Source organism: Diospyros lotus, chromosome 8, assembly GCF_014633365.1.
Source record: "Diospyros lotus cultivar Yz01 chromosome 8, ASM1463336v1, whole genome shotgun sequence".
Taxonomy (NCBI): Eukaryota; Viridiplantae; Streptophyta; class Magnoliopsida; order Ericales; family Ebenaceae; genus Diospyros; species Diospyros lotus.
The window spans coordinates 13,025,129-13,097,217 of NC_068345.1; the positions used below are offsets into that span (position 1 = coordinate 13,025,129).

The window sequence follows — 72,089 nt, forward strand, 5'->3', positions numbered from 1 at the left end:
TACCTCACTGGAATGTAGCTCGCCTATTCCAGGCCCAATTCCTTTCGGGGGTCTTTCCCCACTAAGGAAACTCTTGAAGGCTCATTCGAGCTTAACCTCAAGGCAACACACAGACAGGGAAAATGCACCACTCTTTTTCGAGAAAGAGCACTGCACCCTTACACACGCGTGTCATGTGTCCTTGTCCCCCATCTTGCCTATAAATAGCCTTAAACTCTTTAGTTTCAAGGATAAGTTCAGACAAGGAAAGCATCCTTAAGTCAAGCAATAACCCTAGAGTAATACTCTTATTCTTCTCACATATCCCCCCGCACGACATTTCTATATCTTGTGTTGCATGACGACCTCATCTAACTTAAGCATCAGAGGGCTCGCGCGAGAGAAATCCCTATGTGCCTTTGATTGCTTTTTGTCTTGCAGACTTGCTCCTAATATGAAGGATCTCCCATCATTTCTCAGCAACTTTAATTCCTCCGGCTCCATAAGTCTCCCAAACAACTAATTGAGCCTATACTAAGCTAGTAGACCAGGTCCATCCCAAACGACCTCTTCATCTCCTAGGTCTTGCGGTCAGGGTAAGAAGTCCAAGGGGTGTCTTGGGTTCTTTTGGGACAAGCACCTATGAGAAAACCCATGATTGCCTATCATTCATCCAGGACAAGCTTCTCGGATCTGCATGATTGCCCCTAGTCAAGCTTCACTCTTAAGAGGAATCTAGGGAGATATGTCCCCTCGAGGGGGCAAGGGAAGGAGTTTCTCCCAAAGGCCCATTTGAGCTTAATCTAGGGACAACATCACAGATGGAGAAGTCGCTTCACCCTTTCCCAAGAAATAGCACTACCACCATCGTATATGCATGTCATGTGTCCTTGTCCCCCCATGCTGCCTATAAGTAGCCCTAAACTCTTCAACTTCGGGGATAAGTCTAGACAAGCAAAGCATGCTTAGGACAAACAACTCTTCTTTTTCTCACATCTCCCTTACACGACATTTTTGCATCTTATTTCTACATCTTGTGTTGCACGACAACCTTATCTAACTTAAGCATCAAAGGGCTCACGCAAGAGAAATCCCTGTGTGCCTCTGACTGCTTTCTATCTTATAAACTCGTTCGTAAGATGAATGATCTCCCACCGTCTCTTAACAACTCTAGTTCCTCTAACTCCACAACTCTACCAACTAATAGATCGAGCCTCTTCTAAGCCAATGGACCAAGTCCATCTCAAATGACCTCTTTCTTTCCCAGGTTTTGTAGTCAGGGCAGAAAGGCCAAGGGGTGCCTCGAGTTTTTTTGGCTCCTCGTTGAGTTTTCCCATAACAAACAAATTTTAATTTGTGTATTCTGACAACACCACCAAATGATTTATGCAATAATGTCACATTGTTTATTCTACCTCAGAAGTTGAAATCTAAGAAGTAGGTGACCTTCTTGAGGAAATACAACATTTTTGTTGGATATGAGGTAGTTTTCAATGTGAAGCATAAAGACTACCATCTTGTTCTTAATTACCTTTCTGTTTATGAGGCCACTTTTTCTTATAGGTTATAAGTCCCACCATGCACCGAGTCATGAAGATGTTTCATATCATTGGGGTGGCACTGTTATAACTGATGCCTTACATGTGGCAATATCTCATGGCACTCTTCCTAGTGTAACAAATGGGTTACTCCTATACCTCTAGGTAAATTGATTAAGCCTTTTGAGTTTTCGAAGTATGCTCATCCCTAAAAGGACCTGTTAATATTTTCAATCTTCGCCATTTCCTCTAGTAAGGGTGTCTAGGACATGAAAAAGCTATGAAAAGTTTTGCTTCATTTGACCCTCATGTCCAAAGAAGTCGAGGTCACCAAGGGCCTCTATGCCATTAGTAGGCAATTTAATTCTAACAAAGAACAATTAACCAAGGCTTACCCACTTATAGTTGGCTAAGGACCCCAATTGCATGTTTGTACATATTTTCTTCTTTTATTTCAACACGAGCCATGTCTTGCTTCCTTATCTTTTGTAGATGTCGGTCGCATCAACATCTATTTCACTACCAACTTTCCCAATGTGCTACTTCACTCCTCCCTCACCCCCAAAGTAGGCACTCGTTCAACACTAGTTGGGTCAAGAATGAAGAAAAACAACAAGAGGAAAGAGCCTCGACCTTCTACCAATTGTTCAACAAAAAGGAAAACCAAGCTAGCATCCCCTGTTGTGCCAAAGGAAAATGTAAGGCCATAGCAATCAAGATTGGTCATTTTGTGGAGGACAAGGATCGTCATCAACCCCAACCTTGAAAAATCACTTGACTGAATAGGAGTGTCATGACTCAAAGGTCCAAATGACTTTCAAAAATCATGCTATAGACTCCAAGATGGTCGCTCTAGGCCCCCAAAGAGGAAAACCAAGCTAGCATCCCCTGTTGTGCCAAAGGAAAATGTAAGGCCGTAGCAATCGAGATTGGTCATTTTGTGGAGGACAAGGGTCATTTTGTGGAGGACAAAGAGGAAAACCAAGCTAGCATCCCCTGTTGTGCCAAAGGAAAATGTAAGGCCATAGCAATTGAGATTGGTCATTTTGTGGAGGACAAGGGATCGTCATCAACCCCAACCTTGAAAAATCACTTGACTGAATAGGAGTGTCATGACTCAAAGGTCCAAATGACTTTCAAAAATCATGCTACAGACTCCAAGACGGTCGCTCTAGGCCCCCAAGCCCCAGATGCTGATTTGGTAAGGGTCATCAGTAACAATCCTAACCCCTCAATAACTTTGTGGAATAAGAAGAGGCTTGACCTGAGAGATCTCTTGGGTCCAGGCTTCTGTGAGCCCTTAAAGAAACGAAAATGATCTCCTATTGGAATCTTAAGGGAAAATGATTTCCTATTCGAATTCAGACTGACCAAGAGATATTTTGTCCCAAAGTCAATCAAATATCACTGTCCCTAAAAAATTTACTACTTTCAGCAGTATTTGTGCGCGCCATTCTCTACCGGCCATTTCTTTTCCATAATGATCGCCCTGCCATTATCTGAACGTCTCCATTATTGACGTCCCAAGTCAATCAAGATGTCCTGACCATATTAGCCTTTCCAGACACTACCTTCAATGTTTCTGTTTCATGACTTCTCTATTATTGATCTTTCGCATTATGGATTGACCTCTTTAGATGACATCCATTAGCACTCCTAATTTTTAATGCGATTTGTAACCTTTGAGATTTTGAAGTCAAAAATTAACTTAAATTAATCCCCGTCATAGTCACATAGGACATAGGACAGCACGAAATGTCAAAATTATCCCTGCATTGACATTTTGCCCTGTTGACCTATCACTCGGGCCAACCAAATCGATTGAAAAATCATTACCCAAACATCCAGCAACATCACTATCATTTCTGCGATCGGTTCTCGTTTTCTGCATACATTTCTCCAACAAAATAAGCAAATTACACAAGGGTTTAGGAACTGAAATAACATACGTTGGAGCCGAATAAATGAACCTCTTCTAAGCCCAACCTCCTGCTGTCCCGCGTCTCCACCAAAATCCATAAAACAGTAAGACCGTCTTAACTTTATAACCATATCTGGGCAACTAAAGCACATCTAATCCTAAACAAACAACAGCGCATAAATGAATAGAAACGTTGTAGAACTAGCATAATACATCTGTGACGAGACCAGAAGTATAAATTAGACACGTTGATGAAACCCCTATTACAAAAAGAAAGCTTTGAAAAATCCAAGATATTCTTGAAATTTGGGGGGTAAAATACAACTGAGAGAAGTTTGATCCGAAACTTCTTACCTTCTTTCCGTGTGATTATGCTACTACTTGAAGCATTTTGCATCAAGAAGTGCCTCACCTTCGAAAGGCTCATGGTCTTCAATCATCTGATTAACGCGCTCTTTTTGAGCTTCATCGCTAATATCCACCTTCTTCCACTCGTATAGCTCCATGTCATAACATTCGTCAATCACAAATTGGGGGATCTCTGGTCCTCGGAAGAGCCATAAACCCTTGACTTTGAATGGGGGCTCTGAGCCAATCACGAGCATCTTGCCAAATGCATACTTACGAGCGAGGTCCATCCTCTGCAAGAAACCACTTACCTTATTCAATGTCACAAACGAAACGGTATTTTCCTCATTGTATTTGTAGTCACAAAACCATAGGGAGTATCCGTCTGGATCATACATGTCCCAGAATCCTGCAAACCAAGAAAAACTGTAAAGAATTAAATTAAAAATGCATGGTTAGAAACTAACAAGTAGAGAAACTGTAAAGATCGCCACATAAGAAAAATGAGAAAACTAAACAAAAATGAAGCAAATAGTTAAAAAGAATAATGTGTTTCTAAATTGATTTAAAACAATATTCAACCTAGCAGTAAATATTGGTATCTGTAAAGCTACAACTGTGCTAGAATTTCAAAGTTCCAGGATTGGGTTAAATAAATTTCCAGGATTCTATTTTTTTTTTTTTTTTGGGCTCAAAACTTTTTGACATGAAAATGGGTGTGATAGTCTGACTGCACATTTCGTTGACTAGAAAGAGACAATACTTTTCTACCTTCTTTAAGCAAATCAAAGACTACAAAAGTCAATAGTATGGTTTCACTTTGGGTTTTACTTGATTATTTTTGTTTTTAAAATTTTGTAAATGAAAACAGAATATTACATTTGATTACCTATCTTAGTTTTCAAAAAACAAATATGTTAAGGTGAATGTTATTTTAAAGTTGCAAAAATGATATACAAAATGTATTAATCGTATTATAAGGTGAATATTACATTTGATTCCAACACGGACAATTAGCAATCCAAAGTCATCCCAAAATTTTCTCTGAGATTGTTCTTGGGAGAGAAAAGAATAAGATGTATTAGAGGTTCAGGAAGATACGTATGGTCTGAATACTGCTCAAAATGTGCTCTTGTTATTAAGTAAATTATTTGTATAATTATTAAAAAGAAATTACATGAAACGCCTCACATTCTAATATTATAATTTATATGAATTAGCAAAAACAATAATAGTATAATTTATATAAATGAACCTTGTCCCTAGACCTTTTCCTTTTTTGAGCTACTTCCATGGAAACCCCGTGATTTATTTTTGTTTTGGGAAGACTCCAAGTGGTACCCTTAAGGTTTAGGGTAATTGCAAAAAAAATACCGTTGATGTTTGAGAAAATATAGAGAGTATCCCTGAGGTTTAATGCTACTATCAGCAGTCACAGAAAAAGATATGATTGGTGTATTTATTTATGAATCATGCTAGATGTACAACCATTTGTACATCTAGGGTTACATAAGGGGGTATTATGACCAAAATACCCTACGCCTCACATGCGCCTCACGGGCCTCTATGCGCCTCATGAGGGGGTTTTTTGTCATTGGTACATCTTTATATAGCCCAAAGTATACACAAAGGTGTACCAATAGCATTTTCCTTTATTTATATGGAATGTATCTTTCAGATTTAGATTGATTAATGTTTATTTCTATAAGTTGTTGTATCCTAAAGGCTGTATAGGTTTCCTAACCTAGGTTTAGAATCTTTCTTAAAATGTTTTTAGCAACTTCCTATTCTATAAAGAAAGCTAGCGTATAAATCAAATCAACCTCTGGCAAAGTAAATAAGATTGAAGAGAAGAATTTCGAAGCCCTTTTGTGACATGGTATCAGAGCTTTAGGATCGCCATTCCAATTTCCTTGGGACGATCATAGCCTGTTTCTCAACCTTCCTTCTTTCAATCCTCTTCTTTTTCCCAGAACTCCTTGACATCATGACTTCTACTCATGATCCTATACCCGACTCTAGTGATTCCAGCCGCATGATCGAAGTCCCATTCAATGGAACTCACAATAGTAGTATGGGGGGAGAATTACAAAATCTTCAAATAACCTACCGGTTGAATGGTAAGAACTACTTGAAGTGGTCATAGTTGATTCGCATCTTTCTTAAAGGAAAAGGGAAACTCAGACACCTATTGGGAATAGGTCCTCAAGAGGAGGACCCGACATTTGGAGCATGGGACAAAGAAGATTCCTTGGTGATGTCTTGGCTCTGGAACTCGATGATTCCAGAGATCATCAACACAGTCATGTTCTTAACGATTGCCAAGGATATTTGGGATGCAATAGGTCTCCCCTACTCTAAAGTCCGTGATGCAGCCCAGATCTATGAAATAAGAGCTAAGGTGGGACAACCAAGTAAGGAACAAGGACCATTACCGAGTATGCAAACCTACTGCAGACATTATGGCAAGAACTAGATCATTACCAGTGCTTGAAGATAAAGTGCAATGAGGATGCAACACTACACAAGCGATTTGTTGAAAAAGAAATGACATACGACTTTCTAGTCGGCCTCAACATCGAATTTAATGCAGTAAGGGTACAAATTCTTGGTAAGGAGGATTTACCTTCCTTGAATGAAGTAATTTCATTGATTAGAGCAAAGGAAGGAAGAAGGGGTGTCACGCTAGAAACCCCTTTTGGAGAAAGCTCTACCTTAGTCTCCTTGAAGGCTTATAATAGGAGGACTAAAGAAGAAAAGAAACCTATGGATAGGGATTCCTTGTGGTGCACTTTCTGTAAAAAAAACTTAGGCACACCATAGAAAAATGTTGGAAACTACATGGGAAACCAAAGGGAGGACCGGTGAGGAGTCAGGGGCAGGTATATATGGAAAATTACCAACCATCTAAACCAAGAAATCCAGAACAAGAAGAAGTCTTGGACCTCAATAAGTCAGAGATTGAACGGCTGAGTTTTTTGGGAACCCTCGACAAGAAGACTAACAAGGGTACCTCTTTTCTCGCCATCACTGGTAATTCTTCCTCTTCCTATTCTCTACAAGCTTTAGAAATTATGCACCATAAATCTTGGATTCTAGATTTTGGTGCCTCAAACCATGTGACCTCTTTTCCACATTTGTTTCTCTTATTGTCCATGTCCTAGTTCAAGAAAAATTACAATGGTAGATGGTTCTCTCACCATTGTTGTTGGTCAAGGGGATATTTTTCTTAATAAATATCTCACTTTGAAAAATGTTCTACATGTCCCTAAGTTGTTTACTAGCCTTATATCTATCCAAAAACTCATTGAGGACACTAATTGCAGTGTTTTTTCACTCAAATGTCTGAGATACACGAGCAGGGCAAGAAGAGGATGATTGGGCTTGGTAGGGCTAGAGAAGGACTTTACTCTCTTGAGGAACCAAGGGGGCAAGATAAACAAAGGATTCTTCCTCGAGTGTCATGCCTAGCTCAGTCCAATTCAAATCAATTATGGTTGCACCATTATAGACTCGGTCAACCCTCTCTCCATACTCTTAAGCTGATGTTTCTTGATTTAGCTAGGAATCTAGACATTAAAGATTTTCATTGTGTTGTGTGTGAGTTTGCAAAACATAAAAGGGTGTCTTTTTCCTTATCAAATAAAAGATCTGATTCTCCCTTCTCTCTCATCCATAGTGATATTTGGGGTCCATCAAATGTTCCCAACATTTCAAGGGCAAGATGGTTTATCATATTTGTAGATGATTGTACTAGGGTTGTTTAGTTATATTTTCTGAAACCAAAGTTAGAAGTGAGTCAATTTTTTTTGATATTCTATAACATGATAAAGAATCAGTTTGGGATGGGGATAAAATGGTTTCGGTCTGACAATGCTAAAGATTTCTTTAATCAGTCCCAATCAATGTTCTTTCAACAAAAAAGTGTCATACATGAATCCTCTTGCCAGTCCCAATCAATGTTCTTTCAACAAAAAAGTGTCATACATGAATCCTCTTGCCTCTACACTCTTCAACAAAATGGGGTGGCAGAGAGAAAAAATAGACATCTATTAGCTATAACTAGAGCTCTTCTCTTCCATCATAGTGTCCCTAAACACTATTGGGGGGGGGGAAGCAACTCTCATAGCCACTTCTCTCATCAACAAACTTCCATCAAAAACTCTAGCATCTCGTAGTCTTGGCCAGTTACTTTCCTAATTTTCACATGACTAGTCATCGGCAGCCTAGGATATTCGAGTGCACAACCTATGTCCATATTCCTACAGTCAACAGAGGGAAATTAGATCCCCGTGCCCTAAAATGTGTGTTTATCGGGTATTCTCCAACTCAAAAGGGGTATAGGTGTTATCATCCTCCTACAAAAAAATCCTTTATGTCTGCAGATGTGACCTTTGTTGAGAATGAGCCCTACTTTAAACATTCCACCACCCAAGAATAGAATATACATCTGTCCAATGAGGAGTATCCTCTCATTCTCTCAACCCAAGACATGTTATCATCCCCTCAATCATTTGTTGATCTAAAGGACCTTGTAAGTCTGTCATCAAGGGAAAATTCTCTCAATACTCCTAAACCGCTGCAGGTATATTCAAGGAGACAGAGACTGGAACCTAGCCCCATGCAAGCCTCTGCATCCACTACTGGTTCTAATCCAATTACAGACAAGAGAGACACTAACAATTCAATCATTTTTCCAGAGCCATCTCCAGGTAATTGCATCATTGATTCCTTAAAATCCTCTGATAATCCTGTGAGGTCTATTGAATCCATTTCTACAACAGATACATCTAAGAGTGATCTTGACTAGCCTATTACTCTTAGGAAAGGGAGTAGAACCTGCACTAAACATCCCCTACACCTGTACTAAACATCCCCTACACCTATTTCTCTCATATTCTAAGCTCTCTTTTGCCCACAAGACCTTTCTTACCAGCATTCATATCATTCCTATTCCAAAAAAAAAATTGTAAAGCCATAGAGAATAAGCATTGGAAGGATGCCATGGAAGCTGAGATGGTTGCCCTTAACAAGAATCAAACGTGGGATTTGGTGCCATTGCCTAAAGGAAAGCATCCCATGGGGTGTAAATGGGTGTATATTGTTAAATATAAATCTGATGGGTCCTTAGATCGATACAAGGCAAGACTGGTATCTAAGGGATACACAAGTATATAGAGTGGATTACTTACACACCTTTGCTCCAGTAGCTAAGCTAAACATAGTTAGGGTGATTCTCTCCTTGGCAACTAACCCAGATTGGCCTTTACATCAATTTGATGTAAAGAATGCGTTTTTGCATGGGAATCTCGAGGAGGAAGTATACATGGATATGCCATCAAGTTATTATGCAACTACGAAGGAACCTGTAGTGTATAAACTAAAGAAAGCGTTGTATGGCTTAAAATAGTCACCCAAGGCTTGGTTTGGCAGGTTTACAAGTGTGCTGCTTAATATGGGGTACTGACAAAGCCAAGGAGATCACACTCTTTTCATCCATCACTCGGCCACAATTGAAGTGATAGTGCTGATTGTTTACGTGGATGACATAGTGGTCACCGGAAACAATAAGGAAGGAATGGATAAGCTAAAAGAATGTTTGATGAAAGAATTTGAGATTAAAGATTTGGGAAGGTTGAAATACTTTCTAGGAATAGAAATAGCTCGTTCAAAAGAAGGTATTTTTATCTCCCAACAGAAGTACGTAGTGGATCTCCTAAGTGAAACAGGGCTGCTAGGTTGCAAAGCAATGGAAATTCCCATTGATCTGAACCACAAGATAGGAAAGGTAGTGGAGAATGATATGATTGACAAAGAGGCTTACCAAAGGCTGGCTGGGAAGTTAATAAACTTGGTTCATACTCGGCCAGACATAGCCTGTGCAGTAGGAATCGTCAGTCAATTCATGCATAATAAGGGAACCTCATCTCAAGGCTGTCTATAGGATTCTACACTATTTGAAAGGAACACTTGGGAAAGGCATTTTGTTCAAGAAAGGTGAGGCCATGCTACTAGAGACCTACATAGATGCTGACTATGCAGGATCAGTGGTGGATAGAAGATCAACATATGGCTATTGTACCTTATTAGGGGGTAACCTAGTAACATGGAGAGGCAAGAAACAGAATGTGGTTGCCCGGTCAAGTGCAAAGATTGAGTTTCAATCCATGACCCTAGATATGTGAGAGTTGTGGTTAAAGATATTATTGGAGGATCTCAAGATCGAATGGGCAAAACCTATTAGACTTTATTGTACTGTGATAATAAGCCAGTAATTAGTATCGCACATAATCTAGTTCAAGATGATAGAACAAAGCATGTTAAAATGGATATACATTTTATAAAAGAGAAGTTAGACAGTGGGATGATTTGTACTCCCTATATCTCCTCGGGGAATCAACTAGCAGACATGCTAACCAAGGGGATTCCAACAGCTATGTTCAAGAGGAAAACAGGCAAGATTGGAATACAGGATATCCACTCCCAATCTTGAGGAGTGTCAGCAGTCACAGAACAAGATATGATTGGTGTATTTATTTATATGGAATGTGTCTTTCAGACTTAGATTGATTGATGTTTATTTCTATAAGTTATTGTATCCTAAAGACTGTATGGGTTTCCTAATCTAGGTTTAGAATCTTTCTTTAAATGTTTTTAGCTTCCTATTCTATAAAGGAAGCTAGTGTATAAATCAAATCAACCTCCGGTGAAGTAAATAAGATTGAAGAGAAGAATTTTGAAGTCCTTTCGTGACAGTTACGCTGCAATTTCCGTCTTATCGTTAGTTAACCACCATTAAAACTTTATAAAACGACTAAAATACCCTTACACTTAAACTCATTCTTCTCTTTTCTCATTCTTCTTTCTCTCTCTTAGTTGATGACGAATGGTGAATGGCGCTAGCAATGAGACAATCCCCCCTATCTCAGCAAATCCAATACCACCTCTATCAGTGCAAACCAAATGCCACCAACGACAATGCTAGCAACCACCATCTTGCTTTTCACCAAACCCACAATCACATAAAGTGCCTACCTTCCAAAGACCACTGCCTCCAATGGCTATTACTTCTTTGTCTCCCTCTATAGAAACTATAATGATTTTCATCTATTTACGATAGGGTCAATCTCCCTTTATATACAAGAGAAGAATTACAAAATAGGAAAGAAATAAAATAGAAAACTATGAAATAGGAAGCAGAACAACTAGAATCAAATCTGTACAAAAGTCAAGCCATAATTATAGGAATAATCCCACAATGGATACTTTCTTAAATAGGACCATATTTAAATCAACAAAAGTAAAGAAAAATGGAAAAAATAAGACACTTAACAATGGATACTTTCTTAAATAATAGGTTGATTTACTTGTAAATAAGATTGATAAGATATGTGGATGTGTGATTTAACGTGAGGCAACTTCAGACATCAACATAATGCAAAAACAAGGAATGAGAAAAGGAGATAACCTTTTATCGCAACCTCACGGAAATTGGTTTTGGTGTTTGAATATAGTCTCTTCCATTCATCCAATATCATCTTACTAGGAGGCAAAAGATCAAGCAGATTCTTTGGCTTTGGCTTGGGTGCCTCCTCTTCCTCCTCTCGAACTACTGATGTAGACTTTTCTGACTCCTTTTTAACTTCTTTCTTGGAATCTTTTTTCAGCTCATCCTTGGCTTTAGGTTTTGTAGGTTCTTTTGACTGCAATGGCTTCTTTGCTGAGTGAACAGGTGGGACAGATTCTGCTTGCTTCACCTCGCCCAATATCTTGTAGAAATTTGGCTGATTGACCATGGTCCAGAAGTACCTCTCTACATGAGGGAACTCAGAGGTAAAGCTCTTAGTCATGATACGATTGAAACCCAGAACCAAGTTGCATGTCATAATAATATCCGCCAGTGTAACAGAATGTCCAACCAGGTAAGTATTGGAAGCAAGGTGAACGTTTAAAGAACCCAATGCTCTCTTTAAGGCAGAAATGGCAGCTTCCTCAGCCTTTGTACATAGTCACATCACAGTAATGATCAATTTAGTGTCAACAAGAATTGTGCACCAAGATAATTACATATAGATGAAATGTTATACATACCAGAGGAAGATATACTGCAAAACCAATCCGTGGAATGAACCAACGCAAAATGTTGGCATCAACCTCATGAGATGCAAAATCAATCCACTGCTCAATATGAGCCTGCCAGAACCAGTTAGAGACAATGTTATAAAATCCACAAGAGGACTTCATTTCAGTATAAAGACCATAATGAATTTTAACAAGATGAAAGTTTACAATCATATGCAGAAACTACTATCTACATATGTAAATGGAAGCAGAAGCACAGGCAAGGACAAATAAAAACCTATACTTACATATTCAATAAGAGAAGAGCCATAAAGGGGATTAGCATCCTTCAAGCGAGTAACTGGGCAAAAATGACAAGTATAAGTCTCCTGTAATTATCAGGAAAACTAATTGTAGATCTAAAGCAAGCTCACCATATTTAGCAATAGCATTACTCTCAAATATGGGGCCATCAGGTGTTTCAAGTACAGGAACCTATACAATAAAAGGTGATTGAGTGGAGACGAAGAGAAATTTTAACCATCTCAGCAAGCTGCATTACCAGCATCATTAAGAGCATATACCTTTCCTATGGGATTCAATTTAAGAAATTCGGGAGTTTTGTTAGACACACCCATCTCAAAGTCCTTGACTGTTTCCACTTGAACACTGCTGTATTCTGCAGCAATAAGTGCCTTAAAAGCATTTTTATTTCTGCTGCCAGCATGCAAAACCTGCAAAACAAATAACAATTATGAAGCCAACATAATCCAATCCTTACATAAAGGCACAGAGAGAGAGGTAGAGATGAAGAAGTCTATATCCATCTCAAAAACAGTAAGAATTTTCACAATTAAACATTGGAAGAATAATAAATAAACATACATAATAAAGATTTGAGTAAAATTTTCAGGATAAATAACCAGGAAAAAAATTTCAAATACAACTGTAGCAGTAGAATGATATGGAAATATATGCCTGCTATAGGTCATCTTGAAACTCAGAAATAGATATTCTGTATGTATTGGAACATATCAATAACTACAAATTATCAAAAGTTAAGGAATTGTGCCATGTTTGGGACTAGGATTAGTGGATAGAAAAGAAATAAAAAGAACAATAAATTTTCGTATGTACATGTAAAAATGCATGTTCATAAGTTATGCCATTTTCTTTTCACCTTCATTTCCATTAAAAATCCTTCTTTCAAATATAGCCTTAATATGCATCACCGTGTGAACCTAACAAATCTCAACTCTTTTAGGCATTTATATGCAACTAGTCTTCAATTGAAATAAGAAGAGACAGCAAAACATATGTCACAAAACAAGAGGATGGCCGAAATTTGGGTCAATTTTGCTGCAGAGTTTGAGTAGATTTAGCAGTTTTCTTTCCAATATTAATTATAGCTTTTATAATTTCCAGCTGGTAGTTTGTTAGGCAGTTGTGTCAAGTGTAAAGGGGGGCTAGAATAGGACAAAATAGTCTGTTAGAGGAGAGTTGATCTGCTGTGGCAGCACCCATGGGTTTACTATATAAACTATGTCAGCCTCCTGCAACGGTATCAATCAATTTATCCAAAATCAGATTCCTATTTTCTCTCTTCCTCCCTTACTCTCTCTCTCTCCCATCTCTTCTCCTTTCTTTCTACGGTTCTCTAGAGATTCCTTCTAATTCACACTGAATTAGGAGGACTGAAGCTGTCACAGCACAACTGTGACATTTGGTATCAGAGCATCAGTTCTAGCAAGGAGTGTTAGGGGCGTAAGAGATGGCTGAAGGGATGCGCATGAAGAACATGGAGTCTCAACTCCAACAACTTAGTTCGGCAGTGGGTGAATTCCAAGATTAGGTGGACCGACTGGAGGTTAGCAACTAAAAAAACTATGATGCAATCATGAGAGTTGATTGCAAGATGGAAGGACTTAATCGAATAAGAGACTATATCACCCAGATGAGGGAGGAGATGGATAATCAACTTCAACAATTTATGTTGATATTCACTCGGCAAAATCAAGTAAGGTTGTCTCCCGACCTTCCTCATAGAGATAGGAATGACCCCATTTTACAAAATGAAAGAGTGAATTAAGAAAATAGAGCCCATGAGATTGTTGTCGAGCAGGGTGATGACATTGAGACATTGATAGGAAGGGGTCGTGAGGACCAGGCTATTCCACCACAGCAGGGGTTTCCCATGCCCTGGATGGAAATACCCGTGTTCGAAGGGACTAATCCAAGATGGTGGGTTAGAAAATGTGAGCGATTGTTTGAGTGGTACAATGTGCCAATGGAAATAAGAGTAGCTTTGGTAACTGCCTACTTTGATGATGGGGTGGATGCATGGTTTCAAGGGTGGACGTGAGAAAGGGAGAACTACACCTGGAGAGAGTTCTCTGAAAGGTTGTGTGAGAGAGATTTGGAGAGAGGAACATGTCGGATACCATTGAGGAGTTCAACAAGCTGAAGCAGGTGGGTGACGTGGGGTCATACTTAAGGAGGTTTGAAGCTGAGATCCTTGATGAGTAGTCATGATCCTCACCTAACAGAGGCATATTTTGTCTCTAGTTTCCTCAGTGGCCTGAGCGAAGATTTGAGGCCTATGGTGAAGATGATCAAGCCAAGAACGGTTGAGCAGGCAGCTGAGAGTGCCAAGTTGCAAGAGATGGTGGTGGAGGCATTGTTAAAGAAGCAAAAAGGTGCAACACTAAAGGGCTGTACGCATAGGGAATTGGCAACAAGGTGGGAACAGCAAGGGGGTCAACAAGGAGCTAGTGAGAGGTAATGTTGGGGGAAGGAATTTTGGTGGTTCCAACTTTGGTGGGAGACCTAATGATCCTAGGAGGCAACCCGGAGCATGTTATAGATGTGGACATAGATACTTTTAAGGTTCCAATGCAAACGTCAATTGTTGTTATTAGAAGGTAGAGGAGGAGAAGAAGTAGAAGACGAAGAAGACGAAGAAGGAGAGGAGGTGGAAGGAACCAATGAAGAGGGAGTAGAGGACAATGGAGAGATATCCCTCCATGCACTCAAGGGAATCACCAATAACAAGATAATTAAAGTTGAGGGAAAGGTGAAAGAGGGAAGTTTGTTAATCCTAATTGACAATGGAAGCACACACAGCTTCCTCGATGATAGCACTGCCAAGAAACTAAAGTGTCAACTCACAAGTACACCGCCTTTGAGTGTGACTGTTGCTAATGGGAACTGAGTAGTGAGTAACTCGGCCTGCCTAGGATTCGTGTGGGAAATGCAAGAAGAGAAATTCGAGGCAGACCTCAAGCTGCTGCAACTAGGAGGTGTGATGTCATTTTAGAGGTGGATTGGATGAAGGGGGTGAGCCCCATATGCTTTGATTTCAACCGGATGGAAGTGTCCTTTGAAAAAGAAGGAAGAAGAATGACTCTTACCAGTGGAAGGAAGACTCTACCTATAAGATGATTACAGGTAAGAGGCTGCAAAGGGTCCTCAAGAGCAAGTGGAGTCAACTCACACAACTGTTATCCATTGTGAAAGTGGAAGAAAGTCCTAAGGGAGAGGAGCTGGGGGAGCTATAACTAACTGTCAGCCACCAACAAAAAGGTACCGACCAAATATGCACATTACCCCTTATTGATAAATTATTGGTAGAATTTAAGGACCTCTTTGTGGAACCAAATACCCTTCCTCCTAACCGAACCTTGAACCATGCCATTAATCTAAAACCAAATGTTGAGCCAGTCAATATTAGATCCTACTACTATAGCCCTATCTAAAAAATCGAAATTGAAAGAATGGTGAAAGAAATGATGAGCCAAACATTCATTAGATCGAGCCAGAGTCCCTTTGCCTCCCCAATTCTCCTGGTTAAGAAAAAATATGGTTCTTGGCATTTTTGCGTAGATTATCGCCAACTTAACACCCTATCCATCAAAGATAAGTTTGCCATACCCCTAATGGACGAGCTACACCAAGGCAAATTCTTTTCCAAACTTGATTTGCGCTCGGGCTACCACCAAATCAGAATGAAACCCGAGGATATCCACAAAACTGCCTTCCAAACTCACCATGGCCATTTTGAGTTCTTGGTGATACCCTTTAGGCTCACTAATGCCCTAGCCACCTTCCAATCCTTAATGAACCAGGTATTTGAACCCTACCTAAGGAAATTCATACTTGTATTTTTTGATGACATCCTTATTTATAGCCCAACTTTGGACCAACACCTTAACCACCTTTGAGGTCCTTAGAAACAACCAATTGTTCATCAAAAAGTCTAAGTGTGCATTCGGCTAGGACCAAATGGAATACTTGGGGCACTTAATCTTGGGGAAGGGGGTCAGTAGTGACCCAAGGAAGGTGGAGGCTATGCTTAATTGGCCAAAGCCCACTACCATAACGGCTCTTAGGGGTTTCCTAGGACTCACCGGGTACTGCCGCAGGTTTTTTAAAGGATATGGAGTTATTAGCGATATGAAGTTATTAGCAAACCCCTTACAAACTTATTGAAGAAAGGGAACTTCCAATGGGGGCAGGAAGCAGGAGATGCTCTTAAAAAATTGAAGATGGCAATGAGCAACCTTTTGTGCTTGAGACGGATGCATGTGGAGTAGGGATTGGGGCAATTTTGATGTAGGATGGAAAACCATTGGCTTTTTTAAGCCAAGCCCTCAGTCCAAGACACTTAGGCCTGAGTATATATGAAAAGGAGTTTTTAGCTGTTCTTATGGTTGTTGAGAACTGGCGACATTACTTGGAGGCGGGGAGGTTTGTGATCAAAACTAATCATGAGTCTTTGAAGTTTTTGCTTCAACAAAAGCTCTAAACTCAATTGCAAAAGAAGGGAATGGCTAAATTAATAGGGCTAGATTACTCCATACAATATAAGGAGGGCAAAGAAAACTTGGTTGCGGATGCCCTGTCGAGATGTCAAGATGAAAGTAGTGCAGCCACAATGACTGTTGTGATCCCTGAGTGATGCAAAGAAGTGGTGGACAACTATGAGGGAGATGAACACATAAGAGGCATGCTGGAGAAATTAGCTCTGGGAAATGAGGAGGCAGAAGGTTACACCATGGTGGATGGGCTGTTAAGGTATAAAGGAAGAATTGTAGTGGGCCACAATGAGGAACTCAAGACGAAAATCTTATAATCCTTGCATGACTCCCCTTTAGGGGGGCATTTGAGCATCCAAAACACTTATATGAGGGTGAGGCAATTGTTTCGTTGGTCGCAGCTCAAAAGGGCAATGAGGGATTTTGTGTTGGGGTGTGATACATGTAAAAGGTGCAAACAGGAAAACGTGGCATATCCAGGGCTGCTGCAACCCCTGCCAATACCGGAACAGTCATGGACAAGTGTGTCCATGGACTTCATTGAAGGTCTGCCAAAATCCGAAGGGAAGGATTGTGTAATGATGGTGGTAGACCAACTAACTAAGTATGCACATTTTGTAGGATTGGCTCATCCCTACACCGCCTAAGAAGTAGCAAGGGCATTCATGGATTGAGTGGTAGCTATACATGGGGTCCCTAAGTCCATTATATTTGACTGAGAAAAGGTGTTTACAAGCCATTTCTGGAGGGAGTTAATAAAGAACATGGGCACGGAACTCAACCTTTCAATAGCCTATCATCCCCAATCTGATGGGCAAACAAAAAGGGTAAACCAAAGCCTAGAAACCTATCTCTGATGCATGTGCTTGTTGCAGTCTAAGAGTTGGCATAGGTGGTGGTGGTACAATTCCAGCCACCTAGACATGGCCAAAATTGAACCGGACCGGCGGTTCGAACCGGAACCGGAACCGGACCGGCCGGAACCGGACCCGGAACCGGCCGAACCGGAACCGGACTGAACCGGCGAAATTCGGTCCGGTTCCGGTTCAAGGTTCCGGGGAACCGGAACCGCCGGTTCCGCGGTTCCGGTTCCGCGGAACCGGAACAACCCCCCCTCCCCCCGTGCAGCACCCCCACCACCCCCCCTCCCCCCCCCCCCCCAACGGTCCAAAATTGGACCGTTGGCAGCCAACGGTCCAATTCCAATTTTATTAATTTTTTTTTTTTAATTTTATAATTCCTATCTATATATACCCCTCCCTCCCCCACTCATTTTTCACACTTTCTCTCTCTCTCTCTCTCTCTCTCTCTCTCTCTCAAGTCTCAAGCTATTACATACTTGTTTAGTTGTTTTAATTATTTTTAATGAAATTATTACTTATATTTCTTCAATTTTTAGTAGTGTTTTTTTATTAAAAATATGGTTGAGAATATTTATATTTACAATTACATTTAACAATTAAAAATCGAAACCAAACCGAACCGAACAACGAAACAAGGACCAAAATTGAATACAACAATATTTAAAAAAAATTAAAAAAATTCGGTTTGAACCGGAACCGGAACCGTTGACCGAACCGGCTCAAACCGTTGACCGAACCGGTCCAAACCGTTGACCGAACCGGCACGAACCGGAACCGGAACCGAACCATCCCAAACCGCCCTTGGGCGGTTCGGTTCAGGTTCAAAGATTTCTTGAACCGGAACCGGCGGTTCATGAACCGGAACCGGCGGTTCATGAACCGTGGCCATGTTTACAGCCACCACGCTTCTATAAAAAGAACACCATTTGAAGCGGTGTTTGGGTATAAACTACCAACCCTACCAGCCACTGGAGGGCATGTCTCTTCCCCGGCCGTGGAGGAGTACTTGCAACAGAGAAGAGAGGTATTGCAGCAACTCAAGCAGGAGTTGGCATCGGCCCAAAACCGGATGAAACAATACGCCAATAGGAGGAAAAGTGACCGTGAGTTCAAAGTTGGGGAAAGTGTTTACCTAAGACTTGGGCATCCACAACTAAAGTCCATCTCCCAAGGGCCAGTTTCCAAACTCAGCCCTAAGTACTTCGGACCGTTCCCCATAACTACCAAAATTGGCAAAGTGGCTTACCAATTGCAGCTGCTGGAAGGATCCAAAATCCATCCAATCTTCCATGTGTCCTTATTAAAGCAGACCACAGGCAAGGAGAGGGTTAACCCTAAGCTACCAGTGCTACCCAAGGAGAAAGAAGGAGCAAAAGAGCCAGAGGCTATATTGGAAAAAAGAGTAGTCTATCACCAAGGACCCCCTCTCATCCAAGTACTGGTCAGGTGGCAAGGAGAGCCTTTAGTAAAGGATACCTAAGAATACCTTCCTCAATTACTACAACAGTTTCCAAGGGCAACCAGCCTCTTGAACATTTCTTGAGGACAAGAAATTTCTGAAGGAAGGAGTATTGTCACAAAATGAGCGGAAGGCCGAAATTTGGGTCAATTTTGCTGCAGAGTTTGAGTAGATTTAGTTGTTTTCTTTCCAATATTAATTATAGCTTTTATAATTTCCAATTGGTAGTTTGTTAGGCAGTTGTGCCAGGTGTAAAGGGGGGCTAGAATAGGACAAAATAGTCTGTTAGAGGAGAGGTGATCTGTTGTGGCAGCACCCATGGGTTTACTATATAAACTATGTCAGCCTCCTGCAACGGTATCAATCAATTTATCCAAAATCAGATTCCTATTTTCTCTCTTCCTCCCTTATTCTCTCTCTCCCAACCTCTTCTCCTTTCTTTCTGCAGTTCTCTAGCGATTCCTTCTAATTCACACTGAATTAGGAGGACTGAAGCTGTCACAGCACAACTGTGACAACATACAATTTCCATTTCTTTCCCAATTAATCTATCGATGCCCAACCAAGTAACCCTATTAAGTTTTTGATCACTATGTCATCTAAATTCATAAACTATTAGAAAGGAGGAGTAACTTCATTGTTTATGGTCTGGTCTTAGCACACTCCTCAGATGTAGTCAAGGTCTCATTCACAAGTACACAGGCGTAACATGTGCAAGATTTTAATTAGCAAGTGAGAGTCTGAACATAGAGCCAAGATGCCATGATGAGTCATTGAATCAGCACTTGCTTGCCAACCTATCTAAATTGCTTAAGCTGCGAAAAGCTAAGGAGCTTTATTAATTATTCTCTCAGCATACCCATCCTATCAAGGTCGCACCCCAAAATCCAGAGGATTTATATAAGCTCTGCAATTTGACGCCTAAACTAGTCTCAATTTGTCTTAAAATCTTGTTGCAGCACTAAAAATGATATATCTTTCACCAAGATCAAAGGAAGAAACAAATGAGCATATACCTGATGGACTCTATCCAATACATGGACTGGACTGAACCCCGCCTCCCCCCCCCCCCCCCCCCCCCCCCAAGCCCAACAAAAAAAAAAAAAAACACACACGCACACTCATATGCCAAAAAAAAAAAAGAACAGAAAATGCAATAAAAGGTCATTTTGTTGCACTGGTCCCTCTTCCTTTAGGAACAAGAACAGAAGTCAAAGCTCATAAGCCATTCTTGCTAATCCATTTAGGTTTTTCTGCAGCTAGTTTTTTGGCAGAAAACCAGAGAGTAGTTTGGTTGGAAATGGAGATGACATAAAGCAGAAAACAGAGTGTTTGAAAGCTATGGCTGAATCAGAATTGCAGCAAGTAGTTGCAGCTGAAAACTGCAAAAAACAGAGAGGAAACTGCAGCCAGCAGCCATTTGTATTCTAATTTAACATTTGAAGTTTTCTTAAACCTAAGTCTCATTTTATCGTTCCAGATTCAATATTACACTGTTGCAGCTGATTCTTCCTCTCACACAGCATCAAAGTGACATCAGAGCCAGGGAGACAGAAGAGGAAGATTTCCAAGAACCAAGCTGTAAGGCACAGGATTCGGGCCTTATAAAATATACACACACATATATATGCCTACTTCCATTTCAAATCTCTCTCCCAACCAAATCCCTCTCTCTCAATTATCTCCCGTTTTCTCTCTCAATTAGATCTCCCCCTTCCATCTTCATCCTCCTTCAATCACTCCAACATTAATGTGGCTAAAGAGTTGTAGGTATATCTAAACAAGATTGAGAAAATATAATTCTCTATTTCTTGAGATTACACATTAATTCCCCTTTTCTCTTTATAGAGGAAGAGAATGATACAAAAGGAAAATAACAAAAAAGGAAAGAAGAATATACACAGAATATATATAGATTCTAAGATATACAAAGAATATTCTATATTCAAAAATACTTTTATTTCTACACTCCCCCTCAAACTGGCTTGAAGATATCTTCTATGGCAAGCTTACTCACAAGTTTCTCAAACTGAGTTTTGTGTAATCCTTTTGTAAGAATATCAGCCACTTGGTCAACTGTTGAAATGTAGGGCATACAAATTACTCCATTATCAATTTTTTCTTTAATAAAGTGTTTATCTACCTCTACATGCTCCATCCTATCATGGAGAACTGGATTATGAGCAATAGAGATTGCAGCTTTATTATCACAATAAACTTTAGCTGGTAAGGAAGAGGAAACCCTCAAGTCTGATAGAAGCCTCTTTCTCCACATGACCTCACAAATGCCATGGGCAACAGCACGAAATTCGGCTTCAGCACTGCTTCTGGCCACCACATTTTGTTTTTTACTCCTCCAAGTAACAAGATTACCTCCCACAAAGGTGCAGTACCCTGATGTAGATCTTCTGTCAGTTATACTGCCTGCCCAATCTACATCTGTATAAGCCTCTATATGAAGATGTCCATGTTTTCTAAAAATTAGACCTTTCCCAGGGGTTCCCTTTAGGTACCGTAGAATTCTGTAGGTAGCTTCAAAATGTTGTGAACCAAGTGAGTGCATAAATTGACTTCCAACACTTACAGCAAAGGCTATGTCAGGTCGAGTATGGGATAGATAGATAAGTCTACCCACAAGCCTTTGATATTTCTCTCTTTCTACCACGTCTTTGGCCTCGGCAGGTTGAAGTTTTAAGTTGGGTTCAATGGGAGTTTCAGCAACTTTACAACCAAGCATTCCTGTTTCATTGAGTAAATCCAGAATATACTTACTTTGGTTGACAAAGATCCCTTCTTTAGATCTTGCAAATTCCATCGCAAGAAAGTACTTTAGGGGACCCAAGTCCTTGATTTCGAACTCATGAGCTAATCTCCTCTTAAGCTCTTCAATCTCTCCCTTGTCATCACCAGTCATTATTATATCATCCACATAGACAATTAAGATTGTTTTCTTACCGTCACTAGCATGCTTGAAGAACAGAGTGTGATTTACTTGGCTCTGAATGTAACCATAGCTTTTCACCGCCTTTCCAAATCTTTCAAACCATACTCTTGGAGACTGTTTTAGACCATACAAGGATTTTTTTAAATGACATACCTTGTTTGTACCGAGACTCTTCTCAAATCCTGGTGGAAGATCCATAAACACTTCTTCTTCTAAATCACCATTTAGGAAGGCATTCTTTACATCAAATTGGTGAAGTGGCCAATCAAAATTCACTGCAAGGGAGAGAAGAACTCGAATGGAGTTTATTTTAGCTACTGTAGCAAATATTTCTTGATAGTCGATGCCGTATGTTTGGGTGAATCCCTTAGCAACCAGTCTTACTTTGTATCTTTCTATGCTCCCATCTGCCTTACATTTTATAGTAAATACCCACTTACAACCTACCGTTGTTTTGCCTTCTGGTTTGTTCACAATCTCCCAAGTTCCATTCTTTCTAAGAGCACTCATTTCCTCCTGAACTGCTAAATTCCAATCTGGGTCACCAAGGGCATCCTGAATTGTTCTTGGAACATGCAAGTTAGAAATATTTGAAAGAAAGGCCTTATGATAATTAGACAATTTTTGGTATGACAGGCACTTAGCAATCGGGTGTTTGGTACAAGATCTCACTCCTTGCCTAGTAGCAATAGGAACATCAAGATTGAACAAGTCAAATGAAGAATAATCTGAAGGAGTGAGTTTAGAATTACCATGAGAAGAAGAAGTACTATCGGAAGGCCCATCATTCGAAGACGTCGATTGTTCAATAGTTAGAGGAATATTCAGATTGATAGTATTCTTCAGGGTTTGCCTTCTCGTATAAAACTGAAGCTCCGATTTTAGAATATTTTTATCCGTTTGTGGTAATTTTCCCCCTGGTTCCAATCCTATCATGCTAGGCACCTGTGAACTAGACACACCCTGTTCCACAATGTTGGGAACATTTATATCCTTGAGTTGTTTATCAAAGTGGAGAGGAGCACCAATCATGGTAGGACGGGGATCGTAGAGTTTTAAGGAATTATCATCCTCAACACTAGAATGCAAAAAATTATCTTCTTTCTCAATATGCTCTCCCTGAAGATGATTTTTGAGAAAGTAGGGTTGAGTTTCAAGGAAAGACACATCCATACTAATATAAGTTTTTTGGGTGACAAGATTAAAGCATTTGTACCCTTTTTTATTTGGTGCATAACCCAGAAAGATACATTTTTCAGCTGTGGGATCCAATTTGGAACGAAATATGTGAGGAACATAAACAAAGCAAGTACATCCAAATACTTTCCAGAGTAACTCAGAATAGATACGGCATAGAGGGAAGAGTTGTTTTAAAGAGCGTAAGGGAGTTTGAAACTGTAGAACACGAGTGGGCATACGATTGATGAGATAGGAAGCGGTTAAAATTGCATCACCCCAGAGGTATTTAGGGACATTCATAGAAAACATGATGGCCCTAGCAACCTCTAGTAGGTGTCGATTTTTCCGTTCAGCAATACCATTTTGTTGGAGAGTTTCACGGCAAGTGGATTGATGTAAAATTCCTTTTTTCTTTAAAAAAACTCCCAAAGATTTATTAAAATATTTAGTGCCATTATCAGATCGAAGAATACAGATTTTTGTGTGAAATTGAGCTTCAATTAGATGGAAAAAATCCTTGAAAGTTCTAGGCACATTTGATTTCTTTGCAAGTAAGTAAACCCAACAAACTCGAGTATGATCATCAATAAAAGTAACAAACCACTTTTTGCCAAACAAAGTGGAGACCTTAAAAGGACCCCAAACATCACTATGTATCAAATAGAATGGTTTTGAAGGACAATAGGGTTTTGGAAGAAATTTAACACAATGATCTTTGGATAAATGACAACTCTCGCATTGAAACAAAGAAGGATCCACTCCTTTAAACAACGTAGGAAATAAATGTTTAAAGTAAGGAAAACTAGAATGGCCTAGCCTAAGATGCCATTGCATTATTTGATTAGAAATAGAAGTAGAACTAATACCACTCAACCCGTAAGCTTTTTTATTACGCAAGACATCCCCATCCAAATAGTAGAACCCGTTTATTTCTCTAGCATTTCCAATCGTCTTCCCCGAGTTCTGGGCCTGAAAAATGCAATAGGAATCAAAAAAGATAACACGACAGTTAGAGTCTTTGGAGAGTTTACTAACAGATAGAAGATTGCAGGCAAGTTTAGGAACATAGAGAACTGATTGAAGATCAATATTGTCAGAGAGTTTAATGAGACCTTTACCTACAATAGGTGAAAGACTACCATCGGCTATTCTTATTTTTTCACTACCAAAACAAGGAATATACGAGTTGAATAGATGCGATGAACCAATCATATGATCAGATGCTCCTGAATCAATGATCCATGGAACAAATTGAAAAGAGCTAGAGAGGGCAAAGGAATTTCTACCTGAATAGGCCAATGAACAATTAGGTGTACCAGGGGACAGATTAGGCGTTAGCAGTTGCAGAAGTTGATCAAGTTGCTCTTTGTTGAATGGTCCTACATCAGCTTCATGGGAGTTTCGGGGAACTCGAAATTGATCTTGAGAAAGCTGGAAGCGCTGGGTCGGAGTGACTGAAGATGCAGATTCCGTCATGGTGGCTGAAAAAAAGGATTAGGGCAGCAGAAACAAGGCGGAGCAGTAGCCGAATCTGCACACAGTGACCGGATCTGGACCCCGCTAGTAGGAACCCACGGATCTGGGCGCTTGGATCTGGGTACCCAGGTCTCCAATCTCAACAATAGAAACTAGATCAAATCTGGGTGACAGAAACAACGAAGAATAGCCACCAATGGGCTGCTCTGACGTGCGAACTGGGGCGGCTCTGACGCGCAGATCTGATGGGCGAACTGAGGCAGCACAAACATGACCAAGGACGGCAGATAGGAGCGGCTCTGGTGTGCAATGCAGAGCTGAGCTTCGCGACTGCGGATAGGGGCGAGCTTCGCGACTGCGGAGAGGGACGACCTTCGCGACAGCGGATAGGGACAACTAATGTAGCGACACGAACAACGGAGAGGCTAAAAGACCAACCTTCGCAAGAGGCTAGAAGGTCGCGGCCATTCCAGAGGTGGGAACCCACTGGAGAACGACGACGACGATGACTATAGAGGCAGCAACGGTCGGGATGGCCGGATCTCAAAGGCGGTGGCCGATGTAAGGGCGGCGGCAGCCTGAGGAAGCAGCAGTGACAAGCGGCCAGTGAAATGGGGGCAACAGATCTTGGGTATAGCAGAGGGATAGAAGAAATTAGGGTTTCACAGTTGAACGGTTGTGATTTAATCCTAATTCCTGCTCTGATACCATCTAAACAAGATTGAGAAAATATAATTCTCTATTTCTTGAGATTACACATTAATTCCCCTTTTCTGTTTATAGAGGAAGAGAATGATACAAAAGAAAAATAACAAAAAAGGAAAGAAGAATATACACAGAATATACATAGCTTCTAAGATATACAAAGAATATTCTATATTCAAAAATACTTCTATTTCTACAGTATATCTATACAACCCCTCCCCCCCCCCAAGTACTATTATGTTTCATCTCTTTAAAAAGCCTCTCTCTATCCCCCCTTTCGCAATCTTCTTTTCTCTCTCTCACAATCTCGATCTCTCATTCTTCATGTCAACATGTGTTCTATCAGGTCTCCATGCAAATGGCCCAAACCATAGGGGTCTAAAGGCAATTTACCCCTAATTTCATTTATATGAAATTGACCAAAATTGTAAGTTCATGTATTCAACTGACCGTAAAAAAAGTTCATGTATGAAATTGACCAAAACATGGAAGTTCATGTACTAAAGTGACCTTTTGCCAAAATAAAAAGAAGTTTCACCTTATAAATTATTAAGAAGAAAACACCAAATAAATAACACTGAAAACAACCAGGCTGCAGGCTTCAGCATTCAGAGAAAAAAAAAACAAAAGGAATGTAGCAGCAAAGGAATAGAAACAGAAAAAAAAACAAGTCAATTTCAGTCTTCAGAAACAGCAGGAAAAAAATGCAGCAGCAATGAAGAAAAATTGAAGAAAAACAGCACAAAACAAACAAGAAGTGGCACAAAATAGGTGAAGGGAGGATGTTCGCCAGACTCTGGCAATCCTAACAATGGAAAAAGGCAGCTGGTACTGAGGCTCACACAGCCTGTTCATCAGCACATGATCTCCACACACATAAGGTCGCCAGTGTGTGACAGCTCCAGCAGTCCCCCAGCTGCAACCAACAAGTTCACCTGGCACTGATCAACACTAATATGCACTCAGTTGAAGGCTTGAAGAGTTGTTTTCTTCATTTTTTCCTCAGTTGAAAAGTTTGTTTACTTTTGCTTGATACCCAATTCCTGCCTTTTAGCTTTTGTTTGTCTTTTAAGCATTTGAGGGGTTTAATACACTTGCTTATAAGGAGTTTGATGCGCCTACATTGGAGGTGCATGCATCATGCACCTTCACAGAGCCTTTTGCCTGGCACTGATTCAGCCATGAATAGGTGCACAGGGCTGCACCCCCATGTGGCAGGCTTTTGACAACTATGCTCCTTCCCCTTGGGTTCATCCTTGTATGGAGTTTGTTCGTGGACAGCCTAAAACTGTTAAAGAGGGCATGATTTTATCCTCTTTGCGGTTGATCAATTTTCCAAAATGACTCCCTTCATTCCTTGTTCAATGACTACTGATGCATCACATGTCACTAATTGTTTTTCAAAGAAATAATGCATCTACATCAAATCCAGAGAAGTGAAGTTTATGGGACATTTTTGTCATTCTTTGTAGTAGGGAACTCAATTGCAATATCCGAGCACTTCTCATCGACAAACAGATGGACAAATTGAAGTGGTAAATAGGAGTGTTAGTAATTTGTTGAGAGGCCTCGTCGATAATCATGTGAAGGTTTAGGACACAATCCTTCCTCACGCTGAATTTGCTTATAACAATTCGGTAAACTGAACTTCCCCTTGGGTTCATCCTATTTGCTAATTCCCCTTGAGTTCATCCTAGTGTGGATTTTGTTCATGAATAGCCTAAAACTGTTAGACGGCATGATTCTCTTGGTAGTTGATCCACTTTTCGAAATGACTCACTTCATTCCTTCTTCAAGGACTATTGATGCATTGCATGTCGCTAATTGGTATTCAAATAAATTGTCTATGTGGGATCCCTGCAACTATAGGGTCAAACAGAAACATGAAGTTTATGGAGCAGTTTTGTCATTCTTTGTGGAAGTTGTTGTCACAACCCAAGAGGAATTAGAGGGGCAAGGCTGTCATTAGTTACAATGGTTGTTAGGAGATATTTTGTAATTGCACATGGGAGCTGTTAGTCCAGAATATGCTTCGGATTAGTGGTTAGTTGATGCCTATAAAAGGCTACTTGTAGGATGATGGATGTTATGTTGAATGATAATCTGATTTGAGTCCTTTCTCTCTACTTCATCTCCCTCTATTTCCTCTCGTCTCCCTCAATTAACTATGTTCTTGTTCTGCATTTCCCTCCCTTTCTGCTCTCTCTTTCCCGTATCAATACCAAATTACTTCCTAAATCCTAGCCAAACCCTAGGGTCGTGACATTTGGTATTAGAGCTATGCGTTCCTTAGCAATTCTCTCTGTCGAGTAATCCTGACGATTCTTGGCCGTGATTTAGAAGTTCTTAGCAATTAGCCAAGGCGATTCAACACATTTAATTTCAACGAGCCAGGCGATTTTCGGTGCTTCAAGCGAATAAAATTCGACTGATAATTGAAGCAAATTCAAGTGACCAAAGCGAGAAGGAACGGCGCCAGCGATTTTTGGCGAATTGTAAGCGAGGCGGATTCTGTAATTCAATTTGACTTGAATTTTGAAGGTGATTTCAGGAAACCGCAACAGATCCAATAGATTCTCGAATCCAATTGATTCTCGAGGCTACTGAATTGTGTATTAGGTGAAGTCTGGCGGTGATTGGGTGAGGCGGAATCGGTGAGGAGGTGATCGCTGAATTCGCAGCGATCGCGAGCAGAGCCAACTCCGACCATCCAGGCGAACTCAAGGAGTGCGGTGGTCCTCCAGCCAATGGTCAGTGATTGGGCGAAAAGGGAGACGCAATTCGAGAAATTGAGTGTTATGATTAAGAGCGCTAGGATCTCTTAATACACAGCCAAATGTAAATCACACCCTCACTCGATTCAATACAATCAACAAAAATTTAAAAGACAGAATTGAAAACAATAATAAAATGGAGAAGAAACAATCAAACCACACAACGAAAACAACAAGATTTTATCTTGGTTTAGACCGCATAAACGATCCTACATCCAACCTTCAAATCCTCAGAGAAATCCACTAAGAGTGATGAAACCAGTATAAGAATCCCTCTCTCTCACACGCATACACGAGTACAATCAACTAGGAGATTACAAAGACTATCTTGATTCTAGCTTTCCTCTCACACACTACACTCATAAATCAGAATGAATGATCATCTATTAAACGGCTGCCTTATGTCTTCTATTTATAGACATTATGGGCAAATATTACAAGGAATACAAAAGACTACACACTTCCTATTATACCCCTCATACATAAGTACATAACTTTACTACACTTCTGCCGCTTGATACATTTATCTTCACTGGTTTCTTATAGGCTACACTCGATGCAAACATATAACAAATCTCCACCATTTGCAAGAATGTGGCCTAATCTTCACTCCTTTGATCTGCTCTCCTCATGGACCTAAATAAAACCTGATCATTCACCAATATAAACATGTAAGAGCCTCAAACAATGGTGTAACTTAGACATAAGGACTGCTTTAGTGAACATATCAGCAGCGTTTTCCTCTCCTACTACCTTTATCAAATCTATTTCCTTTCTTTCAAGTACTTTTCTGATAAAGTGGTACCCCACATCAATGTATTTAGTTCTCTCATGGTGTGCTTGATTTTTAGCCAAATGTATAGCACTTTGGCTATCATACTTTAAGATAGCCTTAACATTTCTCCCTAGGAGCTCACTTACTAAACATTTCAACCATAGACCCTCCTTTATAGCTTTTGTAACAGCTATATACTCGGCCTCGGTGGTTTAAAGAGCTACTACCGATTGCAAATTTATTTTCCAGCTAATGGTTGCATTCCATAGCTTGAAAACGTACCCGGTAGATGACCTTTTGTCCAAATCTGCTACATAGTCAACATCTGCGAACCCTAGTATGGTAGGCTCATCTTCTACACTAACTCCACCATAAACTAAAACCATGTTCTTCTTGGGGGGATTGTCATGGCCCAAGAGGAATTAGAGGGGCAAGGCTATCATTAGTTACAATGGTTGTTAGGAGATATTTTGTAATTGCACATGAGAGTTGTTAGTCCAGAATATGCTTCGGATTAGTGGTTAGTTGATGCCTATAAAAGGCTACTTGTAGAAGGATGGATGTTATGTTGAATGATAATCAGATTTGAGTCTTTTCTCTCTACTTCATCTCCCTCTATTTCCTCTCGTCTCCCTCAATTAACTCTGTTCTTGTTCTGCATTTCCCTCCCTTTTTGCTCTCTCTTTCCCGTATCCATACCAAATTACTTCCTAAACCCTAGCCAAACCCTAGGGTCGTGACAAAAGTTAGGAACTAAATTCCAAAATTCAAGCACTTCTCAACCAAAAACAGATCGGCGAACTGAAGTGGTGAATAGGAGCATAGGTAATTTGTTGAGGCACCTTGTTGTTGATATGTGAAGGTTTAGGACACAATCCTTCCTCATGCACAATTAGCCTTATTTTTAATTTTGCAAACTTATTTGATTTCCATGGATTTAATGGATAGAACGACAAAGCTACCACCAAGGAATGGGTTAATCAGTTGCCAAAGAAATCAAGATAATTTAATGAAGATGTGCTTGATATGAAAGAGGCTCATTCTTGATGAGGCGATCTACTGTCAATTTCTTGCCAAGTGGTTGCACAACCTCCAAGGAAAGGAACTTGGACATTTGAAGAAGAGTTTTTGTTGGACGAGATCAAGAAGATTTGAAATTCAAAAATAGGAGAGTGATAAGATGAGGATAAGTCATTATCCTTGTAGATTAGTTGTTGTAAATTTATATTTAAAGTTTGTTTTTAAGTTTGGTTTGTTCCTAGTTTTTAGGTGATAAAGAATCCTAAATCTTCTCCTAAATTATAGGAATAAGGGACTCTTGTGTATATATTCTTCCCTATTCTTCTTAAATTAATTAATCAAGCATTTTGTTTTTGCTTGTTTCATGGTATTAAAGCCAAGGCTCAACAAACAGCATTAAGGCTTCTCTATTCTTCTTCTCTTCTCAAAAATCATGGCCAATATTCATTAAAATCCTACCCTAACCGAAGCCTCCGCTACAAGCTCACCAAACCCTTTTCCTCCTTCTATTCCAACCCCTTCTTCACAGAATCTACCAACTACCTCAATCAATAACCATCCCGTACAAATTACTCACCACAAGTTAAATGGTAGTAATTTTAGGGAATGCTTTCAATCTGTTTTATTAGTGATCAAAGGGAAAGGAAAATCTGGCTATCTCACAAGGGATATTCCTGCTCCTCCTACCGATTCTACTACCTATGGCACTTGGGAAGCAGAAAATTCAACCATAATGGCATGGTTGATCAACTCGATGGAGACAAGACTAGAGAGGACTTACCTATTTCACAAAACTGCCAAGGAGATTTGGGATTCAGTCCAGGAGATGTATTCCGATCTAGAGAACTCCTCCTAAACCTTTGAAATAAGGTCAGCCATTAGGACAAGAATGCTAGGTAACATGAGTGTTACAGATTACTTTAATATATTGGTTGAGTTATGGCATGAAATTGATTTATTTCATACTATAAATTGGGAGTGTACTGCTGACAACAAGAGGTATTATAAGATGATTGAAAAAGATAAGATATTTGATTTTCTTCATGGACTTAATACTAATTTGGATGGAGTAAGAGGCAAGATTTTAGGAACAAAACCCCTACCATCTCTCGGGGAGGTCTTTGCCGAGGTGAGAAGAGAAGAAAGTCAATGAAAGGTAATGCTTCATCAAGTCAATGATCTAAGTATAAACCAAATACTGATTTGGATGAAGTAAGAGGCAGGATTTTAGGAACAAAACCCCTACCATCTCTTAGGGAGGTCTTTGCCGAGGTGAGAAGAGAAGAAAGTCGATGAAAGGTAATGCTTCATCAAGTCAATGATCTAAGTATAAACCAACAAAATTCTGCTCTTGCAACTATTAAACCAAGGGAAAATTTCTCGAAAGGAGAAGGAAGGGAAAAACAGTGGTGTGACCACTGTAAAAGGCCTTATCACACCAAGGATACCTGTTGGAAGATCCATGGTAAACTTGCAAACTAGAAGCCTAAAAACAAGAGAGACAATACCCGATCAGCCTATGTTGTCGAGGCATCCAGTGAGGACAAAAGTAGGACAAATTTAAATCTGTCAGAAGAACAAATTTAGGCCCTCTATCGATTACTAAATCAAGGTACCAGCCCTACCAACCACTCTACACATCAACCTACTGCATCCATGGCTCTACAAGGTATTCCCTATCTCTCCTTGACAACACACAGACTGCCTAAGGATGCCTGGATAATAGACACAAGGGCATCCGACCATATGTCTAGTTCTACTAAGCATATGACCGAATACACTCTCTGTAAAAATTCAATTGATATTTCAATGACTGATGGTACTATATCTCCTGCAGTGGGTCACAGGACTGTTTGTCTTTCAAATCTAAAGCTAGAATCAATTTTATATATGCCTGGGTTGAGCTATAATCTCTTATCAGTGAGTAGGATTACCAAAGATATGAATTGTAGAGTGATATTTCTTCTCTCATGTTGTGTGTTTCAGGATCAAGCATCGGGGATGATGATTGGCAGTGTTGAAGCAAAAGATGGACTCTATTGGTTAACGAAGAATACTGCAACCTCATCTCTTTTGAATAAAATAGTCCTAACTGTTACCTCCAATGCCAAAATCATGTTATGGCATAAACGGTTAGGACACCCTAGCTTTCCCTATCTCAAATTCTTGCATCCTCAGTTTTTTATCAATAAAGACCATATTCTTTCTTGTGAACAATGTACTTTTGCAAAACAATCAAGAGCCCATCACCTCATTCAATCTTATAAACCTTCTAAACCATTTCATTTAATCCATATTGACATTTGGGGCCCCTCTAAACATCCTAATCTTTCTGGTTCAAGATGGATTATAACTTTTATTGATGACCATTCTAGGGCATGTTGGGTGTATCTTATGAAAGATAAATCAGAAGCAAGTAGCATATTCAAGAGATTTCACAAGTTTGTTTTGAATATGTTTCAAACCTCTATTCGTATCTTTTGAACCGACATTGGTCAAGAATATTTTTCTCATGACTTGACCAACTACTTACATGAGCATGGTATTTTGCATCAAAGTTCTTCTCCCTACACACCACAACAAAATGGTGTGGCTGAAAGGAAAAATAGGCATCTCTTAGAAGTGGCAAGGGCTATGAACACCACTCATGTGCCTCATTCATTTTGGGGGGAGGTTGTTCTTACAGCTAGATATTTGATAAATCGTATCCCTTCTAAAACACTCAAATTCAAAACCCTTCTTGAAACACTTTGTGAATCCTATCCTAATTCACCCTTCTTTCCTTCCATTGAGCTTAAAGTTTTTGGTTGTGTAGTGTGTTCACAATCACAGTGTGTCTCAAACAAAGTTAGATCCAAAAGCCCTAAAATGTGTTTTTATTAGCTACTCTCCTACACAAAAGGGCTACAAGTGTTATTGTCCCATCAATCGGCGGTGTTGAAGTTTGCCTCGAGTTTTGTCCTAGAAGATAGTAGAATCGGAAAGGAGCTAAAGGAGTAGTCCCGGCTGAAGAAATTAGGCAACTAGGGGTTAAAGTGTAATTAGTACATTTTGTTGGGGTTAATATGTAATTTCCCTAAGTTAGTTAGTTGCCTAAGTGTGTCCGCCTCCTCTATAAATAAGAGGGCAAGGCGCCTGCTGAGAGAGAACTATTCTATGAGTGCTCTAGTCCTTTGTATTATGAGTGCAAGGCATTGTTCAAGAAAGGAAGACTATCTGCAAGTCTTGGGTTTATTTTCTTGGGGAAACAGTGTGGTATTGTACTCGGGTTTGTGGGCTATGAGGGCTGTGATGACTGATCTTCTTTCTGGAAATAAAGACTACTAGGAGGGCTCTTTGAAGGCTGGATGTAGGTTTCCTCAAAGGAAACCGAACCAAGATAAATCTTTGCGTTGTGTGGTTTGCTTTCTGTTTCTTGTTCTTATGTTTTCTGTTTTCAATTCCTATAATTGCTGGGTGGATTTTGAGAGTGTTGAGAGAGGCATATATCATCCAAGGGTCATTCCGCATAGTCCTAGGATAACAGGTGGTTTTATACTTTCATCGATGTCACTTTCTATGAGGATCTTGCCTATTATTCACACACCAATTCTCAATCCAACCCTGCTGATCCCCTTCTTGTTTATTCATTTTTTCCTTCCTTACTGCCAGAATCTTCTCAAGGGGGAGACTTAATCCCTGATAAGATGCTGGCAGCAGCAAACCCTAAGTCGATTTCTCCAACTCCTGTTCAATCACCCATCTCTAAACCTGTGTAGCCTCTATCTCCTCAGTCTCAAACTCAACAGTCTACCAGTCCTCCCTGGCTTGTATATTCCCGAAGACCTAAAGGTCTATCTGAAGTCCAGCAATGTCAATCATCCTCCCTAGATGATGGTCTATCAGAAGACAGTAACGCAGGTGTTGATTTAACAGGGAATGAGACTGAATTAATAGAAAAAACTAAGGATCAACCCAGTGGTGCTATTCAAGATGATGGGATAGACTGGGCAGTACCTATAGCTCTCCGAAAAGGCGTAACATCTTGTGTTAAACATTCCAAATATCCTCTGTCTAATTATTTAACTTATGCAAAAGTGTCTCCTCAACTTAGAGCATTTATTGCAAGGCTTGACAGTGCTGAAATCCCTAAAAATATTCAAGGAGCTATGAGAGATCCTAACTGGAAAGCAGCTGTGATGGAAGAAATGAAGGCCTTGGTTGGAAACTACACTTGGGATATAATTGAATTACCCCTAGATAAGAGAACCATTGGATGCAAATGGGTGTTTACCATCAAGCACAATGCAGATGGTAGTATTAAAAGATATAAAGCAAAGTCAGTGGCACAAGGGTTCACTCAAACCTATGGAATAGACTATGAAGAAACCTTCGCCCCTATAGCTAAACTCAATTCTATTTGGGTAATACTCTCAATTGCTGTAAATTTGGATTTGCCTTTGTTTCAGTTTGATATAAAAAATGCATTTCTTAATGGGGACTTAGATGAGGAGATCTACATAAAAATTCCATCAGGCTTTAAAGATGAAATGGGCTGTGAAGGAAAGGTTTGTAAACTGAAGAAATCTCTATATAGTTTAAAGCAGTCACCTCGGGCTTGGTTTAAAAAATTTAGCCAAACCTTAATCCAGCTTGGGTATAAGCAAGGACAAGCTAACCATACTTTGTTTATCAAAACCACAGAAATTGGAAGAAAGTCTATACTAATTGTCTATGTTGATGATATCATTGTAACAAGTGATGATGAGTAAGGTATCAAACTACTAAAAGAGCAACTGAGAGCCGAGTTTGAGATGAAAGACCTAGAACAGCTATACTATACTCGACGATGGCTCCATACTGCTATAGTAGCAGTACCAGCTATGCAGTAGCTGCTATGAGTTCTAGTAGTCATGCCACTCGAATACTCTTTGTGGCTTCTAACCGAAGTGATGAACTATGACTCATGAGGTATTTCTTAGAAATGGAGGTGGCTAGAAGCAAGAAAGGCTTATTTATCTCTCAAAGAAAGTACATTGTGGATTTACTCAAGGACACAGGTATGCTAACATGCAAACCAGTGGGTACCCCATTAAACAAATGCTGGAAATTTGAAGAGAATGATGATGATATACCAGTTGAAAAAGAAAGATATCAAAGACTAGTGGGTAGGTTGATCTATTTGTCTCTTACCAGGCTTGACATAACCTACGCAGTAAGCAAGATCAGTCAATACATGCATGCTCCTACAAAGAAGCACATGAATGTTGTGTTTCATGTGCTTAGATACCTAAAAGGGACACCTGGGAAAGGGTTGATGCTTAAAAAGACCAAGGAACGAGAAATTGAAGGGTTAGTTGATGCAGATTGGGCAGGCTCTATAGAGGATAGCAAGTCAACAACCGGTTATTGCACTAAGGTATAGGGAAATGTTGTAACCTAGAGAAGTAAAAACAACCAGTGGTGGCTCGTAGTAGTGCTGAGGCAAAATTCCGAGCAATAGCTCAAGGAATTTGTGAGGTAATTTGGTTAGAAAGGTTAATGGGGGACCTAAGGATACCTTTGACTCAACCTACAAAAGTATACAGTGATAGTAAGTCTGCTATTAATATTGTGAGAAATCATGTTCAACATGATTGTATGAAACATGTAAAGATTGATAGGAATTTATAAAACGTGAAATTGATGAAGGTGGAATAATTCTATCTTATGTTCCAACCACAGATCAAATTGCAGATGTGTTCACCAAAGTTATGGTGAAACCTGAGTTCGAATCTCTAATAGTCAAGCTAGGAATGGCTTGCATCTATTCCTAAGCTTGAGGGGGAGTGTTGGACGAGATCAAGAAGATTTGAAATTCAAAAATAGGAGAGTGATAAAATAAGGATAAGTCAGTATCCTTGTAGATTAGTTGTTGTAAATTTATATTTAAATTTTGTATTTTAAGTTTGGTTTGTTCCTAGTTTTTAGGAGATAAAAAATCCTAAATCTTCTCCTAAATTATTAAGATAAGATAAGGGACTCTTGTGTATATATTCTTCCCTATTCTTCTGGAATTAATTAATCAAGCATTCTGTTTTTGCTTGTTTCAGTTTCAAAAAATAGATCCTATAATTTATGATCAATACATCCAAGTTTTCTCATCAGCTTTCCACCATGTTTCTTTTCAACTAGGGGATATTAATGCAAGAGCATATTCTTTGACTTATTAGTGTTTTTATTTTTTATTTGTTTAGTTTATGCTTAGTATTTATCAATGTTCTAAAACGCGTTAGGTACTAGTCGGGCGCCAGACTGGGGCCTAGGAAAACTATTGTTTTTTTTAACTTTAAGAATCTCAAACAATGCTCAATTATTTACACCCAGCAGAATCCAATTGTAGGTTCAGTTGTGCACATATCCAACAACTAGCTACAAACCCTAGAATCCTATCAAAACAAAAATTTCTATGGCGAGAGCTAAAAATCGAAGCTTCTTGAGAAGAGCTGCAAAAATGATGAAAGAAGCTTTAAACCCAGAAAGAGCTGAAAATCGAAAGCTTCTTGATGAAAGAAGCTAAACAAATGATGAAAGAGTTGAAAGTCGAAGCTAGGCCTCGGATTGTACTGGAGGAAAAAGTGCAAGAACTGGCCAAGAGATAGCCTCAAATCCAAACACACGAAGAGAAGATTGGCGGCAGTGGCGGCGACGAGAGAGAGAAAGCGACGAGATGATTGGCGACGACAAGAGACAGAAAGCGACAAGACAATTGGCGACGGCGACGAGAGAGAGAAATCGACAAGTCCACAAAAGACAAAATCCAAACGCACATCTTGGCGACCCAGGTGGCTAGGCGCCTCCTAGGTCGCGATTGGGCCATATTAATTGGGCCTAGCGCCTAGGGGTGCCGATTTGCATGTAATCACGGCAGTCAGGGGCCGCCTAATGCCTCGGCAACCGTCTAGGCCGCATTTTAGAACACTAGTATTTATGTTATTAGAGTTTAGTTAGTATTTTAAATATTAGCTTTAATAAGTAGTCATGTGATGCTTAAAATAGGTGGTGGGCTAACAGTAGATGGATTTCTTTGTGACCAATGGTTAGGATTTGCTACCACTCTAACCCTATGATAAATAGCCTTTTAAGACACTTTGTAGTTAGTCATTTTATTCTAAATCAAAGTTTGAAGTTTTCTTAAATTATTCTAAGTTTCATATTATATTTCCATATTCAACATTATGCTGTTTTAGCCAAAATTTTGCACATGTTTTGCTAATTCTGCCTCTCAAATTATACCAGTTTGATTAGGAAAGATTTATTACTAATTTGTTAATTGACTAGTGGACATTCACAGTGTACTTCCATCTTGTGATTTTTCTCTTCCCATTGAAATGTTTTCCATCTAAATCTTGATATCCCCGTGCACATGAGTGGCTGATTATATTATGTTTCTGTTGTAATTACTCGTTATATCTATATTTGGGATTTGCTTGAATTGGAAAAGGCTGTCTAGGCTACTAGCATTCATCCTTCCCTAGCACATTTGACTGGAAAAGGATCGTAGTCTAAAGATAACTAGGTACATTCAGTCTTCTTGTGTACAGAAAACCAAGTATTATAGTCCCTAAACATATACATTCATACATCTAGGCCAAATGCACTATCCATAAGTAAACAGACAAACAGAAACACATAAAAGAAACTGCAAATCCACAACAACTGCGTTATTGCAGAAATCCACGTAGACTGCAAGTCCAAGTTACTTACCAGAGACATGGCTTCACAGAAATTGCTCACTGGTTCAAAGGAATCTGAGAAAATAGTACGTGATCAGCAGTAGCAGAAAGAAGAAGAGAAATACAATCCGGGGCAAATAAAAAGGACCCTCAATTCGCAAACACCAACGGTAAGAAAACCTTACCAACGAGTGGAAAGTCTCCGCTTTTGCTTTAACTTAGCTTTGCTTCTGGCTTTGAGAGAACAAATTGAGAGCGACAGAGCGTGTGGCGCAAAGTGTCTGGTTGTTTGAATTTAGAGACGTTTCTAGGGTACGAGAAAGTCTATTGTGTGCTCGACCTCCTCTATCTTCCAGTGAGCTCCCCAGTCCCGGCCGGACCTGCTACGATTGAAAAATTAATTTTGTAACAAATATAAGTGCGGTCAACCGTAATTCACACAAAGTAGCCTTGAGTTTTGATAAAATAATATAAATGCTTCTAATATATTAAGAATTAGAGAGCTGATTCATGTTATATATATATATATATATATATATATAATAAATTAAAATATTTTGAATATAATTTTACTGGGTGGCCTTGATCATAATAGTTTACTTTTTAATTTTTAGGTAAAAATTTAAAATAAAATGAGTTTTAGTGTAGTCATGAAATTATTTAAAAATAATTTTTATATTAAAAGTCATGAATTTAACTTCTGCTAATATATTTAATTTTTATTTTTTTAAACAAGATAAGATATTTTAGAAAATACTTTAAGGTTTCGTATCACCAAAACTTTATATTTACTTATATAATAATATAGATGACACAAACCTTTTTTTGAAGACTATGGATTGTTTATGACTTTCCCTTTACTCTAAATAAATAGTAATTAATATTTTAAAATACCTTTTTTTTTAACAACCCAAATTTGAGCTCTTCAAATTTTGGATTTATTTTCAAAGAGGAATTCGGTAAAATTTCTTTAAATGCAGAATTTAATTCACCATTTACTTGAAAAGAGAGAGAGAAAGGAAGAGAGAGAAGACGCATTTTTTCTCTTGATGTGCGGAGAACTTTACTTTACAAATCAATTAGTAGATAGTGCAAATTGAACCGCACAAAGGTCTTTGCAAATTAATTTGTCAATAATGTAAATTGAACCCATCTAAATTTGAACCTCAAAGAGAGAGAGAGAGAGATGAGAAAGGGGAGAATTTATTGAAGATAAACCCTAGATGAAGTTTGTTCCTAATTAAGTTGACGTGGCTTTTGGAAGAAGATTAGTTTTTTCTCCTATTGGATTTGTTTTTAATTTTGAAAATAAATAGAGATTTGACTAAATCTAGATCTTTTCTCCCTTTTTCCAATTATGAGAACTATGTAAAGAAATTTTCAAACCTCCTGTCTAATAGTCGGACTAGTCTCAAAGTGAGGAAGCAGAAAAAAAAAAGGAGAAATGAGATAACAAGAAAGACAAAATGGTTGTCTAGGCACAAAAGTTAACCTCATGGGAGATTCTTGTCTTTTCTAATATATCATAGGTTTTGTGTTATTTTACTGAATTTTAAGAGATGTTCAGCATAATTTACCTTATTAGCTAACAGGGTCTCTTGAGTTCAAATAACCTCATAAATTTATTTGAATGAATATGATTGTGTTGATTTGGTTCAATTTCAATTTATATTTTTTAGACCTAATTAGTGTGAGTATGAGTTAAACCATCAAGTATAAAAACCCAACTAAGGCCCACTTGTATGAACAATATTATAGTTGCAATTATTTATTAATAAATCTTTTTGTTCTTTTTTTCTTGTTCTTGCTTATGCTTCAATGGGCTTGAGGGGTAATGGGCTAAGGATGCCACTACAAATGTCTAGTGAGGGTATCATTGAGACCCTTGGATAGCACCTTAGATGTGTTGGCCTTATGAATTCAAAACAAGATTTTCTACCACATCATGCCTAAACTCTTGGGCAGGTACATGATTTGGCCAGGGTACGTTAAACCTTAAGTGTCCTTCAAAATATCAACTTTACCCTTTCTATTAACTAGCTAAAAAGAAAAAGTTTGTACATGTTATACAAAATAACATCCTAAAAAATGGTTGAAAAAATATTAATTGTGGAGATTTATACAAAATGTGACTTTGAATGTAAAAAATCACTATCTTTAAGGTATTATTACCCCCCTTTAAAAATTGTTGTAAGGTTAATGATAAATACCCCAAAGATTTATCAAAATTACAGAAATCTATAATCAACAATTTTTAAATTTTTTCTTAAAAAGAACTTAATGTGTCTTTGAGGGAAGAAGAAAATGGTTGAAAAGTTTTTTTGTTTTTCCCCTCTAACATGGATTTACTTATTATAATAGACATGCCCATTTATCTAAAGGTTATAGCGTTTTCATGTAAAAGGAACGACGTGTGACTTCATAAACAATTGTGAGTTCCTTTATAAATGGTCACTAAGAATTATGTCTCTTGAATGTTAGACCTAAAGATATTTATATTGAATTCAATTTTAAACTAAAAGACATCTCTTTGTTTCTTTTGAAAATATAAATATATAACAATATTTTCTTTTTATCTCTTGTTTAATAGTACAAATTCTTTAACAATATAAGCAAGAATTAACAAGGTTGTTGATGGTTCTACCTAAACAACAATGGTCAGTGGCGACAAGTCTATCAACAATGGCTAATCTCGAAGGTCCTTCCATAAAAGATGAATAGTTGTCAAGTGACATTTGTCTCCCTACATGTGAAATGGATAAGTTTTTCAAAGGGATTGCTTATTAAGAAAGATGAGTGTTATCTTCAAATTAGAACCACTTTTTTAGTTTATCTATGATTAGATAAATAAAAGATTTGATATTATTTAATATCTTTTCTATAATACTAAATGTTGAGATTTTAAGAGATTTGTTGATTAACATGTGGCATTAGATTGTTCTTCATTGCTCTTCGCATGACAGATGAACAATCAATTCATCGGGTTACTTGCATCTTTCTCTATCTCTTTCTCAGACAATTCGTAGAAAAAAAAAATTACTCCTTCAAGTTTACACAACCCCACCAATTGCTCCATGTAAATTGGGATTATCTTCCTTAAGACTCTTACATGAATAACTTATAAATGTCTAAACATAGAAAGAAACAGAAGCTTTGAATTTGTTTTATGTTATCTCACTTGATAAGGGATAATAATAATAATTTGATGTAAATTGTACTCTTTCACTTCTATTCATTCAGCAAACATGTGTACACACACCATGAAGGCTCAACCCTTAGGACTAATGGAATTCACGTATGGTAATATGGGTAAAATAAAAAATTTTATGTGCATCAAACATATACAACGGAAGAAATAAATACACACCATACATAAGTTGAATGTTTAAGCTATACATCTTTTCATCATATGAAATATAATAAATAAAATACCTATAGCCAGATATTAGGTTGGGTACAAAAATTGTTGCTGTATTGAGATAGAATCCACCTCAAGTCATGGTAGGCCTAGTCTGTTCACTCCTAGAGTGTAACCTGGTATCTTTTCGTGCACCTCTTCCCGTGCTAGTCAAAGGATTCTATACCACTAACACCTTAGTGTCTTTTTTCCGCATGACACTCACGCCCAATTATTAATTTTTTGAAGTAGAATAAAAGAAGGCAAAAGAGGAATAGAGAGTCAAAACCAAGCAGTGGACATTCTATCATCCTCCAATTAATTTTTTTGAAGAGGAACGTCAACATTTGGTGTATCATGCAAGGATTTTTATCGTTTTTCAAAATATTTTCAAAAACTCATCAGAAAACACAACGAAAATAAACATAGAATCACCTTGCAAGATTCGATTTTCAATGACCATATGCAATACAAAACAAAGCCAAACCATAAGGGGTTAATAGTTATACCTCATAGTAGTCTAGATTCAAAGTAGAGGCTGGAAATCCTCCCAGGCAGTGACTTTTGCTCTCCAACAACTCTCAAATAGCACCTCGGGTGACTAACTTGAACCCTAAAAGCACGAAGGGCCTAGTTGGTCCACCTCTTAGTGGTGGATGAGACCAACAAGAATACCTATGTGCTAGTTAGGCTTCTTGTTGGTGATTAAATAGAAATTGGGTTCAATGGAATAGGGATTTTAATACAATAACAGTCTCACTTTTATGTTGGAATTGCCGCAACAACAATGAGAGAAAGTAAAGAGTAATAGAGAAAGGGCTTAAGGGCTCTGGAAGAAGAAAAGAAAACCAAGCTAAGGCTAAGAGAGAATAATGCACAAAATGCAGCTAAAAAGCTCTCTTTATTTTCTTCTTCATTCCTTTATATACGTAGACCCATAAAACCTTAGATGGTCAACTCAGCCCATAACGGACAAAGTACATGGAGATAGAGCAAAGGAACAAGAAGGAGACCACCAGGACATATGTCGTCTTCCCCAGTCATCCTCTCATAGCCCCGTGCCCCAAATCCGTTACAAAAATGACAAATCAAAAGTGCGAATCGTGATCCTTTACAACAGAAATGGTTGATAGTTCTAAGTAACTATAGACTGATTGGCATGAGCTGTTAACTGGCTCTAGCCCTTGATCTGGTCGACAACCTCCAAGGCCTATTAATCATTTTTGGCCTTTTGTCCAAGTTTTCAGAAATTACATTTAGGCCTTCTATTAACTCTTAATAACCTTTTCATTATCTCATGATGAAACTAAGGCCCCGTTAACTCTTAATGACAAGCCTGCCAACTCTTGACAGTTTATAACACCCCACTTTTCCCCAGCATGCATTAACCCGAGATTTTGGGGATATTTTTTTTTTCCCCAATATACACTCAATGTAAATTAAACCCCGGTAATTCTGATCTATCGTCTTAGCATAACAACTTAAAGGAATAAGCTAAGACTAATACTATCATCACATCAACAGAAGCATAATCGAAACCTCGATAATACATAATCGTAATTTCTTTATTCATAATATAGAAATCGTATCATTGATGTTCAACATGACATCATCAAAATAATACACCTACAGCTGAATATCTCATACATAAATAAAGACTTACAAAATATCTAATATGTAACTATTAGCTACATCTCGAGAACTTCCTTTCCTTTGATGCCGTTGCTTTCACCTAGAATGTTTGAATATTTCAGGGACAAAGTCCAAATTAGATGATGAATCATCTAAGCCAGAGTTCAAAAATATTTTCATGAATATATGCAAAACCATGAATAAAACCAACATATCTCGACATGTCCCAGCCCAAGAGAATCCTGCATAGCACTTAACCCTAACTGGGGAAAATGCAATCTCTCTAAAGGCATCACAACCACATCGACACATTGGCATAACATAATCCTGTTTAAGAGGGGCAGCATCAATGCATGAACCTGAGAATCACTCCATTATCATGTCAAGCATTATGTTCCCACTCAAAAAGCATATTGGATCTGAACACAACCATGGCCACAAGAAGATCACGTTAGCATTGTCCCAAAGTCAACATTCACCTCAACAATAATGCTATTTCTCAAAGGAACCTAGGGTGGTGTCCACTATTAGCCTCACCACTTGAGCTAACATCCGAGGTGGTGTCCACTCTTAATCCCGCTACTTGAGTACCATAGGGTGATGTTCATCTCAGCCCCATCTCAACTAGGTCACATAACATTAATCCTTGGCATGCATCCCGAGTGCTATCACTCAAGTGCCACAACACAGGTTAACAACACATATCCCACATGTACAATACATAAACATGTCAATGCCGTAACACATATCACGCATCATGTAAAATCAACATTTCAATGCATGAATTTATAATGCACGAAATTCAATGTACATGTATAAAATAATTTGGGACGAACCTCCCACATGAAAATAACCTATCGCAGGTCAAATCGTTTGTATAAATAAATCAAGTATAGGGCTAAACCATCTAAAATAAACCAAGTTTCAAATAGAACTACTCGCAATAACCCAAGTTTTAGATAGAACACTCACTTTGAACACAATTAACATTGAAACCTTGAAATACACATTGGCCTCGATTGACGTGCCAGGACTTAGTAATCACACTCTTGCTCAAAACTTAACGCCTCAAAAATCCCTAGTCATCACATTGTCTCAAGAAGTATCCTATTTTTTTATCCTAATTTTCTCATAATTTCCCTTATTTTTCATGACCCATAATCTTCTAGATTCCAAAATAAATACTTCTCAAATATTTTCCCCAAATATTTTCCATAGAAACACGTAAAATAATTTTCTAAAAAATTCCAAAATTTACCTAAGCTTCACGTGCCCTCACGCGCTTGTGCATGGAATATGCGTGTTGACCCGTGTGTGTGATACACGAGTCGGTCATCTTCTTCCTAGCTTTGGTCGCCGACGACTACTTCGATCACGGGATTTTTGCACCACCTCGTAGCCTACCTCAAGTCGATCACAATGGCATGCTCCTTAACCTGAAACCACCACTTGAAAGCCTCCAAATCGGGCAAAATCAGTCCGATTTTGGCCACTATTGCACTTTTTCGGCCATATTCAAACCCCCCCTAAACTATCATGAAAATCCTCCAAAACTTACAGAACTGCTCCCCAAAACCTCTAGAGCAAAAGCCCTCTATCAAATATCTCAAAAACTCACCAAAAATTGAGCAAATGGATGCCCTATTTTTTGCTGAAACCCTCACTTATTTATAGGCAAAATCCGCCCACCCTCTAGCCAATCACCAACCTTAGCTTCACCCACATGTCTCCTAGACCATGCTTGGCCATGCCCTAACGAGAGATGGACATCCCATCGCTTGATTTTTGGCCCATGTGCGGTGGCAATTCCGGCCATGCTGTTGCAGGAATTTCGAATATTACTTTGGACTTTTTGAAAATTTCTTTTACATTTTAGCCCTCTCCTTGAAGTCCCTAGGTTATCCAACAATTCTATTAAGTCCCATAAGTTCTAAAACCTTCACTTCATCCCTGAAGATTCAGAAAAACTATCGTTTCGACCTCCCTTAGCCAAAATTAATAAATTACACTTAGGCCTGAATACGTAAGATCGTGTTTCGATTGAAATTATTTTTGTTTCTTCCCGAAATCACTTAAAGGTTTCTCCTTATGCTAAATATGAACCTACTCAGGGTCCTGTTGACTTCCCAAAAGTCCCTTACGATCATTCAATTTCTCAAATCAAATCATAACTATACCGAAAATCATCTCTAATCTGATTTCTTTTAGTGTCATAAATCTCGTCTTGAGACACTCGTCGATGTCATACCCTTTTCTTTACACATCTAAATTTCAAGGCACTTCCTACCGCCAATTTAGCAATTTATTTTACAATCAAACCAATTTTTCAATATTTTAAACTCATCCAAATTACATGGCAACCTCATGCCAACATAGGGTATTACACAATTGCTCTTTATTAATTTAATCTTTTGAACTTAACCGTTAACTCTTAACGGTAACATCATTAACTCTTAATGATGATTTCAACTTTAATTGCTTAGTCAACTGCCACATTTAGATATGCATATGACATTCTAGGCTCACTACTAAGTAGCAATCCAGACACGTTAAACTCTTTAACACTGACCAAACATTTTGGTCTATAACGAGGATCTCTCTATCTCCTCTATGTACCCCAAAAGACCCTAAGTGATAATTAACATTATGTCAGGGCGATCCTACTAGTAATGAAGTTTTACTTCAAAGAGAACCTATTTGGGTTTACGATTCCCTACGATTCCCTTGCATTATAATCCTTCAATTGAATAATATGTCAATCGAATGAGAGTTATGGAGTGATCAAACTCACTAACTCGATAACTATGCCAAGATTAGTGTGGTGTGATCGAGATGACACATCAGAACTCCTTCATACATTGAAAACACTTTCCAATCAAGTGACCTTGGCCAAGGGTTTCTTTAATTAGAACCACTACTGATTGCATAGGATATTCACCTCACACTGGAGGTCAATAGATTCCATTAGCAATCACTTGTCTCCTTACGCCACTATATAGATACCACACAATGCATCTCTTATTCGATGACCAGACGATTTTTAGCAATGACAAATCCCTGACATCGACATACAAGACAATTATGTTGTTTTTAGTGTAAGGACAAGTCACACAATCAAAGCCTGTGATAGATCACAGATCCTTTCAGCCATGTGATCTATCACGTGCATCACATTTGGTAGATGTTCAACTAACAACTACCCACATGTCTACTATATCCATTTCATGGGTTATGGTATGCGACTTACCATCCTTTATCATTAGTATCTTATACTAATCTAATGCAGTAACCCATGTATTAGTTCGTAATCGATTCATAGCCCACTTCTAAGAAATCTAAGGACTGGGAATACTATCAAGAAATCCACAATCCAAAAGTGTTTGTCACATATTCTTAACATTTAAGAATAAGAGTTTCACTAGGAAATCTATGAGCTCATTCATATGAATTTATTAAAAAGTTATGAATAAAGATATGACCTTAAAATATGAAACCATATTTTATTATATTTACAAGAATTACATCATTAGTCCCTTAATTACAACTGCTAGATGCCATCTAAATCTAGCATTAAGGCACTAACTCTAACAATCTTCCACTTGCACTAATGTTGATTTACAACTTACAGGTACCTATTATAGAATCGCCTGATATCTAATATCCATCATTTCCAAGTGGGGATCAAGGTGACCCTATGACAGTGCTTTAGTCAGTAGGTCCACGACATTCTCCAATGACGTGATCTTCTGTAGTTGCATGTCCCCACGTGCCACAATCTCTCATATCAGATGGAAGCACCGCTCAATGTGTTTAGATTTTTGGTAAGACCTAAATTCCCTTGCCTGTGTAATAACACCATTGTTGTAGCAATATAGGGATATCGATAACTCAATTGACCCTTTAAGTTTAATAAGGAACTTCCTCATCCAAACAACCTCCTTTGTAGTATCGCATGCTACAACATATTCGACTTCCGTAGTTATTTCTTGCTTTGAACTCTTCCAGACAAATACAAACCCGAATGTAGACTTTATACCATCCATATTAGATTGAAAATTCTAATCTATGAACCCATCAATACGGAGTTCACCATCTCCATATACTAGAAATAAATCCTTAGTCCTTCTCAAGTACTTAAGGATGCATTTTACTAATGTCCAATGTTCCAAACCTAGATTGGATTGATATCTGTTTATGACACTCACAACATATGCAATATCAGGTCTTGTACATAGCATAGCATATATAAGACTCCCTACAGTCAAGGCATAAGGGATATTTTCTATGCTCTCTCTCTCTCTCTCTCTTCGGGTGTCTTGGAAGACATCCCCATAAAGAGATGAATTTCATACCTAAAAGTTATGAAACCTTTCTTGGAATTCTCCATGCTAAACTTTTTTAGTATTTTTTTTTATGTATAGACTCTGGGAGAGACCTATTAATCTCATCGCTCTATCTCTATAGATGGGAATTCCCAATATATAAGTCACATTTCCTAGATCCTTCATGGAGAATTTATTGGACAACCAAAATTTTATTGACATCAACATGCCAATATCGTTCCCCATTAAGAGGATGTCATGCACATACAAGATTAGGAAAGCTCAAATGCTCCCATTAACTTTCTTATATATTGAAGGTTCATCCGGATTTCTAAGGAAACCAAACTCTTTGATCTCACTATCAAAACAAATGTTCTAAGATCTCGAGGCTTGTTTAAGACCATAAATGAATCTTTTCAACTTGCTCACCCGATTAGCATTAGAAGACTCAAAACCACGAGGTTGTTCCTTGAATAGGTCTTCCTCAAGATAACCATTCAAGAACATCATTTTGACATCCATTTTTCATATCTCATAATCATAGTCTACAGCTATGGATAACATCATTCTAATGAACTTAAGCATCACGACTAGCAAAAACATCTCCTCATAGTCAATACCATATTTCTGACGATATCCTTTTGCCACTAATCGTGCTTTGAAGGTTTGCACCTTCCCATCAGGATCAATATTTCTCATGTAGATCCATTTGTACCATATGGGAACTATTTCTTCAGGTTGATCTACTAGAGTCCAGACTTGGTTGGAATACATAGACTCCATTTCAGACTGCATAGCCTCTAATCATTTCTTAGATTCGATGTCTAATATTGCCTCTTCATAGTTAATAAGATCAACATCTTGACCACTATCTCCATACATGAACGCTTTCTATATCTCTTCCACGATAAAACCATACCATTTCGAAGGACGAGATACACTACTAGACCTATAAGCCTCGTGTGGAATGACATTACTTGGATCAACTGGTTCAAGATTGGCTTCTTTATTGGGCTTGACTTGTGGCTTAGAAGACACCTCTTTTAGCTCTACTTTCTTTTTGATGTTGCCTTCCTGAATAAGCTTTTTCTCTAAAAATGTGGCATCCTTACTGACCAACACTCTTTGGTTTGGTCACTAGGAAAGTAGAATTATCCTCTACAATGCTCAAGATACTCCACAAATCTTCCTTTGCTAGAACAATATTCTAACTTATCTGTTTTGAGTTTCTTTACATAGGCAGGATGTAAGAACCCATATTTTCGTGAGATTGCCATGTAATTTAAGCAAGTTTAGAATACCAAAACATGGGCTTGATAGTAGTTATAAGTACCAAATCGACTAGAGGGAATGCCCCATAGTGTAAATGTCTATGGAAAATGATATGGTCTCGATGAGCATTCCAAGATAGGATTTATGGTATTAAAAGAAATCAAAATTGAGACAATTTTTGATACAACTTCGATTCAGCCTAAAAAATTGAATCATCATAAGGGATTCCTAGGAAATCAATGGGACTTTGAGGGGGCTTCGATTTTTCATAAGGATCAACCGTTAAAATGAAATCGGGGAGAAACAAAAGGATTCGTGATTAAATATAAATTTGAGGTTTAAGTATAATTATTTTGGGGTAAAAGTGTAATTTTTCATAAGTCAAAGGGCTAAGGATAATTTTCAAAAAACTAAGGACTTAAGGGCAAGGGGCTAAAGTGATAAAGCTGAAAGAGGAAGGACTAAATAGCAAATTTGAAGCTCGAATCATGGCAGATAACCGAAAGAATGGTCTGTCGCAGGTTGGTGGCATCCCATCGCCACTTTTGGTGGTGGGATGATCATCATAACCCTAGGGGTTGGTCAAGCAACTCAGGGCAACTTGATTAGTCGAAAAGTCAGTGGAAATGGCCATAAATAGTCAAGTATGGCTGAGTTTTGAAAATAAGATTTGTGGGTTTAGATCGACGTTTTCGGGAAGAATCAAGAGAAATTAATAGAGGGCTTTTGTTCCTTAAGTCCCAAGGATGATTTTTGGAAATTTTGGTGTCGATTTCAGTGAGTTATAGGAATCGCCGGAAAATCAGCCAAGTCGCCAGAGTAGCAACTGTAATTGGTCATTTAGGGGTGCTTGGCCGGCTATTTCGAGCTACAAGGCGTACCATCGTGTTCAGAAGGTTGAGGAGATTAGGAAGGAAGAAGAAATCGGGAGAAAACAAGCCATTGCAGGTCACCGACGGTGAACAGGCTTGCTGGAGAAAACGCGTGAGTTGCACGTGAGCGCCAGGCGAGTGAGGTAAGGAATTATGAAAAAAAAAAAGAAAAGAAAAAAAGACAAAAATGGAAAAGAAATAGGAAAAAAATTGAAAAACAAATTCAGAAAAATTCAGTAAAATAGGAATAAGATTTTTATGAGTTATTGTGAAGAAAAATCGGGAAAAAAAAAATGTTGAGGAGTTGTTATTTTAAGAAAAATAAGGTTTAGGGAAAATAGGAGGAATTTGAGAAAATTCCAGAAAAATTTCATAAAGGTAGGAATGTGATTTTATGAATTTTTGCAGAGGAAAATTGGAGAAAAACATTGTGAAAGTATTAATTTTGAATTATTTTGGAGAAAAATAAAGAAATTTAGAAAAATAAGGATAAATATAGGAAAAACCCGAAATGTTGATTTGATGGAGTATTTATTAATCATGAGAATATTTGGCTATAGGACTTGGAGAGTTGCAAGTTTTTTAGGTCGACACGTATTTCGAGGCAATATGCGAATATCGAGGTAGCTTGATAAGCTTGAGAAGGCAAGTGGTTCAACTTTAAAACCTGATTTTATGTAAATGATTTTATCATATTGTCATGCCTTGATGTAAATATGTCATATAGATTGCATTTACATGCTATGATGAAATATGTCTATGTACATGATGATATTATTGATCATGCATCGCATAAGGGTTTGGAATTATGGACTAGCACTGCTGCTCTACCAATGGTGAACTCATACACCTCGCCCTGGTAAGAAGAGTGTAAAAATGGGGAGCAATAGTTGGGTGCGATCGACTCAAACTAAGATAAGGAATACAACATTTTGCATAATTGCATCCATTCACAAGATATGTTTATTGTTCCCTTATTTAGATGATTTATCATCGAACTTGGGCTTTGCCCCTAGAATAATCAAACGTTTCAGATAGAGATTGTAGCAGAAACGAGGATGAATGAGGCATGAAATAGCACTTAGCAAAGTGTATAATGAATTGAATATATGTTATGTAGCTCATGTATTTAAGTTTTGCTACTTTGAATTCTGAACGTTTTGAGTAATGATGATGTATAACCTCATTTATGGTTAATAATGATATATAACTTTATTTGTGAATAATGTTAAGATGTTAGGTTCGATTTTAGCTTCCGCATTTGAGGTTTATGATAATTCTCTTTTGAGATAGATGTATGAAAATTTTGGGACAGATATGAGGAATGATATGGTTTAACAATAGTTTTTAAGAAAAAAAAATTATTATTCCAGAATTGTCCCAAGTTATAACACGTCCGAGAAAGTGGGGTGTTACACAGGATAACCCCATATCCTAACATGCTTAAGATTGGGTTGCCTCCTGGTTCATATCTCGTATGGTGTATTCTCTATAGATTTATTTAGTGCCCTGTTATGGAGATAAATTGTGATGCATAAAGCATAGCCCGACAATGATAATAGTAGATTAGCAAAGGCAATCATTGATCGTACCATATCCAACAAGGTACTATTTATTCTTTTAGAAACACCATTCAATTACTGGGTTGCAGGATGAGTTAACTAGGATATGATGCCATTGGTTTTAAGATAGTCATTAAACTCCATACTCAAGTATTTTTCACCTCAATCCGATCGAAGTATCTTAATGCTTTTCCTGGTCTAGTTTTCCACTTCAACCTTAAACTCTTTGAACTTTTCAAAATGTTCAAACTTGTTCTTCATCAAGTACACATAATTATTCCGTGACAAGTCATCAGTAAAGGTTATGAAGCAGTGACAACCACCTTTAATCATAACAGAGAACGACTTGCATACATCTATGTGGATTAACCCCAACAATTCACCGGCTCTCCCACTTTGTCCAATAAAGGGTGACTTAACCATTTTTATGAGTAGACAAGATTCACCAATTGGTCTCAGTTTAGAACCTACTAGATCAATTAATCATCTTTTGGTCAATTCACTAATCTTTCTCTCATTTATATGGCCTAGTCTGAGATGCCATAGTGTTTAGGGTCAACATTGTCACTGCAAGAACTCTTCTCGCTGTTAGTGGATGAAACATTTACATCCATCTATCTGATATTCTCATGCAACTCTAATATATAAAGACCATTCACCATAATGTCCATGCCAACTACCTCATTACCATAATGAATATGAAATACATAAAAAGTAAAAGATAGTTCATAACCGTCTCTTACAAGCCCTGGAATAGACACTACATTTCGAAAAATATTAGGTAAGAATAAACATTCTTTCAAATTAAGTACATGCCCAGAATTGAGAGTTACAGAAGTTGTCCCTATAGCTAATGGCTCTACAAGAGCTCCATTCCCCACTTTGAGGACAACTTCTCGCTTCTCAAGTAGCATACTCTTCTCGAGATACTGCATGCAAACACAGATATGAGAACTTGCACCTGAATTAAGAATCCATGACATGGGAAAATGATTAATCGCTTTGATAATCTCAATAGAATATAAGAAAGATATATATGAACCTTGGTTCTCGAATTGCTTGACCTTTAAGTTGGTGAGTTATTCTAGGTAGTTTCTCTTCTAATGCCTATCTTTCTAACAGTGGAAACACTTTCCCTTTGATCCATTTTCTTTGTATTTGCCCCTGGAAATGTCCTTCTTTGACTTGAGATTCTTCTTCTTGCCAGAAGAACTCTTTTTCCTCTTTTAAGATCTGGAAGATGAAGCATTTGCAAGAATTGCTTCTTGCTTCTTCCCCTTTGTAATACCCAGAAACTTTGGGTTGCTTTTGGAATAGGTATTGGGAAGAAAACAAGAAATTTCAAAGAAATCGGTATCAGAATAGCTTGAGAAAATAACCAAATCAACCGAAGATGATGCCAGGGAACATAGATACCTAAGGAAATAGGTATGTTGCTAACAAACATCTCAAGACATGATTTTTAGTATTGAAAGAAATTGGATCAAAGACAGTTTTCGGTATAACTTCGGATCAGGTTGAAAAATTGAATTGTTGTAAGGGGCTTCCAAAAAGTCAATAGAATCCTTAAAAGAGTCAAATTTTGTATGAGAAACAACCCTTAGGTGGTTTTGGGATGAAACAAGGGGGTTTCGCAATCAAAGCATAATTTCGGGCAAAAGTGTAAATTTTAAAATTTTTTAAGGGAGGTTGAAATGACGTTATTTCTGAATCTTTGGAGGTTAAATGAAAAGTTTAGAAAGTGATGGTCTTAACAGAAATTTTAAAAAGCTCAGGGGCTTTGTGGAAAGGGTTGAAATGGAATTTTTAAACTTAAGAGGGGTAAAAGTGAAATTTTTGCAAAAGCTTGGACAGCCATGGCCAACCAAGTTGTCGGCCATCCCCGATTTTGGCCAAGATTGGTCGAGAGAGTGGGCTGAGGGGCCTTAAGGCTAGGCTTAGGTCATTCCTTTGCCGACAAATTGTTTGTGTCGATGGAAAACATGATTGAAAAGTGGCCGAAATTTCGGGCTACTATAATAGGATTTTGGGGACTTGGATCGAAGTTTTTGGACCGATATAAGGCAAGAGGAAGCGTTTATGGCCTTGGGTTAAACGAGATTGGATGTGTGGAAATATTTTGGAAATTATTGTGGAGAAAATTTTTGGAAATATTTTAAGAAATATTTATTATGTAATGGCACCATTCTAAAAAGTTTGGTGAGATTTTGTGGTCATTTGAGCGGGTTTTAAGAGTTCACTGAAAAATCGGGCCGTCGTCGGAGTCGAACTATAATTGGCCGATTTAAGGCACTTTCGGTTGGTTTTTCAAGTATCCAATGGCACCATTGTGATCAGCTTAAGGAGATCTTCTAGGTGGTGAAATCAGATTGAGTATCAGACCAAGTTGCAGATCATTGTCGTCGAAGAAGACGACCGGAAAAGGTAAGAAAAATAAAAAAAATAAAGAAAAAGGGAAAAAATGAGAAAATTCTAAAAAATTTCCAGAAAATCTAAAAAAAAATATTTTGGGGATTATTGTGGAGAAAAGTTTGGGAAATTATTTAAGAAATATTTATTTTGTAATTTGATTATAAAAAAAGAATTATGAAAATTAGAAAAAAAAGGAAAAAATCTAAAAGATTCCCAAAAATTTGGGAATATTATTTTTTGAATTAGTTTGGAGAAAAGAAATTAGAAAATATTGGAGGAAATAATTTTTGTGCAATTTCAAAGAAAACAAGGCTTTTGGAAAATAAAAAAAATTGAAAAAACATAGAGAAAATTGTGAAAAAAATTAGAAAAAATTAGAATATATGATTTTTCTTGAAAAATATCGACCAGAAGGTGATTCGGCCAAGAAGTTTGAGGTTTTGCATGACTTTCGAGATTGACATGCATTTCAAGGCACGAGTCAAATCTCTGTTCAAAGTGAGTAGTTTTATCCCAAATACTTATATGTGACGAGATTTTCCTTTACTATGCGTGCTATTTTCGAAAATTACTAAGTATTATGAAATTTGCAAACATATTGTCATATTTGTACATATAATGTTGCATCGATAAACATGACTCATCTCATGACATGAAATTATTGACATATTGATACTTGTACATAGAATAAGATGTCGCCCTAATAGTGTAGTCATAATTTTCCAAGGGTATATGCTGGAACAACGTTAGAGTACCCCGTAAGCAGGTCAGGACTATTGCCTAGGGTTTCGTGTCAGACTGATTTGCGAGTTATTAAAATTTTTTATAATAAATACTATTTGTAAGAGTTTGTTTTTGTTTGTTGGTATGCATCAAACTAAAAAAATCATGGTTAAAAGCGAAATTGAATGGTTTGGTTTTGGTTTTTAATTTTTAAAACCAATAAGTAATGGTTTTATTTTAATTTTAATAGTTTAAGTTTAATTTGATTATAGTTTTAGCAAAAATTAAAATCAAATCGAACCATTAACAACCTTACTCAACAAGGCAATGAATCCCTTTATCTATATACATGCAAAAATTAATTTTATATCAATTGAACTCCAAATTTCCAAAATTACTCTTAGACTTCAAAAATTTCCTTAAACTTTCAATCAGCTCCCTACTCAAAAGCATAATAATTTTAATTTCTCCTATCAAATTATTCAAACTCACAAATCACCAATAAATCTAAAATATATAATTTTAAATTTAAATTTTTTTTTTTTTTTTAAAATACCAAGGTGTTACGATTGATATGATAATCTTCTTAATAAAATCTTTTTTTTTCCTACCAGCAGTGGTTTGCAAGTTGCCATCGATCTTCTTAAATAAAACCTTTTCTTTTTTCCTACTAGTAGTGGTTAGCAAGTTGCCATCTCAAAACTGGACTACCTTTCTGACCCAACTCATCAATTTAACATTTAATTTGGATTTTATTATAATTTGCTTTATCTTGATTATGATGTTGCTTTTTTGTTAACATCTTAGGATCTTATTATAAAATTATGTGATAAAGTTTTAATTTTTGGTTTTAGATTATGTATTTATTTTCTTAATCAAATACATTTTTTCTTCCCGATATCTTTTTTTTTTTTTTCTAGTTTGATATTCTACTCTAATTTTTTATTCATGCTTTAAATACATCAATAATTTCATTAAATAAAAATATATATATATTAATTAAAATAAACAATAACATATAAGCATCCTAAGTTTTGAGATTATCGCTTTTATGCGGTCTCACGTCATTCGTGTCCTCAATTTCAGCAGAAGAGATAAATTGTAAGTGGAGATTTTTGCTTTACTGCACAGAGCAAGAAATCAAACTCACGATCTATCAATGTAAATTTCAATTTATCATGACTTAACCATAAAACAAGCATCTTAAGTCTTAACTTCATTACAAATGATTGATTACATAAATTTTAAATTTATATATTATAAGGTATTCATGGCAATATACCTTATATATATATATACATATTGTATTTTAAAAAATATTCATATAAAATAATATAACAGTAACTTTTTTTTTGTAATTATTAATTTGCTAGGTTATATAGATATTTTTTTTTTATTGTATCCTTACATAGATGTTAATTAATAAACATAATGTGCATGCATTATATAAAGAGGGCAGTTGGGACCGTAACGTCACCAATGTGCTGAGATGAGCGGTGACGATAGCAAATTTAATTCGGCGTTGCCGCTGGATGGATTCCATTTATTTACTTTTTTTTCTTTTCTTAATTATCATCCATTATTAACTAACGTACTCACTCACCTTATTTCTAAAACTACGTATAGAAAATAAATCACAAGATGTATTCGACTCATTCGAGTGATAAACTTTAACACCAGTAATACTACTCTCACGATTCTCTCCTAAGAAAGAAACGTTCTCCTTTCTCTAAAAATCGAACCCATATTAATAGTCGCATACAAGTTTTCAGCGTGTCCCTTTTCACTCGAGTATGTCCGGCGGCTACTTTTTATTTATTTATCCAGGAATAAGGTATAGATTTCACTCCTGCTCTCTGCAAATTGGGTTCAACGAATGAATCATTTCAAGCATCTCCTCCATGCATCCGCAGAATGGGGAGTGACGCCAAGCAAGTTGTCTTTATCTCCCTCACAGCAGGATCAAGATTTTCGGGGAGGAGTAGATCAATCAGTAGTCAGCTGCCACCGGGGCCGGCCTATTTTGACCTGATGTCTCTCTTTGAATCAATCCGTGCAGCAAGAAATGAACAAACGAAGGCGGGTGTGGCACTCTATAAATACCCTTGCTCTCCAGTCTTTGAGCGTCTCATCTCATTCGCCATCCACAAAGATCATCCAGCACCCATCTCTACTGTAAATTAAAAAAATAATGGAAAGCCAAGAGCAAGGAGAGCATGCCCCGCTTCCCCTTCTCACCCCTTACAAGATGGGAAACTTTCAACTTTCTCACAGGTACATATATATATATATATATGTATATCATTCAAATGCTTGTGTACTTTGCTTAATTTAATCCCCAATTGATCTTTTCCCCTTCTCACCCCTTACTGGATTTGTGGGTTTGCGTAGCATGAGTCTTATTTTCGGTAAACAGAGTGCCGAATGGGGACAACAATTCTGGGGCTTTCTTTTTTTTCTTTTAAATATTTTCTCCTGTTGCTGTATACGTGGAATTCAGCACTTCATTTCATATGCCATCTTCTTTGAGTCTTTCTTTGAATGAACTATTATTTATTTTATTATCTTGTTGGAGACTTGGAGTTATATGAAATGTTTCTGAATAGAGTATTCAGGCATAGACATGGTTTTTCATCTTTTGGTTTATTATTTTGTTCTATTTTTAATTGATTTACTTCTGTTTGACCTGAATTTCCTCAGCCTATGCAGCCAAATCCTAGTTATACAAATCCCTTTGTTTTACCAACAAATAAAGGGACGGGGAAGGTTGCGTCTTCCTTTTCTTGATTCTCCCAAATTTTGAAGAGAAACGTTCTTTCTTTTCTCTTTTCACTTCTGAAGTTCCTGGTAGTTGTGGCTTTGCTTTGATTTGGACGATGCTGTCACGGAAAGGGACCCGGAACTAATAACCCAAGTAACTATAAGTATTAGTTTGTTTTTGCTCACTAGTGTAATTTCCTTACTGCTGTAATTTTGCTATTTACTGCTGTAACTCCACTAGAGATGTTAGTTAGTCAGGCTGGCAGATTCCCCACGTGGAGGGGGTAGAATAGGACAAAAGGGCGGTTATAACCCTCATGGAGAAGGGATCTGCTGTGGCAGCCTCCCACTGATTGGTTGTATAAATATTCCCAAGCTTGCTGGGAAGATTATCATTGAATTAAATATCTGAACTGATTCTTCCTCCTAATGCTCTAATTTCTCTCTTCATTCTCTCACTCTCTTCTCTCTCTCCCTTGCTCTGTTATGTTCTGTTCGGTAGAAATCATCTGCTAATCCATATCGGACTAGGAGTGTTCTAAATTCACGGAGGTGCCGTGACATTTTGGAATCAAAGCCGCCTGTCCTTGGCCGGATTAAGGAAGAAGACGGTGATGGCAGAAGGGACCTGTATGAAGAATTTGGAATCCCAACTACAACAGGCTAGCTCGGTCATGACTGAATGCCAAAATCGGATCAACCAGCTGGAATTAGGAGCTAGTTGGAGCCATGAAGCGATCATGGCGTTGGATTGCCGAGTGGAGAGCACCATGGATGGATTGGAGTAGAGGCTGGAAGGGTCCACCGTGAGGGTGCGAGATGAATTGGGTGCGGAAATGCAACAGTTCATGGTTATGTTTGCTCGTTAGAACCCGGTAAGGTTGTCTCCTGATTTTCCACCTGGAGAGCATGCATAACCAATCCTACAGAGGAATAGGACTAACAAGGGATGAGGAACTTTAGAGATTGAGGTGGACCTGGAGGAGGAGTTGGTTGGATTGATGGATAGGGGTCGGGAAGGTCCTGTAAATCACCAGCAACTGGGGTTCCCGATGCCTCGGATGGAGATTCCCACCTTCGAGGGAGTCAATCCTCGATGATGGCTGAGGAAATGCGAGAGGATGTTTGAGTGGTATAGTGTTCCTGAGGGGAAGAGAGTACCCTTGGCTACAACCTATTTCAATGAGGTGGTTGACGCATGGTACCAAGGAAGCCTTGGACAGGGGAGGATTTACACTTGGAAGGAATTCTCTGAGAAAGTGTGTGAAAGATTTGGGGAAAGGAGTATGGTGGACATTATAGAGGAATTTAACAAACTGAGGCAAACCGGTAGTGTGGAGAGCTACCAAAAACGCTTTGAGGAGTTGAGATCTCTCATGATCCAACATAATCCTCACCTATCGGAGACCTACTTCGTGTCGAGTTATCTAAGTGGCCTTAATGACGAGCTTTGACGAGTGGTAAAGGTGTTGAGGCCTCAGTCAGTGGAACAAGCCTCAGAGAATTCCAGGCTGCAAGAGTTGGTGGTAGAAGCCTTAATGAGGAAGCAGAGGCAGTAAATGAGAGGAGTGGTAGTAGGCTCATCTAATGCTGCGGGAAGACATCCCAACCAGGATCAGATAAAAAGGAAGTAGCGGGGTGAGAAGGGTGGTAGGCCCTAACCCAGCTCCTTTTGGAGAACAATTGTGGGAGCAGAGAAGATTGACGGGATTGTGCTTCTGGTATGAAGAGAAGTACCATATGGGGCATCACTGTAAGAGGTAGATACTACTGTTGGAAGGGGATGAGGAGTCAAATCGAGAGGTAACAGAAGAAGAAGATGAGGAAGGGGCCAAGGAGGACAATGGAGAAATATCAATCCATGCCTTGAAGTGGTAACCAACAACAAAATAATAAAAGTAGAGGGGCAAATTAAAGAAAAAGGCTTGATGGTCTTAATTGACAGTGGGAGTATCCACAGTTTTCTAGATGAAGGCACGACTAGATGAAGGCATGACCAAGAGGCTGAAATGTCAACTCACGGGTACCCCACCCTTGAGTGTGACCGTGGCTAATGGCCAACGGGTGATGAGTATCTCGGCTTGCAATGGGTTTTGCTGGGAGATGTAGGGAATTTGAAGTAGACCTAAGATTGTTACAATTGGGGGGATGTGATGTAGTATTGGGGGTGGATTTGATGAAAGGAGTGAACTCAATTAGTTTTGACTTTAACTAAATGGAGGTGTCATTTGAAAGGGAAGGAAGAAGGATGATATTGATAGGAGGTAAGGAGGCTGGAACATGCAGGATGATAATAAGAAGGAGGTTGCAAAAGGTGCTCAAGGGAAAATGGAGTCAGCTGGCCAATCTTTTCTCCATTGTAGTAGCGGAGGAGCCCCTAGGAGGGCACGAGAAGGCCTACCTAACTGTCAGCTCAACTAGGGAACTCCGTGACTAGGTAAATCAGTTCGATTGTATTAGTGAATTGCTGGCAGGATATGAGGACCTTTGCATGGAACCCAATTCCCTACCTCCCACCAGACCATTTGATCATACCATTCACCTAAAGCCAAATACTGAATCCATTAATGTGAGATCCTAGCGATACCCCCCACTTCAAAAGAATGAAATAGAGAGAATGGTTAGGGAAATGCTTCAATAGTCCATTATCAAGCCCAACCAAAGCCCCTTTGCGTCCCCCGTCCTATTAGTCAAAAAGAAAGATGGATCATGGCAATTTTGTGTGGATTACTGCCAACTTAATGCCATAACCATTAATGACAAATTCCCTATACCTTTGGTGGAAGACCTCTTAGATGAACTTCACCAAGCCCAAGTCTTTTCAAAGCTTGATTTGCGTTCGGGGTATCATCAAATTAGGATGAGGCCGGAAGACATACATAAAACAACCTTTAGAACCCACCACAGGCACTTTGAATTCTTGGTAATGCCATTTGGGCTTACCAATGCCTCGGCCATCTTCCAATCCTTAATGAACTGCATATTCGAACCCTGCATTCGGAAATTTATCCTTGTGTTCTTTGATGACATATTAGTCTACAGCCTTTCCCTTAGCCAACACCTAATTCACCTCAAGACCACCTTGGACATCCTCAAATCTAACCAGCTTTTCATTAAGAAATCTAAGTGTGCATTTGGTCAAGGGCAAGTGGAATATTTGGGGCACATTATATCCAAGGGAGGGGTTAGCATTGATCCAAAGAAGGTGGAGGCTATGGTGTCCTGGCCGAGGCCTAATTTAGTGAGATTTTTGAGGGGGTTCCTAGGATTAACCGGGTACTATCATCGGTTCGTAAGAAATTATGGGATCCTTAACAAACCACTAACATAATTATTGAAGAAAGGAAATTTCAGTTGGGGCCCCGAAGCTGAAGGGGCCTTTGAGAGAAGGGAGGCCATTGACATTCTTAAGCCAAGCCTTGGCCCTAAAACATGTGGAGCTTAGCATATATGAGAAGGAGTTTCACGCAGTGCTGATGGCTGTAGATAAATGGAGACATTACTTGGAAGTGGGGAGGTTTATAATTAAAATGGATCATGAAAGCTTAAAGTTTCTGTTACAGCAGAAACTAAAAACACAGTTGCAAAGGAAAGGGATGGCAAAATTGATGGGTTTAGACTACTTGATACAATACAAGAAGGGAAAAGAAAATGTGGTTGCTAATGCTCTTTCAAGGTGTCATAAGGAGGGGAGAGTGACAGCTATAACTACTGTCATTCTAGAATGGTGCCAGTAGGTGATAGAAAGCTATGAAGGAGATGATACAGTGAGGGAGTTACTGGAAAGGGTGGCCATGGGATTTGAAGGGGTCGAAGGGTATACATTGGTGGATGGGATTTTGAGACATTAGGGCAAGATTGTAATTGGAAATAATGAAGATCTCAAGAAGAGAATCCTGCAGTCACTGCATGAATCTCCATTAGCGGCACACTCTAGGATCCAAAATACTTACCTTCGGGTGAAGAAGGTCTTCCATTGGCCAGGGCTGAGAGCAGAGATAAGAAAGTTTGTGTTGGGCTGTGACATTTGCAGAAGATGCAAGACTGAGAATGTGGCCTACCCTAGGCTTCTACAGCACCTGCCAGTGCCTGAGCAAGCTTGGTCTAGTGTCCTATGGATTTCGTCAAAGGGCTGCCTAAGTTAAAAGGAAATGACAGTATAATGGTTCTGGTAGACCGGTTCACAAAATTTGCTCATTTCATAGGATTGGCCCATCCGTATACTACTCAAGAAGTGGCTCGAATCTTCATAGATCAGGTGGCAGCTCTGCATGGGATTCCCAAGACAATTATTTCTGATCGAGACAAGATTTTTACAAGCACCCTATGGAAGGAGCTTATGAAGGCGTTAGGCACTAAGTTGAATATGTCTTTAGCTTATCATCCCCAAACAGATGGTAATACTGAGCGGGTAAACCAAGGCTTAGAAAGTTATTTGAGGTGTATTTGCATCTTGCAGCCCAAGAGCTGGCATAGATGGCTATCCCTAGCCCAGTGGTGGTACAACTCCAACCATCACTCTTCCTTAAAAATGTCTCCTTTTGAGGCTCTCTTCGGATACAAGCCTCCTCTATTACCGGCTATAGGAGAACATTCCATTGCAGCCTTAGTAGAGGAGTACTTGCAACAGAGAAGGGTGGTATTGCAACAACTCAAACAGGAATTGGCTACAACTTGAAATAGGATGAAGCAAGCTGCAGATAAGAAAAGAAGTGGCTGCAGATAAGAAAAGAAGTGACAGGGAATTTGAGGTAGGGGAGAAGGTATACCTAAGATTGAGGAAACCCCACTTGAAGGTTACTACTCAAAGGCTGGTCTCAAAGGTTACTCCTAAGTATTTTGGTCCGTTCCTCATATTGGAAAGGGTAGGGAAGGTGACTTATCGGCTACAACTTCCTGAGGGGAGCCAAATCCACCCAATTTTTCATGTCTCCCTATTAAAGGAAACAGTAGGGTCTGAGTAAGTGAACCCTGCAATGCCCACCATTCTCGAAGAGAAGGATAGTATGGAAGAACTGGAGGCTATTTTGGATAGGCGAGTAATTCACAACCAAGGGGTTCCACTCATCCAAGTACTGGTGAAGTGGCAGTATGGGGCAACAGGGAGCAACACTTGGGAGTACCTGCCTAATTTACTCAAACGATTCCCCAGAGCTGCCAGCCTCCTTAGCATTTCTTGAGAACAAGAAAGGTGTAAGGGAGGGGGAATTGTCATGGAAAGGGACCCAAAACTGATAACCCAAGTAGCTATAAGTATTTGTTTGTTTTTGCTCACTAGTGTAATTTCCTTACTGCTGTAATTTTGCTATTTACTGCTGTAACTCCACTAGAGATGTTAGTTAGCCAGGCTGACAGATTCCCCACGTGGAGGAGGGTAGAATAGGATAAAAGGGCGGTTATAACCGCATGGAGAAGGGATTTGCTGTGGCAGCCTCCCACCGATCGGTTGTATAAATATTCCCAAGCTTGCTGGGGAGATTATCATTGAATTGAATATTTGAAGCGATTCTTCCTCCTAACGCTCTAATTTCTCTCTTCATTCTCTCACTCTCTTCTCTCTCATTCTGTCTCTCCCTTGCTCTGTTCTGTTCTGTTCGGTAGAAATCATCTCCCAATCCATACTGGGCTAGGAGTGTTCTAAATTCATGGACATGCCGTGACAGATGCCCCCTTCTTTTGATTTTATGTTTTTTCAATTTCGGTTCCCTTTCCCTAATAGACTTGATAAATCTCATTTTCATGGTTACATTCAATGACAAGTGCAGTTCATGTTGTTGGTTGTGGCTTGAGTCTTGCAAGATTTTCTAATTATGGTTTAGTTGTAATCAGCATTAACGTTTAAGGTTTTTTTTTTTTTCAAGTTCATTAGTCATACATCTTCCAGTTGTTCTTTGTTGAATCTTTTTCTTTACCTTGTCTGCGTGTGTGTTCTTTATTATTATTATTTTTTAAACCACAAGGAGCTATTGTTATAATATTGGCACCTAATTGTGTACAACAACAATAATTACAAGCCTTATTACATGATTTCTATACCTCCACTATCTCCATCCATGGTCATATCATGTGTAAGGCTACTGTATTCTGTATCATGTTTGAAGGTTCCAATTGCAGTTTTCTTTGGTTTTTCTCTCCAATTTTTGTTACAAACTCCATTTCATTCACTTGCCCCACAAGTATATCTATTGGTCTTTTGTTCACATATCCAAACCATCTTATTCACAACCCTCACATCTTATTTTCAATAAGTGCCGCTCCAACTTTATTATGTGCGATCTGATTTCTATTTTGTCTTTTGTTGTATGGCCACACATTTGCCTATCAACCTTATCTCAACTACACTGATCTCTTGCACATGTTTGTGTTTAACTGCCTAACATTCTAAGCCATATAATGGGGGTGGCATGTCCATGCTGTGTGCATTGTTCGTTTACATAGGTTTTTTTTTTTTTTTCTTTACCAATGAATTCCATGTGTAATGTAATATGTCTGGTACTTTTCTTCTACTCCCATTTGGCCATTAAACTAATTCTTGATGTAGTGATCTTTTTCTCATGGTCATTTTTTCTCTCTTCAGAATTGTCTTGGCACCATTAACCAGGCAAAGATCTTACAACAATGTTCCTCAACCACATGCCATCTTATATTACTCACAAAGGACCATGAAAGGGGGTCTTCTCATTACTGAAGCAACCGGAGTTTCAGATACTGCACAAGGGTTAGTTAAATAATTATATTTATGGGTTTCCATGGTTCTATGTTTTCGATAGTTGGAAGGATGATATGCAGTCTTGATCTTTAAAATGCATGTTTATAAGCATGAGTGTGGAAGTATCTTATCTGTTATTACTGCATTCTCTTTGAGTGAAGGTATACAGATACACCTGGTATATGGACAAAAGAACAAGTTGAAGCTTGGAAACCTATAGTAGATGCTGTTCATGCTAGAGGTGGAACCTTCTTTTGTCAACTTTGGCATGTGGGAAGAGTTTCAAATCAAGGTATAGCTTTTACTTTTGTCCCTTTTATTTGTTCTCTTCCATGGAGGATGGCATTCCAAAGATAAAAAAAAGAGAAATGGGTTAATAAAAATATTTCTTGCTCTTTTCTTAGCTTGGTTGCTTTTGTAACATAAATTAAATTTGCGGTGGACCACTACTTTTTCATTGCTAGTTTTTTGTTCTGATATGATATGCATGGACTACATTTATTGGCTTAATATGCATGTGGAACATAGGTATATATTGAATTTTTCCCAAATAATCACCATATACTAGAAGATGCCAGCTAGATGTACTTTCCTTGCAAAAAGATTGGTTGGGGCAGGGTTTGGGTGAGGCTCATTCTGCACATGAAGGTCCCCTGACACTAGTTTAACCTTTTGGTTTAGCTAAAATATTAAAGAAAAAATTATAAAATTGAAAGAAATGAAGTTTTAATCCATCATTAACCATTATAATGGCCTGCTCTTAAGGGGATCAAGTGGTGGAGATCCTGCAATACCAATTCTGACAAGAATTTCTACTATAGATGTGGTGTTTCATGTTATGTTTGAGATGATATTCTTCTTGTTGCGGTCAGATAGGCAATGCTTTACAATAATAAACCAAATCATTAAAATGTATGCTTTTTGAGGGATTTAGAGAAGGAACATGTTATCCATCTTGGTACTGTATTCTATCCAGATTCTTTGATGGCTCCAATTGCATTAATGTAACATGTTATCCATCTTGGTTTTCCAATATCTTCAATATCCAGATGATTGAATTACTTCACAATTTCTCTTCAACTAGAACTTCTCCTCCCTAGAATTATTGCCACATTGTTTCAACTTGTCTTTCACTCTCCCTACTTCCCCGTCCCCAACAAAAACTAGTTTTTCCCTTTTTGTTTTTAGTTTTTCCTGAGTGGAGAAGATCTGGTGGACTTAAGATGGTTGCTTCTGAAAGCTTTTTGATTGTTTAAAAAATGAAGGTTTATTATGTCATCTGCTTGTTGGCCTTTTCTTTTTCCTTTCTCCACTCCTTCACTTACCAAATTATTCATATCTTTGCTACTGTAGTTGAATATCAATAATAGCAGTACATTTTGGTTTGCTTAATCAAATCTATGTCAATATGTTAGTGAGCTGTCTTTCTTCTCCCTTCACCTCCTTCTCTCCATATTCGTCTGGTATTTTTCCTTTAATCCTCCTCTCATGCATCAATCTATGTTAATATATTTGCTTTCTTCATCCAGCCCTAGTCCCAACCCACAAAATAAATAAATAAAAAAATTCTGTATTTTATATTTTGTGGTGACCTACTTCCCTAATCAGTATTAGGGCTTTCTACAAGTTGGTTCTCTGTGAAATAATTAATGCAATTTGTACAGATTTTCAGCCAAATCATCAGGCTCCAATCTCTTCCACCGACAAGTCTGTAGCGCCTCGACTTCAATCTAATGGTTATGATGTTGCATACTTTTCACCTCCACGACGTCTAAGGACAGATGAAATTCCTCAAATTGTCAATGATTTTAGACTTGCTGCAAAGAATGCAATTGAAACTGGTAAGTTTGTGGCTAACTTCAAAATTGGGTAAATTAATTCAGGATCTCTGTTTGGAATGGCTAAGTTCAATTTGGTTCCTTTTGTTTGAAATACGAACAATTAGGCACTAAACTTTCCCATTTTTGCTATCTTGGTCCATCTATCACACTTCATTAGCATTTTGATGAAATAAAGATACATCAGTGCCGTGTCAATCCCATGGAAGATCCACATAAGCATATATGATCATAGAAACCCACATGCATTGACATGCATGTTTTAGTCCAAATTCCAAGTTGAGTTTTGCCTTCTTGCCAACTTAAGCATTTAGCCTTCTATGTATTGTATGACAGTCCAACCACTAAAGGAAAAGCTAGTCATTTTAACATAATGAACTTCTTGCTTGGGCTGATTTCAGTCTTTAAGTTGAGAAAAAATAACTTGATCGAGAGATAGAGAAGGAAATCAACAACAGTTTCAGGTACAGTTGAGTTCTACTGAAACTGTAAGCCTGTAACAGATGGCAAACCGCCTTGTTAATTCATTTTCTTTCTTAAGTTCCTAATCCTTGGTCCAACCAACTAGATAATTCTAATGTTATTGAATATGGTCTGGAAATTTCTATATCTTAAGCAAGGTCTTATACAGGATGGGAAAAATATGTATCTTCAGAAAAATTAAGGTCATGATACCTTATGTCACCTATGAATCAGACTTCTCTGAATTATTATTACATATAATGCCTATGTGCTCTTGCTGGATCATGTGGGGCAACATTTTCTATTGGTAGGTAAAAACTATACAAACTTAGGCTAATTTAAGACGTATACTCGATTAATCTTGCAAAATTTCATTCATCCGGCAACCTACCTTGATCGCTACGATGTGAGTTCATCTATTGATATATTTTATGAAATTTTCCTCATACCAGATGAAGTGTAAGAATTGATCATCTTTCTTCTTTCACATTATGATAGTCACTGTCTGATGTCATATGCAGGTTTTGATGGAGTTGAGATCCATGGAGCTCATGGTTATCTAATAGAGCAGTTTCTGAAAGACCAAGTCAATGATCGAAATGATCAATATGGAGGATCTCTTGAGAACAGATGTCGGTTTGCTCTTGATATTGTTGAAGCTGTTACTAATGAGATAGGAGTAGATAAGGTTGGGATTAGGCTTTCTCCATTTGCTCACTTCATGGAAGCAGGAGACTCAAATCCAAATGCTCTGGGTCTGTATATGGTCGAAGCCTTGAATAAATACGGTATTCTATACTGCCACATGGTGGAGCCAAGAATGAAAATTGTTGGAGAAATAACAGAAACCCAAGACAGTCTTGTGCCAATCAGGAAAGCTTTCAATGGCACTTTCATGGTGGCTGGGGGTTTTAACAGAGAAGAAGGCAACAAAGCTGTGGCACAGAACCATACAGATCTTGTTGCTTATGGACGTTGGTTCTTGGCTAATCCAGATCTGCCACGGAGGTTTGAGATCAATGCTCCTCTTAATAAGTACAATAGGGAAACTTTCTACACTTCCGATCCTGTTATTGGCTATACGGATTACCCTTTTCTTGAAACCATTGCCTAAATTTTTAGGGGCTGATTATCTGAAGTTTAAATTACATTACCATTGTTGTCCTCCAGATTTCAGGAGCTCTCTGTTGGAACCAAATATCTTTCACTGCTTGTTCTGTTCTGCTGTGCTAATGTAATCAGATCACTCCAAGCTGTTATAGGTAACCGGGTCGCTCTAAGTTTCCGGTATTTGGCAGTTTGAACTTAAAACAATTGTATCTGAAGCCTGCAGCTGGAAGGTGCGTGTTTAGAAATATGTCAATCCCCATCCTAGATTTGTGAGATGAAGAAAGCCCTACAGTTGTATCTTCACTCGCATAATTGAACTATATATGTTCAATTTTTCTACATTGTCTTTGATATGTGAGGTATCGTCATTCATTCTGAACAAATAAAAATCTATAAGAAGATTTCCACCACCCTCTGTATTTAATTTATTTTTTCTTATACTCAGTTATATCTATGTATTGGAACACTCAACGACATTGTAAATCTCTCTTAGAAACAGATACAATATAATTTGTTGATAATTAAAGTGTTTACAATTTTTGGAGTTTTCAATCCCACAGAAACCTTGAAGACGTTTGCATACCAACATGGTGTAATTTGGAATAGAAAAGCTGCCGCCTTGCAAGAAAAAAGAAGTGATAATTTTTCTTGATTCTGGTTCGAGCCTTTCCCTAGTTGTTCTTGTAGCTTAGATTGAAGAATTTTCTGTTGACCCAAGCAACAACTGACAGTCATTTTGTTACGGATCTATTTGGTTCTTGAGGTAATTTATCCTCTGTTCACACCGGCCAAGTGCATCTTTATTTCACTTATGTTGTCTAATTATAACTGTTATTGTCAAAATATAACAATTTACTTTTTTTTTTCATGGGAGAGTACAATTGGTGTGCGTGGTTGATCAAGAGAGTCTCGTTCAGGCCTTGTGAGGTTTGAGAGTCTTGTCACCTTTGTGCGCTGAGAGTCTCGCCACCAACGTGTGCTGAAAGTCTTGGTGATCAGGTGGGTCTTGATGATCACGTGGATTTTGGTGATCACGTGAATCTGGATGATCATGTGGGTCCTAATGATCACGTGGGTCTTGGTGACTGAGTGCCCCTAGATGACTGAGTGCCCCAAGATGATCGAGTGCCCCTGGATGACCGAGTGACCTGCAAGACGAGAGCACCGTTAGGGGCACGGGTGGGTGTTCTCGGGTAAACCCTTCGAGTGGGTCTTTTCCCACTTGGCTTTGACGCATTCTTTTGTGCTTCCTCTTGGTTCGGTCTTGAGTGGTTCTCGTGCCTCAACTTCAAGACACATTTCCACCTTAATGCTGCCTACATCTCTCACAACTCAAAACATGAAAATTGTAGATAATTCGCTTAGCTTTCCATAGGACTTTGAATCATCTCAATCGGAGCTCAAACAAGAGAGTTATGCTCGAAAAATCAAAGCAGTGTCACACTTACTCGGTCATGACCGAGTGGGTCCTCCCTACTTGGTCCTGACTGATTTAAGCCTTGATGCGGCTGGGATCTCTCAAAACTCAAAACACTAAAGTTGTAGATAATTCTTTTGGCTTTCTATTGGATTTTGAATCACCTCAATCGGAGTCCAGACGAGAGAGTTATGCTTGAAAAACCAAAATAGTGTCATACCCACTTGGTCATGACCGAGTGGGTCCTCCTTACTTGGTCTCGGCTCAACCTCTTGCTCCTTCGTCTTGTTTCCTTGATCTACTGCAACCCGTTGGCCCTTTGGGTTTCATGTCAATGTCTGGAAACTCTTTTAGGTCCCGTGACTCTCTAAGTTTGTAGGGCGTATCAATTGCTCCCTACTCTTTCGGCCGAGAGTTCCAAGTGGAAGAGTATCTTGTCTTGTAAACTTTTGAACATTATTTCTCTTTTAGTCCCTTCATCTTCTACTCATCCTCTCGAGCTTGTTCGCACACATTGCCTTTAAATTTTTGGGCTTTGGTGTTTTTCAATTCCTTTGCGAAAGTATGCGGTAGATATACTAGTGAGTTCACTTTTCATAGATGTCGAACTATACACCGGACAATGAGTTTAATTCTGCTCTCAATTATTGCGCTATGTGTAGGAAAATAGGCTTGCATTTTCTTTTCCCTTGTTGTTGAGTTGTGAGCAGGATAATGAGCTTGAGTTCATTTTCCCCTCATTGCAGGGCTATATGCGGGGCAATGAGATTGAATATGTTTTTTCCTCGTTGTCAGGCCATGAGCGAGGCAACAAGTTTGAATCTATTTTTCCCTCGTTGTCGGGATGTAAGCAGGGCAACGGGCTTGAGTTTATTTTTCCCTCGTTGCTAGGCTGTAAGTAGGGCAACGGGTTTGCGTTCGTTTTTCCCTTGTTGTCAGGCTATAGGCGGGACAACGGGCTTCAATTTGTTTTTCCCTCGTTGTCGGGCTGTAAGCGGGGCAATGGGTTTGCGTTCGTTTTTCCCTCGTAGTCAGGCTATAAGCGGGACAATGGGCTTGAGTTTGTTTTTCTCTCATTGTCGAGCTGTAAGCAGGGCAACGGGTTTGCGTTCGTTTTTCCTTCATTATCGGGCAGTAAGCGGGATAACGGTTTGTAAGTGGGGTAATGGGTTTGCGTTCATTTTTCCCTTGTTGTCAGGCTATGAGTGGGGCAACGGGTTTGAATTTATTTTTCCCTCTATTGTCGGGCCATAAGCGGGACAACGGGGTTGCGTTGGGTTTTTCCCTCGTTGCTAGGCTGTGAGCGGGGCAACAGACTTGAATTTGTTTTTCCCTCGTTGTTAGGCTTTAAGAGGGACAACGGACTTATATTAACTTGGTTTCTTTTCTGCAAGTGAGTTATGCAAGTATATACCTAACCAAAGAAGAGCATAAGCAGTGAACACATAATCATTTTTTACGTGGTTCAGCCAAGTGTGCCTACGCCCACGACCCTAATTAGGGATTATGCTATTTCAATATGATTTTTCAATTCTTTACAATGATCCGTAGAATGTCCTCGGGTCTGGTGGTACCTACAATACTCTTCTTGGTTTTTTCCCATGTGTTTATCAACTCTTCGAGATAGCTTGAGGAGACTTGCCCCCTCTATTGTTGCGAGTATGGTTGATCGAGGTTGTAGAAGCTTGGTGTGGTAATTAAACTGAGGTCTAGGTGCATCTACTCTTCTAGCCCTTTCCTGTCATCGGATAGAGTCTTCTTCTCCTTCGTGTTCCTGTCTCTTTCACTCACTATTTTCATTTCCCCCCACATTTCTTCTGATCTCCATGTGGAGGATATATCTATTTTCTTTGACATACAAGTCTGCCAGGGATGCTAGAGGATCCATGGAGAGAAACTCCTGAAGTGAGGTGAGTTGTGTCCTTTTGAGCATGGAAAACACTGCCACATGGGTCGGCAAATTGGGAACTTCAAGAATGGCGTTCTGAAATCTATCCACATACTGACGAAGAGTTTCTTTGTTCCCTTGTCGAATATTGAGTATGTAGAATCCTTCTTTCTCTAACTGTTAATTACAAAGGCCTTAATGAACTCTATTCTAAACTGCCCAAATGAAGAGAACGAGGCCTCAGGTAAACTGTTGAACCATGTTCGGGAGTGTCCCGATAGAGTTAGGGAGAAGGCCCATCACATTATGTCGTTGTCCCATCCATACAATATCATCAACGACTCATAGTTTTAAATGTGATCATAAAGATCATCCTTGCCAGAATAGGGGGTAATTTGGGGTATTTTGAATTTTATAGGTAATGACTTTTCCAATATATCTGCAGTGAAGGGACATTTTCTGCGTTGGTGTTCCTCTGCGGCGGGGATCAATTTTTTCCACTCATGTTTTCCATTCGCAAGTTTCCATTTCTTTTAGGCAAAGTGTGAGGATTCTTTCTTGGCGGTGGTGATCTCAGCCTGCCTTCCCGGCGAGGAGAGGACTGAGAGTGAGAATCGGGAGTGGCTCCCTAATAGGAATCAACTCCCACATCAGGCGAAGGTTCATGAGGTGGCATAGGCTCTAGCATAAACCTTCTCAAGGTATCAGGTAGTATACCTCAAGGCATCATACTTTGGAGTATCCCTGCCATGTCTCGAAGTGCCTGCATTCCCTCAACATGTTGTTGTCTTAATGCTTCTTATTCATCCCACGAGACCATATGCGGTGGGTGTTGCGAAGTCCTAGCTTGATCAGTGGGGTGTGTTTGTGAGCCGATATTAAGTGGAGGTGGGGTCGGCTGGTACCCAACTTGCCGATTCAGGGAAACAGAGCGATTGCCTCCCTGTGGCTGAGTGCTTGGAAGAGGTGGATGTGCTCCGTGTGGGTGAGAATCTGGAATAGAGGGAGGTGCTCCCTATGGGTGAGAGTCCTGAGGAGGCGGGTGCGCTCCCTGTTGTTGAGAGTTTTGTGGAGGTGGGCTTGTTTCTACGCCTTAGGAGAGAGTTCGTCGATGTCCACTGGTATTTGCTATATCTTAAGTTAACTTCTTGTCATTTTTCCCACAGATGCCGCCAATTGTTGTTGCTAAAATACAACAATCTACTTTTTTTTTTTGTGTGGGAGAGTACAATTCGTGTGCGTGGTTGATCACGAGAGTCTCATTCAGGCCTTGTGAGCATTTTGAGAGTTTTGTCACCTTTGTGCGCTGAGAGTCTTGGTGATCAAGTGGGTCTTAATGATCACGTGGGTCTTGATGATCATGTGGGTCCTGATGATTAGGTGGGTCTTGATGATCACATGGGTCCTAATCATCAATTGGGTCTTGGTGACCAAGTGCTCTTAGATGACCGAGTGCCCCAAGATGACCGAGTGACCTACAAGACGAGAGCACCGTTAGGGGCGCGGGTGGGTGTCCCCATGCAAACCCTCTTATGCCTAAGTTAATTCTCGAGAGCGAAAGTGTGAAATCTTGTTGAGAGGACCCAAAAGTGCATATCTTATGTCGAAGGTGTGGCCTCCTATTTATAGAGGAGAGAGAGGGGAGACATGTGGCAATCGCAACGAGGGTCTCGCGGCCCACCCGAGAGTCTCGGAGCCCATCTGCAAGGGTGCAAATGATACCCACTCAATCATGACCGAGTGGGTCATGAAATGCGGAGAGATTTGGCCCAACCCACTTGGTTATGACTGAGTGGGGGCCTACTCGGTCATGACCAAGTGGGTCTTTTCCCACTTGGCTTTGATGCCTTATTTTGTTATTCCTTTTGGTGCGATCTTGAGTGGTTCTCATGCCTCAATTTCAAGCCACATTTCCACCTTAATTCAGCTTGTATCTCTTAAAATTCAAAACATAAAAGTTGTAGATAATTCTCTTAGCTTTCCATAGGACTTTGAATCACCTCAATCGGAGCTAGGACGAGAGAGTTATGGCCAAAAAACCAAAGCAGTGTCACACCCACTCGGTCATGATCGAGTGTATCCTCCCTACTTGGTCTCAGCTGATTTCAGCCTTGATGTAGCTGGGATCTCTCAAAACTCAAAAACCAAAAGTTGTAGATAATT

At 38.8% G+C, this 72,089-nt stretch overlaps 2 protein-coding genes across 2 annotated transcripts; one reads left to right on the forward strand and one right to left on the reverse strand.

Annotated features, from left to right (window-relative positions):
- Positions 1 to 3,349: 3,349 nt before the first annotated feature.
- On the reverse strand, positions 3,350 to 37,939 carry LOC127807170 (elongation factor 1-gamma 2-like). The gene is made up of 8 exons (XM_052344829.1): positions 37,736 to 37,939; positions 37,582 to 37,625; positions 12,432 to 12,581; positions 12,282 to 12,342; positions 12,156 to 12,208; positions 11,878 to 11,979; positions 11,255 to 11,783; positions 3,350 to 4,195 (listed from the first exon to the last, which is right to left on the reverse strand). Exons 2-8 carry the CDS (start codon positions 37,588 to 37,590, stop codon positions 3,816 to 3,818), a joined length of 1,284 nt encoding a protein of 427 aa, XP_052200789.1. The 5' UTR covers positions 37,591 to 37,625; positions 37,736 to 37,939; the 3' UTR covers positions 3,350 to 3,815.
- Positions 37,940 to 55,458: 17,519 nt separating this feature from the next.
- LOC127808281 (putative 12-oxophytodienoate reductase 11) lies at positions 55,459 to 66,974 on the forward strand. Its single transcript, XM_052346748.1, has 5 exons — positions 55,459 to 56,016; positions 63,080 to 63,220; positions 63,373 to 63,503; positions 64,876 to 65,052; positions 66,033 to 66,974. Exons 1-5 carry the CDS (start codon positions 55,934 to 55,936, stop codon positions 66,623 to 66,625), a joined length of 1,125 nt encoding a protein of 374 aa, XP_052202708.1. The 5' UTR covers positions 55,459 to 55,933; the 3' UTR covers positions 66,626 to 66,974.
- Positions 66,975 to 72,089: the final 5,115 nt, after the last annotated feature.

Coding starts and splice junctions, on each gene's coding strand:
- LOC127808281 (XM_052346748.1), top strand. CDS start 55,934: ATGGAAAGCCAAGAGCAAGGAGAGCATGCCCCGCTTCCCCTTCTCACC. Junction 63,504..64,875: donor GGGAAGAGTTTCAAATCAAG/GTATAGCTTTTA, acceptor CAATTTGTACAG/ATTTTCAGCCAAATCATCAG. Junction 65,053..66,032: donor AAAGAATGCAATTGAAACTG/GTAAGTTTGTGG, acceptor TGTCATATGCAG/GTTTTGATGGAGTTGAGATC.
- LOC127807170 (XM_052344829.1), bottom strand. Junction 12,343..12,431: donor AATTGAATCCCATAGGAAAG/GTATATGCTCTT, acceptor TTTATTGTATAG/GTTCCTGTACTTGAAACACC. Junction 11,784..11,877: donor TTGCAGTATATCTTCCTCTG/GTATGTATAACA, acceptor CTATGTACAAAG/GCTGAGGAAGCTGCCATTTC.